This window comes from Mustela lutreola, chromosome 4 (genome assembly GCF_030435805.1).
Source record: "Mustela lutreola isolate mMusLut2 chromosome 4, mMusLut2.pri, whole genome shotgun sequence".
NCBI lineage: Eukaryota > Metazoa > Chordata > Mammalia > Carnivora > Mustelidae > Mustela > Mustela lutreola.
This window is the reverse complement of record NC_081293.1, coordinates 12,618,720-12,690,808: the sequence shown is the minus strand read 5'-3', so window position 1 is coordinate 12,690,808 and position 72,089 is coordinate 12,618,720. Positions and strand designations below refer to the sequence as shown.

General features: G+C 40.2%; 1 protein-coding gene across 1 annotated transcript; it reads right to left on the bottom strand.

The window, feature by feature from the left end:
• Window positions 1–20,976: 20,976 nt before the first annotated feature.
• Window positions 20,977–66,253, bottom strand: RAB11FIP2 (RAB11 family interacting protein 2). The gene is made up of 5 exons (XM_059173062.1): window positions 65,417–66,253; window positions 59,378–59,820; window positions 58,182–58,650; window positions 35,126–35,171; window positions 20,977–29,086 (listed from the first exon to the last, which is right to left on the bottom strand). Exons 1-5 carry the CDS (start codon window positions 65,767–65,769, stop codon window positions 28,859–28,861), a joined length of 1,539 nt encoding a protein of 512 aa, XP_059029045.1. The 5' UTR covers window positions 65,770–66,253; the 3' UTR covers window positions 20,977–28,858.
• Window positions 66,254–72,089: the final 5,836 nt, after the last annotated feature.

Genomic DNA, 72,089 nt, shown 5'->3' with positions numbered 1-72,089 from the left:
ATGAGTTTTGATGAATGTGGGCACCTGTGTAACCCAAAACCCTAATAAGAAAGAAAATATTATTCTCCAGAATATTCTCTCATGACTGCTACCCTCCTCAGTTAATCTGCACTCGCCCCTCTAAGGAGACAAACACAATTCTAATTTTATTTCTACCATAAATTAATTTTTGTCTATTTTAGAATTTCATAAAATTGAATTATAAAATATATAGTCTCTTGTATCAGGATTCCTTCACTCAGTATAATGGCTTTGAGATCGAATTATGTCCTTGCTTCTATCAGGAGTTTATTACTTTTTCATTACTTAGTAGTATTTTATTATATGAATGTACCCTGTAATAGCTTTATAGTGAAATACATATACCATTAAATACCATTAATTAAGTGCAATTACCTACACCATTAAAATGATAGTACTATGTATTATATATTATGTATATGGTACTATATATATAATACAGTATTATTATTTTAATGGTTACCTTGAACATTTTTAAAAAGTTAATCTATTTATCTTGAGATAATTATAGGTTCACATGTAGTTCTAAGGAATAATATGAAAAGATATTGTCCCCATGGTGACATCTTGCAAACCTACATTGCACTGCAGAGAATGCAATCACCAGGATATTTACACTAATAGAGTCAAGATACACAACATCTCAGTCATCACGAGGACGCATCATATAACATTTTTATAGTCATATCCAATTCTCCTTTGCCCCATCTCTTCCTTGATCCCTGGCAACCACTAATTCCTCTAATTTCTTTAATTTTGTCATTGAAGAATGTTCTATAAATGTAATCATGCAGTAAGTCATCTTTTGGAATTAGATGTTTTCACTAAGCTTAATTGTCTGAAGGTTTCCACAGGCTGTTTTGTCAATGACTCACTCACTTATTTTTATAGTTGAGCAGTGGTCTACAGCATCAGTGTACCAACATTGGTGTAACCAATCACCTGTTAATAGTTGTTTCCATTTTTTTTTCCAGAAATTACAAACGAAACTGCTATAACATTCATGTACCTGTTTTGTGTGAAATGGTTTTTCATTGCTCTTATTTATCCTAGGACCCCCCCAACCAAAGACTTAAGATTAACATATTGGACCAGCTCGGGTCACACGCCTTCCTTAGAAGCGGACGCTGGGCGAAGAGTACAAGGAGATAAATGTAGGTGGTGAAGTGGCTTAAACTAGGTAAGGAGCTTCACCTCAGGGCAGGAGGCTGGGGTCACCTTCCCTGGAATCACAGGAAACCCCACATAGAAATGTGGACTGTCACGAAGGTTGGAACCTGGAGAATTTACCAAGGTGATAGCCCTCAGTGAGAACTCTACGCAGGGCGTAGTTTTGTCTTCTGGTGGGGATCCCCCTTCAACGTAACCCTTTCCTCTCAACTTCTGCTCGTGAACTTTGAGATCATATTGCCTCCATTCCTCCACTTTGTTCTTCTTCTCGTGTCCCCCATGACTACGTCCCGCAGCACACACTAATTGGTCCTGATCCTCAGTTTCTGGTCCATAACTGATGTTCGGTGGTCCATCAGGGAAACCTGTTTCCCTGTCTCCTCCTGCTCCCCTCCCCATATGCTTTATTCTTTTTCATTCTGCATGACTCTGTCTTCTGCAGGGGCAGATCACTCCAGACAGCTGACAGCCTCTTCCTAATGAACATCAAAGTAAACTTCACTTTTTGTAATTTTAGAACTTTAGAGAAAGAAGTGAGAAGGAATTTGGGGAAAAACAGACCACCACCATTAACAACTCTACCAAGTGCCTTGGCGTTGCGGAATAGGTCCAGTCTTCTTGGGGGTGACAGCTCAAACTTAGCTTACTTCAACTTAGTCTCCATTTCTCTTGCCTCCCATCAATCAAGTCCCTTCCATAGCAGTTGCTAATATTTGTAACAGCTTACTGACCATCATGCATTCTTCTGGGTGTTTCCCATATATTACCCATTTAATTCTCACGACAACCTTATGAGTCTGTTTTAAAAATCAAGAAACTGAGGCTCTGAGAAATTCAGTGACTTCTCAAGGCCACATAGCTAGGAAGCACTCAAATCCAGGGAACCTGGCTCCAGGCTCCATATTCTTAACCACTACGCTGACTTCTCCATCATTCAGAATCATCATGGCTCATCGCTTTCACTCAGTTTTGGGGGGCTAACCAATACCTTTCCTCAGTAATATAAAAGAAGGCCACAAAGGACCACAGTCACAGATCACTGACTGTGTATTGGGTTTCATACTGTAACATTGCTCATGTTCTACAGCAATCAGTAATAATTTGAGGTCACACAGCTAGTTAGTAGAGGAGCCCAGGCCTGAACCCAGGTCTCCTGATGCCAGATCCCATAACTGTGGCCATTGGCCTGTAGAAGGGTTGTGGTTTGGTCCCTTGGTCAGGTTTACATCAAGGGAAATCAGAGTTTCTCTCTTAGGAAGAAGGCAGAGGTACTGGGGGCTCAACATTTCCCAAAACTGACACACCAAATGGCTAGTTTCTTTGAAGTCCAATGTGTAGATGGCACCACTAAACCACAAGACCAGCTGGATTTGGATCTGTGTAACAGAAGACCATGGTGACCTGGCTTTACAGAAGAAAGAAAGCATCCACACTGCAAGCAGTATGAAGCCAGATGTCCTATATCACTTGGGGCACAAACCAAGAGGGCACAAGCAAGATGTCAAGCGAGGAATATTTTGGGTTCAGATATAATATTGCCACTGCAGAGCTACAGGAATCAAAAATGCCAAAATTAAGGAAGTGCCATGTCAAACAAGATGATCACATGGGAAACACTTATGAACCGTGAAGCTCCCTATAGGTTTTCCTGGTGGGGTTCATTGGGTGTCTCACTGCTGGCATAACCTAACCCTTCTGATTGTGAACTCTTGACTCCTCTTGTCCCACCGCCTCCTCACTGTACCCCCCCAGTCTTCCCCATCTCAGGAGTGCCCCCACCATCTACCCAGGTCCTCCATTCAAAAACAATGTATTCTCTAGATTTTCCTCTCCCCTCCCCCATGCTTTCTATATCCAATACATGAGCAAATACAGTCAATTCTACCTGCAAAATCTATCTTGGATCCACCTACTCATCTCCCCTCCATCCAAAGAGCTCTCCTCTCTCCCTGGATGGCAGTAATCACCATCTCACTTTTTTCCTCACTTCCCCTCTTGTCCCCTCCAGGCTCTTCTCCACATTGCAGCCAGGATTATAATTTTAACACTTAAATTCGATCTTTCACCCCTCCCCCGACCCCTGCTTAACATGCTTCAAAGGCTTTGTAATGTATTTCAAATAAAATTTACCCTCCTTACCAGCACATAGAGACCCCATATGATCTGGCCTCTGTCCACGCCTCCAACTTGACTGGGGACCGCTTCCCTGTCCACCCCTCAATCATGCCCAGCTCTCACCCTTGGGGCTTTCAACTCCACTCTTTCATCCTTCAGTTCTGAGTTTAAATATCACCTCTTCACGGAGGTCCTCCGCAACCACCAGCTTACTAGGTAAGCTAGTGGTGTCTTGTGTTTTACAAGACACCCAGTCAAATCTGAATATCAGATAAATAACAAATATAACCAATTTCTTAGTATAAGTCAATCCCAAACATTGCATAGGATATAATTATGCCAAAAATGTATTATCATTTATTTGAAATTTCAATATAACTGGGAATCCTGTTTTTTATTTGCTAATCTGGCACCTCTCTCAGGAACCCAAGTAGTTCCCTCAAGTTATTCTCAACCAAGCTCCGTATTCATTTCCTCCATTTGCTCGCCAACAATTTTAAATTATGTATTGTATTTTTGCTTATTAATGTTTGTGTCTCCACTCAGACTTAAACTCCTTAAGGGCAGAGCCAACGTTCCTTTTATTCATCAGTTTATACTCAATCATTAGCACAGTGCCTAGCATATAATAGAAGCTCAATAAGCGTTCAATGAGTGAATAAACAGGTATTATTTTAGCTGAAGAGTTGGTACCCTCCTTTTCTTTAAACTTCTTCCCAGATAAAGAGGCAAGTTTTCACCCCACCGGAAATACACTTCACAGACCAAAGCCCCGGACTATGTAATCATAATCCACTTAGCACAGTAATTAGACTTGAATGTGACTAGATTCAGCTGGTGGTGCTTTGCAGAGACTAGTGGGTGTTGGATAAAGTTAATGCGACTTTGACGCCTTTCCAAATGCTGAAACCACTGGGAAGGATAAAATGGGAGGGAAGATGGGATACGGAGATGCATAAGGGGAAGCCCACAAGAGCCAGAAGTGTAGGTCAGAAGTTCAGAAGGAAAGTAAAGTAAAGACAGATGCCAGAAAGACCGAAAACGCAGAGGAATCCCGGGCAACGAGGGGATCTGGGAGCAGCTTGAAACACTGGAAGCAAAGCAAAGGTTACAGAGAAACTTTGGACAATAAAAAGGTCATACGAAAAGCAAAAGTCAAATAAATAATAAAAGCTGCCCTGGAGACCTGATGAACGTCACCTGCCCCATCTAGATGAAGGGCCGGCAAACAAGGATGGCCAAGACCCCGAGATGATCATCGAGATGAAGAGTTGTGTTTTCAGAATTCGATCTGCTCACTTATTTTTAGAAGGGACATGAGCGCAGATGTTCAGTTTGCCAGGAGTGACTGGTGGGTGCCTGTTTGCATACACACAAACAAAAATAAAGAAAACTCGCTAAATCCCTGGCCTGTTTCACTACAGCTTTGAAGACTAGGCAAGAGCTCTGCTGTTGTTGAACAAGGATGGCCTGGAATATACACATCGGATGCTTGGAGATTTGTTGTCGAAATGTTCTTCTCATTCTCTGATGGATGTGGGATTGTTTCTGTGATACCGAGATGGGGTCCCTGCACCTCCCGCAGGGGGTTAGCTCATAGGTGCTTACACATATTACAGGGATGCCTGGATGGCTCAGGCCATTAAGCTTCTGCCTTTGGCTCCAGTTATGATTTCGGGGTCCTAGGATCGAGCCCCACTCAGGTTCTCTGCTCAGCAGGGAGTCTGCTCCTCCCCTCCGCTCATGCTCTCTCTTTCACACACACACACACACACACACACACACACTCTCTCTCTCTCTCAAGTAAATCAATAAAATCTTAAAAAAAAAAAAAAAACCAACACACATTAATAATGTAGTTCATCTTACCCCACCTTCCTCATGAAGGTCAGACAATCAAACTTCATACTTTCACTGCTTTGATGAGTTTCTTGGCTTCATTGGAAAGCAACCAAGTAATTGCTTTGTGGTACTACCTGGAATAAGATGTCTTTGGAGCGATTTTTCAAAATGGGATATTCCCTAGGAAGGTATGGAGCCAAGTCAAACTCTACTGTCAGTTCAAAACACACCTTTTCCCCTTCTCCTCACTGGAAATAGTCAGGTGATACTCAACTACAACAGGAAATCAAGAATGACTTTGGGAAGGGGCTCCCAGGAGGCTCAGAGGGTTGAGTGTCTGCCTTTGGCTCAGGGTCCTGGGATCAAGCCCTAAGTCAGGCTTCCTGCTCAGCAGGGAGTCTGCTTCTCCATTTCCCTCTCCCTCTCTGTCTGCTCATGCTCTCTTTCTCTGTCTCAAATGAATAAATTAAAACTTTTACTTTTTTTTTCTTCTTTTTTTTCCCAGGACCCAGGGATCATGACCTGAGCTGAAGCAGAAGCTTAACTGACTGAGCCACCCAGGTGTCCTTAAACCTTTTTTTTTTTTTTTTTAAGAATAACTTTGAGTGATAAAGGTAGTTTCCTGGACAACCTGGACAACCTAGGGATCAAATGTGAGGTGTGATCTCCTTTTCTTTGAATGGCTGCCTTCTTGAATATCCACCAATCATTATGAGTCTCCCTTAATCCTACCCAAAGCAAAGAATGAAAAGATGTGTCAAACTCTCATCTGCCCTAAAACCTTTGCACAAGCTGTTCCATCTGCCTCTCCCCCATCACTGGACTAAGTCTTCCTGTCTTTAGGACTCCACATAAAGGTCACCATCTAGAAGCCATCTAGACTCCTGGTCTGAAGTAGATCCCCCAACTTTACTGACTCACAGAGGTCCATTCTTTTCCTTCTCAAGCTTAAAACTTGCAATCATGTACCATGTTGGGTGTGTGCTCGCTGTCAACACCCAAATCCCTTGACCTGGAAATCTCATGTGATCAAGGACGGCGTCCTCATCCTTCCCAGGAGATTCGCGGAGCCCAGCAGTGCGCCTGGTCCACACGGTGGGCCTGCTGCTCATTATCATATTAACTGATTATTTTTAAATATTCAGAAATAAAACTAGAACATTAGAGAGGGCTATAGTCCTGCGGCCCCCATCTCTTCCCCAGCCCTGCTCTCCTTTGTCCCTCTCAAAAGGCTGTGCCTTATATATTCATAAAAGATACACTGGGTTGTTTTGCATATTCCTTTCAGTAATCATAAATATCCCTTTCAACGGTCATGAATGCTACCATACTATACATTTTATTTTCGAGATGGATTCAATTGACTATTGCCTGAGAAAAAAAATGTGAAACAATGCAGCCTGGGAATTCTCCTAAACTTTCACTTTTTATTCACATGCCCCATCTCAACAGAGATTGTTTCTAATTCCCTGTTTCCCTAATTCCCCTCCCCCACTTCTATACTTGGCTGGAGTGATCACATTCAGTCCCACAAATTCACCCACCACACTCCGGGCAATGACGCCCCAACTGGTTATCCTCCAACCTTGACCTCTCCCTGGATGCCCACACTCGCATCATTCTGGTGCTTTGACTCCATCACCTGGTTGTCCAACAGTCACGAAGCATCTCACACTGGAAAGGGAGATTTGTGAATTTCCCCCCAAGCCTGATCCTTGCCCGGGTGTTGCCCATTTCAGCAAAAGGCCCAAACCGGCTCAGTCACTTTAACCAACATTTTAGGAGTTACCCCTGTTCCTCCCTTTCCTTCGCTTTGTCTGGGGTAACAAACCCCCGAGAGGACATGGTGGGAGGGTGAGGGAGAGCAGCTGACATCTTCCGGCAGCCCCGTGGGAGGTAGAACAGAAGTGGTCTGATTTAGCACACAACACAAAGACAAGCCACCCTCACCTTCTGTCAGGGATGGGGTGGGGGAAGATGGGTGGGGGGGCGGTGATGGGGACGCGGCATGCTTGCTCGGATGGGGCCCTTTCTGGGCACATCTGGGGATGGATGCCATCAACCCAAGCTTGCTAGATCTTCTAAGGGGAGCTGAAGACCTACATTTTAAATGTTGGCAATTAATCAAAACCATTTTTATATGCTGCAAGAGCCAAACAAGATATAACATCTCTATGTACTGATTTGGCCCATGTGTCACCTCCTTGCAATCCCGTGTGTGTGTGTGTGTGTGTGTGTGCGCGCGTGTGCATGCATGTGTATGTACTGTACCTGGGAGAGAGACAGTTCTTGAAATGTAGAGATACGGGTTCATCATACTCAGTTCATAGTACGTCATTATCCCATGCACTAACATTCCATGCATAGTCCTCTTTCCTGTATTTTTAATTACATTATTTATTTATTCCTCCTGCCCTATTCCCATCACCCATCTCCACTCCATGCAACCAGTCTAATGAACTAGTGTCTTTTGTTTGTATGTGTTCTTGCAAAATGCATACTGTTTTCTGTATGCAAGGCGAGTATTGCTGATTTACATAAATGGAGCTGTCATATAGATCTCATTCTGGATCTTGGTGGTTTTGGGGGGGGAGTGGGGTCAGGACTACATTTTTTCCAGGCAGTCGTCTTGCTGTGTAGATATCTGTTCTGTTACTTGGAATTACTATGCAGCATCTATGAGATATTCCACCATGTGTTACCTGCCCACACTCTCCAGTCTTTCCAGGATCCCCTATGAAAGATAATACTGCAAGGAAACCACCCTCTACCAGTCCTGTAAGAACCTGGATGAGCATCTGCTTGGGATGTACCTTGAAGGGCAGACTTGCTGAAAGATACAGTACACGGGCTTATTTGCACGACGCCCCCAGCAGTGTGGGAATGCATTCACATCCCTGTGAACCCACCAACCTCCTTCTTCCCAGCCTCATGGAAAGTGATACCCCATTGTTCTATGGTTCCAAAGGGTATTTCTAGAACTAACACAGCCTTTCTTTCTTTCTTTTACTTTTTCTTTTTTCTTTCCCTTTCTTTCCTTCTTTCTTTTTTTTGGTGGGGGGGGGGTGGTGGGGAACTCGAAAGATTTAAAAAACACTTCGTGTTCAGACACCTGGGTGGCTCAGTTGGTTAGGTGACTGCAGGACTCAGTCTTGCCTCTGGCTCCCTGATCAGCAGGGAGTCTGCTTCTTTCTCTTTGACCCTCCCCCCTCTCCTGCTCTGTCTCTCTAATTCTCTCTCAACTAAATAAATAAATCTCAAAAAAAAAAAAAAAAAAGCCTCTTTGTGTTCATTCTCAGACCTGGAAGGTAGGTGATTCTCCCCGCTTGACGTTGATTCAAGTATGCACCAAAACACTTACAGCTCATAAATTCTAACTTTCACCGACTGGCAAGGAGGGAGGGATGAGAATTGCTTCTCCTGTCATCTATCCCTCCTTTGATTCAGCTCTGTATGCTAATCACTTGCATATACTTCTCGGGTGGAAACAATAACACCTACTTCTGAGTAGGATGTTTTGTCGATTGAAAAAAAAATGAATGGTACTTAAAAGAAATCCCAAGCGTAGACTCTTCTAGAAGAAGCCACAGTCCCCATGTGAAAAGAAGTGTGTTCTTGATACAGAGAAGTTGCTGGACTTTAAGAACAGGATGATAGGATGATCTGGTCCAGAGTCTTGACTGATGTTGCCTTGTCATTACAGAAATTATTTTCTTCCTTTTCTTATGGCATAATGTAATCCCCCAATACTTAGGTGCTTAAAAAATGTTTCCCCTAAAGCTGCAGGAGTGATTATCATGAATGATAAGTAAATTTGTCAGCATTAGCGCGCCAAAGTAGCTCCCATCAGTCTACTCCGAGACATGCCCCGAGGCTGGCAGGGCGATGTGGGCGCCCGCCGTGGCTCCGATAGGGGCTGTTGGGTGCGAGCTGTGTTTTGTTTTTCATTCTGACGTCGCAAGAATATTATAAGTAATTTAATGTTTGCTAAAATATTGAAAATCCTTTTAATTGAATAAATTTACTGAAAAGCTTCATAGATTTAAATGGTCTTACGAGTCATTTACTAGAAAAGATTGATTTCTTTAAGAGGATCCAGCTGTAACTTGCCTGGAGCATTGTACAAATTCTTTAGGGGGAACGGATGCCTCTTTTTTCTTGTCAGTCTCGTTGAAAATGATACTCAATAGTTCTATTTATCAGTGGGGAAAACTTGTTTAAACACATTCAGAATGCTGCTCCTGTTTTTCTTGAATCTAATCCTTCTGTTTCCCTTGTTAAGAAGGTTTAAATATAAACACAATCAAATTTGTTCTGTGTGAGCTGTTAAAACCCAACAGTAATACAAAGAGGACCAAAATAACTCTGCCATAATTCATATTGGAAACATAATGCTATTTATTTATAGGACAGAATAACACCCAAAGAGATCAAAAGAAGAGTGAGGGAGAATACTGTTCACAATTAAAAGTAATAAAATTGAATTTCATAATCCTAGACGGCAGGTTGCTCAGGACAAGGACCAAGGTTTAGCCTTTTTTATAGACTCGGTTCCTGGGAATGAGCTTGACTCCTTGTGGGTAAGTGTCCCTTGACTTAACTGCAGTTGCAGGGGCCAGAACAACACCCCTTTCTTCCTACCCAGAGACAGAGGAGAAATGAGACAACAGAGTCAAAAATATGCACTGTGTTAAAAATAAAAGTAAAGGCGTGCATCCAGAACAGGCTTCTTAATTCTTCGTTCTGAAGTTGATAAAATTGGCCACTCGATCACAGTCAACTCTGGCCAACTAAAGGTTCCCCTGCAGATGGGGGCGGGGACACCCAGGAGCTCACAATTTGGCAGAGATGCCCCAGAATGCATGCCTCCTGGGGGCAGCCCGCCTCAGAGTCAAAGACGCTCCTCTCCCTTCCCCACGCCCACCGACCAGGTAAGCCACACCCCTACCTGGCACAGAAGCTGCCCTGTTTCCGATGCTGTTCCTTTCTGGAAGCAGAGCGGGGACTGCTGCCGCTATAGAGTCCTACTGCCATGGAAGCAAATGTTTAGTAAAATGGGGGGGGGGGAGGGTCAAATAGGAGGGGTCACATGGTAGATTTTATTACTCTCTATGGGCTTCACGATGGCTAGAAGAATTCTAGTTGAGTAGTCAGGGTGGTGGTAATCAGAGTATAATTCTTGGCAAATACAGGCGTCTCCCCCTTTTCCAAATTTCACATTTTGCCCCTCTGCTTTTCTGAAAGACCAACATGAGTACCTGTCTTCGCTCACCGAAGTGGGATTTTCACTTTTGCAAAAAGAAAGGGGAGTGGGGAGCGAAAATAGCACCCCGCGCTGTTTGCTGGGGGGGGGGGGGGGAGGTAGGAGGGGGGAGGCGGTGCGGCCCCAGCAGCCGCAGCGGCGCCGCCCAGCTCCTTCCCCGGGAACGACCGGGAGTCGCAGCATCCAGCCCCACAGTCGGAACTCTCCGTGAGCACCTGTGTTTTATCTTGATTTGTTTGGGGCCTCCGTTTAGCAAGATGTGTCCTAAGGTACCAGAAAAACTTAGGCTCGGTTATTTTGGGGTCTGGAAATACTCAAAAATGTTTTCATATAAATTAATGGTAATTGTTTCTTCGCTTTATGCCTTTTCAGCTTATGAAAGTTTTCAGAGGAACACTCTGCTTTTGGATAGGGGGAAACCTGTGTTCCTCCAAGTAATGTTAACATTCATGTCGTTGCTTAGAGCCACATTTTAGATCTGCCTTCCACTGAGATCAAACTATGTGGTTGTCAAAGGAATTGCTTGATCATACTTTTATTTCTACGTGTGTATTTTCCCTCTGTTCTCTGACATGGTGTGGTGTACTCTTTCTGTAACTTGTTGCTGGGGAAACTCTCTAATTCTAAGCTTGGGCAACTATTTGAATCAGGACGCTGTTCTTTAATGACCTTAATTGGCTGGAAAGAAAAAATCCTTGTTATAGTGCATTCTATTCTGTTTGGGGTTTTAGAATTTCCGGATGTGTGACAAATATTAAACAAATGATCACTTTGATTTGGGGTTTCAGACTCAGATCAAAGTTACCATCATCAAACACTCGGGGCGAGGTGATGAATTCAGGCACAGCTGGGGGGTGTAGAATTAACACGTGCAGGCGCGAGTATCCAGTGGTGTTCCCAGAGAGGCTCCTCTGGGACTTGGATCAATGAGGGAGATACCCGGTGTCCATTCACTGCCCTGTCTGCCCCATGCTCCGGCCTTTGCTTGTCACCCAGTTCTTTGATACTGTCCTCACCCTGGGTTCTGATGTTTGGCTGCTCAAAATGGAGCTATCAGAATTATGAAAAATACAAAGGCCCCTGAGTGTTTAAAAGGCATTTTATAGAAACTATCTGGGAAGAAAGTAAAACCCCAGACCAACCTCATAGGGTGATGGGGCTGGAGGAGGCCCTAGAGGTCATCAAATCTATCAGCCTTTGCCCCACTTCCTCGGTTTACAAAAAGGGGGAATAGATGCAAAGGAATTTGTTAACTTGAACAAAATTACAAAGCTCATCGCGGACTCGGTCAGGGTCAGCATTCACTTCTTCAGATGCTCCAACTATCTTGATCAGTCTCCTTTCTCAAATGTTGGAAATTTGGAGGAAGAATATCCAGAGTCAAGAGAAGAAGGCAGGTCAATGCCACCTAGCTACCTGTATTTTGCGTCTACTGCTAATTTGTTGGAGTATTTAAGGTTAAATCTACATTGCAGAGAGCATGTTCTAGCTGGGAGCATGACTGTCCCTTGGTTCCCACAATTTTCCTGTTTTCATTTCTCTTCTCTGTAGATGTTCATACTATAATCCCTATCCTAATAATCTGACCTACTGGACAGATCGCAGCTCAGATCTGGGAAATCCAGGTAAGAAGTTATCCGTGACTTCTTTCCTTGCTGGGGTTCCATGATTTATCCATGACTTATTTCCATACCCAGTATGAAAATCATTAAATTGGCCTCAACTGTTTAAGATTTATTTGCTTTTGGTATTATTTGGGTGGTCTCAGGGATTCCAGGAGAATGATAGGAAAGGTTTTGGCGTTAAGTTTCTAAGTGCGAAAATTAAAAGGTCAAACAAGGGCGAGAAGGAGTGGGAGGGGCCCCCAGGAAGAAGCCATGGAAACTTCCTCGCCACCCAGGCTACTGGCAAGTGGGAGCACGAACCCAGACAGACCCTAGCTAGATAAAACAGATGCTGACGGTTGAGAACACCTACCGGGACACCCATGTTGGGAACCTGTGTCTGGAAAGGCACGGGGCAGTCTCAACTGGGCCTTCCTGGTTTTGGAAATGGCCAACAGCAATTTACATCACATCCATGAACGGGACACCTGGGGATGCCACAGCCCCAGCGAAGGAGAAGGGAGGGCAGGAAAGGCCAGTGATGCTGACAAGAAATTCCTGACAGCCCCAGAGGGGGAAAAGGAAAAAAAGAAAAACCATCCGAAGAGGCCCAGGAAGGAAGACTTCGCCAGGTGACACCACTTCATTTTAATTAGACAAAGGCTTAAGGGGTGGGGTGAGGTCTGGAGGCAGAGACACCTGGGAGTGAGGCAGAAGGGGGGCGGTCAGGTCAAAGGTCGAGAAAAACAGCCACCTGGGACCCTGATGGAAACACCCCCTCCGGGAGATGTAAGGCAGCCGGTCAAGGAGGCTGGCGGGAATGGAGGCCGCATAGAGGGCACGTGCTGCCCTGGAGCTGGCCTGCTGTTAGTCAAAAGACGTCAACTGGACCAGGAAGAACAGACAATGCTGGTAGGGACCTTACCAAGAAAATGTCCTGCCCTCAGAGGAATCGGGGTATCTGTCGAAGTAGGAGACAGAAAGTAAAGGAGTCTAACCTAAAAACTCTTCGTTCTTTTTTACTATTTCATTACTATTTGCTACTACTAGAATTAAATGCTATGATTGCTATTTACTGCCACTTAATCCTTCTGAAATAGTAATTTTATTACAATTTAACTACCATAATATTATTATTTTTGCTGTATTGGTTTACTAACAATGTGATTTTATGACTCAAATCAGATTTCTTTTTTTCCTCTCCATGCTTTCACTTGAAAATTTTAAACTTTCTTGAAAGAGTTGAAAGAAATATACGCTCTCCGCCCATCTACCCTTCCCCTCCATTTACAAATTGTTGCCGGTTTGCTATATTTGCTTTAGCTTTCTAACTGTACACTTTTTCCTGAGCCATTTTAAAATAAGTTGCAAACATCAAAATGCTCCCATCTTAAACATTTTAGCAAGCCCCTTACCTAATAAGGTCATTCTGTTACATAACCATCCAACATATCTGAGAAAATTAACATTAAGTTTACTTAATAAGAGTCCATATTCAATTTTCTCTATTGCCCCCCAGATTTCTTTTCTTCTTTCCTTTTTGGTTTCTAATCCGGATCCATTATTTGAGCAATACATTTGGTGACGTCTCATTAAACTATTTTACTTTGGAGCAACTCATGTTTGTTTATTGTTTTTCATGACATTGAAGATTTAGACTAGAATGACTAGAATGTAGTACTTCTGGATTTATCTGATTAATTTCTCATAATTAGATTAAAATTAAATATCTTTGGCAAGAATACTGCATAGGAGGCAACTGTTTTCTTCCTAGAAGGAGAGCATGCCTTAATTATATCTCACCTAGAAGACAGAAAAGGTTCTCATCAGAGTGACATTCAGCCTGATCATTTCTTTACAGTTTACTCTGCTGGCATGGTTTCCCCCATAAAAGATTTACAGTAAATGTCTTGGTCCTAGACCAGATCTGTAAATAGTCATTAAGCATCCAGTTATGTACTGAATTCTGAATTTGGGGCTAGGATTCCATGAAAAAAAAAAAAAAAAGGCAACATTCTGGTAAAGAAACTGAATTTGAGAACTTCATGGAACAACTCATACAGACATTTTAAAAAAGAAATTCCTGGACTGATTTCTGCTGGAAATTTATCCTAAGAAACATAACGGGCAGCACCTTCCCTGTGGTTCTCCAGCAGAGAAGCATCAGTCCTCATGAAGGGTCTGGGTCCCAGGGATTCTGTGCTCCAAGGAGAAGGGCCCCACGTGTTCTGGATGCCAGATGTGACAGTGGGAAAGCTGACAGTGGTGGAGCCTGACTCCTATTCTTGGCCAGGTGGTGAACCCCTCACCTCAGCAGGGCAGCGGTATAACTGAGGTTCTCTCTGTGTTATTTTCCAAATGCCCCCAAATTAAATAAAGAATGGCTTACATCTATCATCAGATAACAGTCAAATATTCCTGAAATGGAGCAAAAGATGTATCTTATTTCATTCTGAAAATGGCACATGGATATGATGAAAAATTAAAACAGGCCAAAAAGGGCTTATGAAAAATTAATCTTGTCTTCTATGCACATACCCAGTCTTATGCTTCATAAATCACCACCATCTCATATAGTCTTCCGGGAATGTTCCTGCAACTACACATAGCCGTACCACACAGAGTTTAACAAAAAATTATTGGGGCTCGGTATTTTTCTGTTGCCTTTTCCTTCTCCCTCTACAATGTACCTTGGATATTTTGCTGTATCAGCTTATATAGAGATGTCCTGCTTTTTAATTGCTGCATAGTACTCCATTAGAGACCAAAAATGTTTGGCTAGTGACCCATTTCCAGTTTTTCGTTTTCATCAACAATGTTACAGTCAGCATCCTGGCAAGCACATGTTTGTATATGTTCCAGAACATTCGTAAGATAAATTCTTAGAAAAAAAAATCACTGGATCAATAAGAGATGCATTGAAGATATTAATGGGTCTGGTGAAATTGCCCTTAATGGGTCTTGTGAAATTGCCTTCCAAAGAGCGTCTCCAGTTACACTGCAAATGTCCTGAGCACCCACATCCCCTTCTCCTGATCAGCCAGTGTGTTGATACGGCCGAGCAGTCTGCTAGATGAAACATGGCATCTTCTTTGTTTTTTCTATTTGTAGGTGTTTATAAGGATCTTGGGGTTTCTTCTGCCTGTTCATCTACTGAATATTTTCCTGCCGGTTTGCCTTTCTCTTACAGGTGTGTGGTGGCAAAAGTGAGACCATGTTTGCCACATGGGGGGTAGTCTTTCACCATTTTACCATTTGCCTTTTGACTTTAAGGTACTTTGTTGATCAAATGTTTCAAAAGGCTTATATAGTCAAATATATTTATGTTTTCCTTCATAGAATTTAGGTTTTGTGACTTAAACTGAAAGGTCTTTTCTGCTCTCACATTAAGAAACAAGACAAAAACAGAACAGAGATTCCCATGCTTTTTTGGTGCTTCTCGTATTATATGTTTAAATTTTTAAAACAGATAGAATTTATTTTGGTATAAAGAGTAGGGTTTGGATTTGAATTTCTATTTTTTCCAGATGGCATTCAGTTGCCATAAATCTATTTATTGATTGGCCCATCTTTTTCCCATTGCTTTGATGTTCGGTTTTCATCTTTTGAAGGTAGTTATTCTCAATAAAAAGACTAAATCAGACATCATTAGATCCTGGGTATGAAAATTTTTCAGTTAGTTCATTCAGTTTAGAAGCTACTGAAGAAAATTCCTTTTTGTATACAATTCTTAATCCATTCAGCAGTTTGATTCTTATTTTTCTCCAAACCAAAGAAATTATGTGTCCTAATGTTGATGAAGGTTTTTTCTTTTCTTTCCTTTTCTTTTCCTTTCTTCTTTATTTCTTTTTTTAAGAGAGAGAGAGAGAGAAAGAGAGAGAGAGAGAGAGCATGTGGTGGGAGACAGGGAAGGACAGAGTGAGACAGAGAGAGAATCTTAAGCAGGTTCCTCACCCACTATGGCCTAATGCAGGGCTGGATCTCACAACCCTGAGATCATAGCGTGAGCCAAAATTGAGATTTGGGTGCTTAACCAACTAAGCCACCTAGGCACCCATTAATGAAGTTTTCTCAAATAAAATATACTTTCTTCATCTTTTATTTCTAAATGAGAGGGTCATAGGAGAATGAGTTTTCCACAGTGCAGAAAAGGATATCAGTTGGGACACCTGGGTGGCTCAGTCAGTTAAGGATCCGGGTCTTGATTTTGGCTCAGGTCATGGTCTCAGGGTGATGGGATCGAGCCCCACATGGTGCTCTGCACTCAATGGGGAGTCTACTTGTGGACTGTCTTTCTCCCTCTGCCTCTCTCACTGCCTCCCCTGTTCTCTGTCTCTCTCAAACAAATAAACAGATTTAAAAAAAAAAAATGAAAGAAAAGGCTCACAATAGTCCATTTACATCATTTCCCTTAATCATTCAAGAATTGTCTCTATACTGGAGACATTTCAGTGTTTCCTTTATTTCTTCAATCTTGTTTGGAAACATCTCTCAGGTTTCAACTAAGTTTAATCAAAATTAAACTTGAGAATTAACTAAGAGAGTCATGGAAGAATTGCACCTGAGCTCATCATTACTTCTTTGTCATCCTGGATTCATCTGTCATTAGCTGTTGGCTAGTCCCAGCATCACCAGATGACATAAATGTCTATGCTCATAAGAAGATAACACCTAACTGGTTACTCCAACTTGAGTAGACCTTAAAAGACTCAAAAAAAAAAAAAAATGAATGTCTCTTAAAACATAGGGTGAGGAAGAGAGATCATGAACTTCCTAAGACCTTGGTAGACATCACTGATTCTTATGGCTCTGTTTTTGTTCTTCCGTCTGTTCAACTCTGTATCATTCGTGTTTAAGACAGTACTTCACACACAGCAGGTATTGAATTTGTTGAGTGGAAGGAAGGACAGGGGGGCTCTAGGGTGCAATCAGCAGATGGGTGGGAGGTTTTGCCCATGTCCACAACATAGCAGTAACTGTTTATTGATCAGTTAACACGGGAGGGGAAATCTATTTACCTTGTTGCACCGATGTTTTATTCTCGACTCGTTTTTCCTGACTATGCAATGAAAGATAGGTGCATTACATAAAGCACTTCCGTCAGAAATGCCCACCTAGCTTAGTGTCCTCATCCAGATGGCATGTTTTTGCATCATGATGTAATTATAAATAAACTGTGTTTATATCTAGAATTTCCATAAGACTCCTAAGCAAAAGTGGATCGAAGTACTCCCCGTTTCAATTAGGGACCACTCAAGGTTTCTTTTTTTCTCGTTACTTACAAATAGAAACCATATTAGAATGGGAGCTCCTCCCTTCATCAAGGACAAGGAGTGTCTTTCTAATAACCATGGTTGCAATATTTTAAAGTGCAGATAATTAAAATCTCAGCATGCTGCCATCCAAACCACGTAGGATACAAAAAGTAAGACCTTATATCGTATTTCAAAGAACGAGCTACAGAACTCCTCCCCCCCTCCTTTCTGCAGTGCGCATCCAGTGAGGGCCTGGAGCGCGATGCGTGGCCCATGAGTGGTGGCGAAGCAAAGGTGAGCAGCTCTTCCGTTCTGTTGGGCTCATGACGCGCAGGACATGCAGACTAGTGAACAAACACCTGCAGCAGGACACGGCAAGCCCTCACTAAAATATGGAGTGAAGAAGTTAAGCGTGCTTATTAAATTTTGATAGGTTGCCTATAATTTGAGATGAATTTATTTCTGCCTGCTCCCGGGTTCCCCTGGGCAATGTTTCGGTAGCTGTCATTCCTCCTCCAGACCCAATTCCGTCCACTTATCCCACACCCTTATTCTCATCCATTTCAAAGAGGGCTCTCTTCTAAGACAAAATCCCTCTTTATAATACATATTAGTAATAACAAATGGATCTTGGTAAAAGTAATTTGATCACTCGTTCAACAAATATTTATTGAGCACCAGCCTATATACCAGGCATCGTGCTCCCTGTCAATGCCGGGGCTCCGATGACTAGAGGCTCAACTCCTCACCGGGAACTCTTGGTGTATTTTTATAATATTTTTTAAAAATAACGATTAGACTCAAAGACAAGGGCAAATAAATGTGTAGGTTGGGGGTTTGCTGGAGGTCGGGAGAGATCAGATGTGGCAATTTGTGTGGAGTGAAACCAGCAGGATTGGAAGAAATGTACTCAAATGACGTAAATGTCTTCATGAAAACTCATTCCACAGAAGAGCTGAGGGGACTTGCAAAGATACGTAGGATTCAAAAATGATGAAACAAACTGAGCTGGGACAAAGAAATAAGGATATAAAGATAATAAAGATTGGCGTAAGTTTACCATTTAAAAATGCATACTGAAATTCATGTAGTTACTAGGAAATGCCGAACACTAGTGATTGCCAATCTGAAGGGTAACTTTGGGAAAGTCTGTTCAACTTGACGATTCCCTACAGATATAGGAAGCACTCAGTGGGGAGACAACGGAGAGGCCTGTATAACGTGGCCCATTTGTGGGAACCAACAGATGAGAGAATCCCAAACTATTTTAGGTGCCTAATAATAAATACCTGCGGAGTCTGTAAAAACGCTGAGAGAGCAAGGATCAGACAAAATGTTGAAGCATTCTGCTGGTATCCTAAAACAGAGAGCTATTTGCAATAGCGAATCAGAAATTGAGGTGTGGTCCATTGCTGCGGTCTTAGCCTGGCTTTTGACAGGAGATGTGCTTTGGGAGTCTGAGGGGCACCCGTGAGTAAGGTCACGCCTGTCATTATGAGGCCACTAAATAATAGGCACTAAAAATAGGTTTAATTCCAAGGGAGTCTGGTTTCGGCTACAAAACCCAAGAGTCGAACGCAGTCAGAGAAGGCACCGCCGGTGGGTGAATCCCAGGTTGAAGACTTACTACTGTTAGCTGGACATTCCCTAGGTCTGGTTGGGGCTAAATTTTGTCTCATGTATATACTATTCTGGCACATTCTTAGAATGCACATTCTGGTGCCTTCCTGATAGGTGCTACCTCTTCTAGTGATGTGACCCCAAAGTCATGACAAGCCTCCCAGGAATGGGCAAGTCTCCTTCGGAATCCCTTCTGGCTAAAAGGAAAGTTAGGTGGTGTAAGAGGCCGGGGTCTCCATGCAGCTGCGTGACTTAGGACACCTCTGTTTTCAATTTTTCACAGAAGGTCCCTTGCTCTGGGGGCCCCCATCCATGGTGCCAACCTGACCCCACCCACTTCCGTCCTCCGCCATCCAGAGAAAAGAAAAAGCCTCAACCTGCAACGGAATTAAAGGATCCTGCACGACCTCGGGTGCCACCCTGCCAGCCCCGTGTTTCCAAGCCCACCCAACTAAACCCAATGCTCCCTGCAAACCCTTCGTCCAGGCATTGGTCCCGCTCCGGGCCCCTCTGCACAAAGCAATGCACTCACCATGGATCCTTTGTCTTTCTGCGAGCCCCCCTCACGCCTAATGAAGAGCTCATATAAGCGCAATTCCAATTAGTATGAATTCCCATGTTTTCATTTAAAATCTATTCACTTAAAGTCAAAATGACATCTTAATGCCACTCAGCAGAGCAGTTTGCCCAGAATAAGAAGTGAGCTGCATTTTTGGAAAGACTTACTGCTAGATTTGTCCACTTTTTTTTTTTTTTAATTAAAATACACGGATTGTCTTCACAAACTCTTCCTGAATATTTCATGTGTTTTGTGCTTTACTAGCTGCACAGATCTTCACAGCACGCGTATTATTCAAATATTCCCAACAGATGGTTGCAAGTGCTACATATTATATAGCATTAAGTGAATAGCTTGGTAAACAAATGAGTCAAGGATTAAAATATTTTACAGCTTATAAATCATGAAAGATGTTCAATAACAGTACATTAATGAAAAAAAAATCTTTAAATGTAAACATAAAAACATTAAATGCTGCTCTTGGATCAGTCAACTGTTTATGACAAATGAATTTTTTCCTAGAACAGGTGGTTGTCTTGTACGGTCTGAGATTAGAACCTAAATTAATCTGAGGCTGGCAGCTAGCTCACCTGCAGGCCTGGTCTCAACCCTCGCCTCCTGCACCCACCTTCCATGGTTTCCTCTGCCATCTTCCCCTCATTAATACCTCCCTCATAACTAGGAAAGGAAATGCATGAGCCAATTCTGGTAGTCTTTGGACAAAGTTGAGCAGAGTTTTGCTGAAAGAGGTTCAAACTACAAGTTCAAGTTGAGGATTCTGAACTGGCTGTGACTTTGATGCCCTGAGCTCTGGGTTCCCCATCCACAATCGGCTAAGCAGGTGTTTGGCACTGATGTCTCCACGGAGAAAACGAACAAAAACAACAACAAACAACTCCAACCTACAACTTTTGCCAGTGTTCAGATGGCTCGGAATCCATTTTATGCAGTTCCTGTTCTAGCCCTTTTTCCACTGAGGAATTAAAAACCAATAAAATGCTCTTCTGCTGGATTCGCTCTGTCCTACCACCCTTATTTTCGATGATGTTACCTAAACCTAAGGCATAATGGTGTTTTCTAACTCGTTGGCATTTCTAGTAACTGATGCAGGATTTTTGTAAGACTTTTAAATTTCATTCTAGATTTTCCTGGAAATGAGAACTCAACCCAGTTTTGACTGTGAAAACAATACAAGCTTTCGTAACTATTGGTGCCCGTTAAATAGATCTGTATTCTCACCTACAGTCATAGGCTGCCTGCTTTTGTCCTATTAAGGTTCATTACCTGATTTTATATACAGAGTCAGACTTTATCCTTCTACATTCCATAATGCTGCTGTATTCTCTAGTTCTTCTCTATCTCGTATCTTTGACTTCAGATAAAGGCCTCTGTGAGGAAGAGACTGTTACAATCCTTAACCAAATGTGGAATAGCCATGTCACCACAAAAGAAAGACACTCTGGCATTTTTGCAGGGAGGCCCATAGTCTCAATCAGAATCCCAAATCTTACTGCACAAACCAAAATATGGCATCAATAAATCCATAGTACTTATTATGTATCTACTTTACATAATGCACTATACTTATCTTAAGACATTCTATTATATGACATTTCATTGTACTTGAAGTTAAAATATGAGACGTCCATTTCACCAAAAAAACCCACAAAAAAACAAAAACAAAAACAAACCAAAAACCAAACTAATAAAAACAAACAAACAAAGAAAAAAAACTCTCCCCGATTCATAAATTCAGGACTGGCAAGTAAAGTTACGTTAACTTAAAAAAAAAAAAAAAAAAAAAAGGATTCTCTATGATAAGTTACCCAAATAAGGGCAAGGGGCTTTAGCTCAATGGTTCTCAAATTTGAAAGCCCATTTGGAATACTTGGAGGGCTTATTAAAAGAACAGTCTGGGTCCTACCGCCAGACTCTGATTTAGTCCGGTCTGGAAAAGGGCTGAAGGTCATGCGTTCTAACAAATTCCCAGGTGACAGTGACATTGCAGCTTTAGGGACGACACTGTAAGAACCAGGGTTCCACACTATGCACCTTTCCTCATCTGGTCAGAGTCAAATATGGTAGAATTTTTATTTCATTATTCTTTTTTATTATAGTAGAGATTTAAAAGACTAATGTATAAAATCAAGCAAACTATGGAAATATATTTTCACTGAAATGTATATGTATTTTAGGTCCTAAAAAAACCATGAAAACACATCTACTCAATACAAATTAAGTACTACTGGCAATTGTCATATGCCTTATGACCTTCACACAGCACAATATTAGGAGCGTAACTGATCTTTGGGACACTGAGCTTTTTGGTTTCTGGATTTTGTTTGTTTTTTTCTAGGGGTTGTTGGTTGATTTTTAAAGAATTTTAAATACCATAGAGTTTTGCTTTTTTAAATAGTTTTCATAGTTTTAGTTTTTTTATAGTTTTATAGTTTTTTTTTTTTTTTTTTAAGATTTTGTTTATTTGACACACAGAGAGAGACAGTACAGTGAGAACAGTAGGTAGAAGTAGGGAGAAGCAGGCTCCCAGCTGAGCAAAGCCTAACACAAGGCTCGATCCTAGGACCTAGGATCCTTCTCTCTCTCCTAGAGGGAGAGAGAGAAGCAGACTCCCCACTGAGCAGGGTGCCTGAGACGGCTTGATCCCAGGACCCTGAGATCAGGAGTTGAGCCAAAGTCGGACATTTAAGTGACTGAGCCACCCCACAGCCCTGTTTTTGGGGGGACACTAATACAATTTTTGCCAAAAGCAAGATCATCATATATACAATTTTTGCCAAAAGCAAGACCATCATATATATTGAAAAATTATAATTGCCACAAGAAGGGCACGTAACAGATCCCAAGCTAGCATTCTAAAATGCTTTGAACATAAGAGCAGAGGCCCTTCTACTGGAACTTGGATTTACCTGCACCATTTCCTTCTTAAAAGCAATGGCAGGTGAGGCTCAGGGACAGGCTAATCAGGGAAAGTCTTTGTTCTTTTGCGTAGTAAGAAAATGTAATGAGACCCAGCCTCTTAACTTTTTAAGTGTACAAAACAGTGCTGTTAGCTACAGACACTAGTTTGTACAGCAGAGCTCTAGAATGTAGTCATCTAGCAGAAGGGAAACTTCATACCCATTGGTTCCTTCTCAACCCCTGCCAGGGTCCTGAGCTGGGACTCTTACATCCCACACATAGCCCACACACCCCTTGGCCAACACAGTTTATGATTAAACTGGGATTCATTTGTGGGGGAACTAAAACATCCATAGTCTGAACTGCTCTGACGATGGCTAGATGGTAAATTAAAAATAGTGACTCAAGATGTCGCACACTGGCAGCCCTTGGTTTTGTTTAAAAAAAGTGAATTAATTGCCAACACTTGGAAATCGTATTTCATACAGAAATCTGTATTTTCATTTTCTCTAGGAAGATCAGGTTTAGCAACCCTGGACTTATCTTTCCATGCGGCCACATGAGCCTGAGCTGAACAGCTGCTGTCCCCTCTCCAGATTGCACACCCCCGCCCTGCCCCATTAAGTCCTACTCTGCTATACCTGGCCTGCCTGGTTGTCCATCGTACTTACCTGGCTCTGTTGACTCTGGAGTTTGCAATCACTGCACTAAGGCTGTTGCACAAATAAAGGCCTGGTCTCCTGCATGCCCCTGTCCCTTGCCAGAGCCTAACAGAATGCAAGTAACGCTCTAATGGTGAAATCTTGATTCTGTTCTAATTCGTTAGAAAAAAAAAAAAAAAACTCGTTTGCAAACTTTGGTACTAATGTTAGTAACAAACTGGACCACAGCTCCCATTTGGCCACAACACATTATCCCTGAAAATCTCTGATAGAGAAATTTGATTCTGTGTTTCCCAGCATCAATTCTGGCTTTTGGGTATGCCTACAAAATGATGAAACCATTGAACATCAAACGAATTTTAGGGTGTGAAGAGTAAAAGAATAGAATTAAGACTTTCTAGTTCATGTAATTACAAATGTTTCTAAAAATGTTGCTTCTAGGGGCACCTGGGTGGCTCAGTGGGTTAAAGCCTCTGCCTTTGGCTCAGGTCATGATCCCAGGGTCCTGGCATTCAGCCCTGAATTGGGCTCCTTACTCAGAAGGGAGCCTGCTTCCTCTTCTCTCTCTGCCTGCTTCTCTGACTACTTGTGATCTCTCTCTGTCAAATAAATAAATAAAATCTTAAAAAAAAAGTTGCTTCTAAGTAAAAATTTGAAAGCATGACATTTGCGTTACCATGTAAAATTATTTGGGGGAAAAAATGCAGAATGCTAGGCATCCAGGTTACAAGGCCATTACCTTGAAAAAGTGACATTTCTGAGACAGGCATTGCGTTACAACAAATCCTACAGGGGAAATGGCCACTTTAATATGTCCCTATTCGCAAATTACCCAAAACATCTCTGTCTCAGTAGACTAAGGAATTACAAACCTGGGGAGAGGCAGAAAGGGGAACAATCTAGAGATACAACGGGGGAAATACAGAGGTGTGTTAAATGGGCCCCCCAAAACAGAGAGCAGTTAAAAACAGGAAGACTTTCTAGGCTGCCGAGAAAGCCCTTGCTCCAAATGTGTATTTGTGTCCAAAAACTTACTGCATCCGGATCGTGTCTCCCAGTCTGCGGTAACACTGCTGCCTGAGACGCTGCCATCCGCGCCCAGCCACACCATGGCTGTCCTGGCCCCGTTGCGTGCCTGCCTCCGGCAGCTAACATGGGACGGACAGGTGCGGCCCTGCACTGCTGAGCTGGGAGGGTGGGAGGAGTGTTGACGAGTCACTTCTGAGTAAAATGGACGATGAGAAGTGGTGACAAATGCTGTAGGTTTGTCAACTTGATTCTTGAGTTTCACCAATCGATTGTTCATTCGTTGTTTTACATTTCCTCTGAACCCCTAAATGGTCCTGACTGCGAGGAATAAAGGAAATAGTGCATAAATAGGAAGCATTCGGGTTCGGCCTTAACCTCCATCGAAATACTCAAATGTCATTTTCTACCCAAACCACGAGCTCCAGCCCTCTGAAGGCAGGCATCTACACCTGTCGAGGAATGTCCAGTCTCGGGTGCTTGGAAACCACTCTCTGACTTTTCAGAACTACTTTCACAGTGAATTGAGTTTGTAGGTCTTACAATACGTTTGCTGTGATACACCAACCAAGAGGCATCCTAAGTATTGTTCAAAGATAAGCAGGACTCATGTACGAATGTGTGCGTCGTACAGTCTTCTCTGCATTAAGAACGTACAACAACTGAATTAAGATTAAACACTTTAATCAACTATAATAAATTGATAATTATATATTATATAAAAATTCTGATTCATGCATCAGATTACATAAATTATACAACTGTCACATTATGCAATGCTTACAGACTTTTGGGTTTGTACCTGTAAAAATGTATACAAGTTACCAGAGCATTTTACTTAATAGGATGTAATACTCTTCAGTTATAAATAATGCTTGTGTCTTTCAAGTACCTGCTAAATATATACATTTCTAGATCTGCAGCATTTTTTTTTTTTTTTTTGTACCTCAAAATACAAACCGCCTGGAAGATTCAAAGATTAATAGGTCCAATGTATCGTTTTTTACAGACCTCAATTCCATTGTAAGAATGGAAATTTTCAACACAGAAAATAAATGAAATAAAACGTCAACTCTAGTTTAATGCTTGAAAGCTTCTACACTTCTTATTAAATACATCAGAAAACCCTTCATATGCAGATTAATTAGTTAAGGTGCTACCTATTGCATATTAAATACTTCCAATGATTGCATCTGGATTATTAAAGTTATAAATCTGTGAAAATGGGGGCTTTCGATGGTGCTGACAGACCCTTACATCTCTGTGAACCAGCGGCACTGTGGTCCTTTACCTCTTACTTCAAAGAGCTCGAGTGAATGAACATGCTTTATACTTCACTTACACACACACACACACACACACACACACACACAGACACCCACTATATCTATAAGACATATGAGTACATGGACATCAAAAAGTTTCAGCTTGAATTACAAATCCAAAGTAGGTTGCTTCTCCTAAAAAGCTACAGGGGAAAATAAGAGCTCTAGTGTAACAATTACTAGATACATTAAAGACAGCAGCTTTTTAAGATTCTCCTTGCTAAAGAATAAGCACCCTTATGGGGGTGGAAAGAGTGGGGCGGAGGGGGTTCTGAGGATGGAGAAGTAGGTGAAGGTAGGATGGAGGAAAGCAAGTCTGTCACTAATGAGCTGAGTTTTACTTAGGTTTCCATTCATGAAATCCTTTTAAATACAAGGCAACATTTTCACAGCTGGAAAATTACAACAAAATCTTCATTTACTGCCAAAAGCAATAGATGTAGTTATGCATAATCTCTGGATACTACTACGTTCATGGGGGGGGGGGTGGCAAAACGAGGTTCTATGCACAATGTAGTAGCAAAAAGCAATACTTGAACGTTTTTCATGAATGGGTGACATGTCACTTTATGTACAATTCTAAGCTATAACCCTGGGATTCAGTAAATGCAGTTTGAAGCCTAAGTGGTCAGACAGGAGATTCAATACTGTCAAAGCCAAATTTAGAACTGGTAGGGGAATCGGCTGGAAAACAATACTGCTTTGAAAATAACAGCAGAAATACTTTAGTCAGTAACAGAAATACGTTAGCTCAAGATAGGTTTAGGACAAACATCGGTTCTGTGATTTAAAAAAAAATTCTCTTATGGTGGGAATATTCTTCAGCATGCATTGTTTACGCCTAAAAGCAAAATCTGTCTGTAAGTCTACTGTGCTGTGCATTATTTAACGAGTGCGTATCTTTTATTTCTATGTCTAAACTACTAACAAAATATACCATTAGAATACTTAAAAGTTACATTTTGGAGAAATTAACTGAAGGTGAACTTCTTGGCTTTTTTTCTCCACAATACTAGAAACTAAAACTACTCTGTTTGCTCTTCTGCCCAAACACAGGAAACACTGACATGTTTGCTTGGGAATTCATTTTTACTTTTTTTAGTGTTTCCTATTGACCATATTATGAAAACACATAAGTCTGACTCCAGGTCATGAGCGGAAGTTCATAAACATTGGGACAGCACATTTTCAGGCAGTGACAAGTGCGGATTCATTTTCAGCACAATTCTTGTGTCAGGTTGAAAGATAAAAACATTGATTCGGTTATAACCAGATTATTCATGTCTGGTAAATTTAATCCTAAACACTTCCAACCTGGCAGAGAACCTCTCCTTAGAAATGAACTTCCTCACAAAAAGAATAGTAGTATTTGAACAATACTTTTTAACGAATTCTATTTACATAAAACAAATCCCCAATACAAAACTGGCATCTTGGTTCATTTTATAAAGAATAAATTTGGCCAAAGCATATTAAAATATCTGCAGATAATCTGGCATAATACTGAAAACACATGGATTTTAGTATTTTACAAAAGTGTAAGAAGAGGTTCAGTTATACTAACAGAAAAAAATGCTAAAAATTTCGTAATATTGAATAAAACACTAACTAAAAATGGCACTGTGTTAAAAAATAATAAGTACTAAGACCTCAAGAAGAAAATAGAATTCTAAACCAGATTTTGAGGTTTAGTACAGAAATTCAGAAGTGGAAAAAAAAAAGTTGGTAGAAGCTACTTTTCCTTCTCCATTTCTCCATTTAAAAAAATTATTTAATTTTTTTTGTGTTTAGGAAAACTTCCTAGAATTTCAAAACGTATGTTCCCATAGGAAAACTAAGGAAACTCAGAAAATACAAATGAGCAATTTTAGCTCACGAATATATACTTGGCCAAGATATCTGACTCAGAATATTAAAATGAGCAAAACTATTCTATCTGCTTTGTACCGAATTTTCAATAAAGTCTTTGTGGAGAGAAATATTCGACAACAGTGCAGTTCATTAAAAGCCTGGAGAATACAGGTCTCCACATATAGATGAAGTTTTTTTCTTTTAAAACCAGAAACACAGGTTCAGTGTTTCATAGAAAACGTATTTCAGATTTTTAAGGGAAAAAATAAGCAGATGACTAGTAATATTTTCATACCATTGTTTTCCACTTTACATTTCAGGCTTATTTTGCACAAATCTACGAAGATAATTCACGGAAGTAATCGATATTTTGGGGGAGAGACTTAAAAGAGCTGACACAGAATTTTGCAATAAACCAATTCTTAAGGGTCCATGTAGAACAGTGCGTACGGTGCCATGCTAGCGAAGGGCAGTTCCAACAACTCACTCCTCCTTTAGTGACTCTTATTTTGGTTCAAGACCCAAATGCAACCATCTGTTCTATTATTTACGTAACCTGAAACCACACCGAATTCTTCATTCCTAGAATTTGCCCATTGCTCTGGGTTATCAGGCATCAGACGATCCCCTACTCCCCCCCCCCCCCCCCCGCCCCAGAATTCTTTTCAGATCTAACTTCCTAATAATGTCCTTCAAGACATTCGGAATCTCAACAGGACAAACTACATTAGCTCCCCTTCTACTGAACGAAACGCAAATGTTAAAAGATGAACTTAAGAAATTTGTACTATTGTGATGCTAGTCAATTTTCCTTAAATATGTCATGCCTAAAAAAAGAAAACCAAAAAAACCTGGAATCATTCTTTTTAGAAAAAGAGCAAACATCTGATGCTGGAATAATATATAGGAGCGGCTCTCACTGTGAAACCAAGATTTGCAAAGTCAAGAGTGATCTGAAGCAGCTTCCCTACAACAAACTGTACTAGTAGCAATGATGGCTTGTTTTTGCATTGATAGAGCACACACGGATTTCCAAATTAAGAAACTGGTATCCTAATTTTCGAGACAATCAGCTGTTTTTAAATGTTCTAAAAACACATGTATATGTGAGGTATATGCATGTATTTTATATACAAAGATATATGAACATATATTCATGTACATATATATGCATATAAAATGTGAACTTTTTTTAGTGTTTATAATAAGCAGTATTCCTGCAGCTAAGTCAGTCTACAAACTGACTTCTAAGAAACCAGCCCCAGCATCGATTCTGCTTTATGAGCTCTAGTCCTGAGGAATAAGAAGTCGCGTACTTCTGAAGTGATCCCTAGGCCTACGGCAGGTTAGGAGGCCGGCGCCGGCACCTCAGTGAAAATCCTAAGGAACTGCTTATTCATTGAGAATCTGGCCCATTTTCACTTTATATGTTTAAATTATTTAGCTCACTTCAAAGGTCACTCTTGATGGTCCCTGCTAATATTTACAGGTAAAGGAATTTTTCGCAACGGAGTCGAGTATATAATGAAGCCTGATAATGTAGTTTCTTGCAGTACCAAGATTTTCTTCTTTTTCTCTTTCTTCTTTCCTTTTTGCCCCAATCACAAATGCAGTACTCCTGGCTGATTAACTGTTGGCGAATTTGCCAGCTTTCCGGGACGGTTCGTACGGCACTCTGAGAATACTGGGGGTCTCCTCCATGACCCTCACGAGGAGGTTGTCGATGTAGTCCTCGAGTTCCCGGATGTGGGTGTCTTTCCTCCGAAGGAGCTCTTTGTGCTTCACTAGCTCCTGGAGGACCTCCTCGTAGGTCAGACCACGATACCCTGCCGTGGCATCAAAAGGATTGCTGTCCTGGAACAGAAAAGATGGGTCACTTTAGGAGACAGAACGTGGGGGACAAATTCAGAATTATTTTGAACAACTTTTGATTTTTCAAACCCTGACCAAGTTTTTTCTGTGTCCGTGGTTAGAACCAATGCGACCGTTCATACTGCAGCTACTGAGTCCTGAGGCAAGAAGTAGGGCAGATGCACCAAACCATTGACTGTAATTCTAAATCCTGCTAGAATCATTTCTTTTTTTAAACACTGTGGACAATGTCCTAATATACGGAACTGACCATATAATTTAGGATTAAGAGATAAAATGTTCTATACCAGATATAACTGAAATAAATTTAAACTAAAGATCTCTAAGAGTTTACTTGGAAAAACTCTTAAGAAGCTACTGGAAACTATTCCTTTGGACAATGGCTTCGTCCTCTTGGAATCGCTTCCAACAAACTGTTGTTTAATGTTATGACTTCGGCTTTTTATTGAAGAGGGCTTCAAGCAGCAGCAGTATCAAGTGTGCTTCTCCGCTTTGCTACGAACTGTTCAAGGCCTCCAGCATTAAATCAATGAGCAGCCTTGGAAGAAGCCCCATGGGGGTAACTTCTGTTTTAATTTAGAGGCAAACGGAGCTTTTTCCCCCTGAGGAACCAGTCTATTTCCTCCTCCTAGTGCTAATCCCCACATAACTTATTTCCCTTTTTGCCTTGGTTATTGGGAAACTCAGAATTCAGCTACAATCATGTGAAGGAACACTGAGAATCAGTGTATCTGTGTCCCTGCATTTCACTCACTTACTTATTTTGCTAACCTTATTCTATCGGTATTCCTTTTTATACAAAAATAATATAAACAAACAGAAAAAGACGCTGATTTAATTCATTTTTACTACAAGGCACTCAAATAGTAAAAGAAATATATTTGTCAGAAATTTCATCAAAACAGCACTGGAACATCATCTACAGCGTCTAGGATTTAGATCTCTCGTCATATAAACACCCAAATATAAAGCAGCAACCTTTATGCTTTTTTATTCATAGTTCTAGCCTTAAAACTCAACAGCTTAGAAATGGTTTTTATCACTTTCTTTCAAAACATTTCCATTCAGCTTTAAGGAAAACAAGCTAACACTGAGGAAACAGGCCTTGCTCCGAGGACTACCTGCTTCTGATCTATGCTGCGGAGGATGGAGAGCAGTGACCGGAAGGTAAATGCGAAAAGGCTTTTCTCCCTTTTTTGATTTCATTGGATTAAATTTGTCTTGACTCATTTTCAGGATCTACTTAAATTTGATATATGTCTCGCACTCATGAGGAAAGCGAAAGTGTAACTTTTAGCCTCTCCCCCTCCAGACACCCCAACTCTGCCATCCAGAGAAACACCTGAAGAGCAGGTGGCAGTTGGATGCTTCTGTTCCCAGAGTCACTTCCTTCTCAAGCAAAAAGGGAAAAATTCAGGATCGAAAACTGCTCCAACCTCATGGAATCTGTCACGTTTTATAGGGAAGAGAGAGCTCATGCCAGGCCTTCAGAGACTCGGCCAAGCAGAAATGGTAACAGGCAAGCAGTGGGCTCTGCTTGTTTAAAGGAGGAAACCGGGCTGAAGGCACAGGGGGCTGGACAGCAGATCGGGGAGGACGGGCGCCGGGAACCAGGGTTCGGGGCAGAGCACGGCGAGGCTGAGATGGGAGGTTCCGACAGACTGTCAAGGATGCTGGATTCTTGCAAGGGAAACCGGGAGGCCACTGAAGGTTTCTAAACAGGGGCAGGATACGACTGAAGTGACGTTCTAGGAAAATTAAAATGGCGGCAGTGGGGAGGCTCATTTGGAGGGGCTGAGATTCCGTGTAAAGCAGCTGAAATGTTCAAGACAAGTGAAAAAGTGAAAAGAAAGTGAGCCTCCACTAGATGAACAGAAAGAACAGAGGGGATGCCAGCGGAAAGTGAGCTTCGGTTCTGTAAGACTGTATTTAAACGACTGACTTTAGCATAAGAAACTGGGGACAGATAAAACTTTAGCAGCTATATTACCTTTGTCCCTAAAAGCCATTTAAAAATACTGCTTTACCACAACTCTGGAGACAAGTGTTGGTTTACTTTTCTTCTCTCTCTCAATCTTTTGTAATAATTAGAGTATACACACGACCCCCCCCCCCCCACACACACTCTCATGTATTTACTAATTTTTTTAATTGGTCATGAACAGTTTAGACATTTCAACCTTACAATTTCCTAACCACACTCTTACTAAACATTTATTATATTAAGCAAATTTCTATAGAAAACACAAGATACAGTACTGAGGTTTAAGTATATTTTTTAAATGTATTAAAAATAAGCTAACTTTCTTACTGTAACCCAAGTAATTCTGCCTAGATTTGAGAGTGATACCGGCCTAGGCCTCACTTAAATGAGATGTTCTCCACGGTTCCTTTCAACTCTAAAATTTCCTAGTCTATAAAGTAATTTGTTTTTTGAACTGCATTTTAGAAAAGTAATAACATCCAACTAATGTGATTTCATTTATCTAATAAAACATATACTTAAAAACACGTGTTCTTGTGCGAATTGCATGGGTTAATGAAATCGACTAAATGGGTTTCATTACTGACTAGCTGACTGTTTTATGTTTTCTTGGTTTAACAAAATAACAGCAGCTCTCTAATCTTAACCAAATTATACATATATGAACTAATTTCTCCAAACTAATTAAGTGATGATATTCAGTTAGAAAATCATTTATATTGTTATATTTAACCACATCAGCCTACCAGATAATGTGATTAAAAGTTTTTTTAAACATTTCTCTAAAGACAATGATGAAAGACATGTTGAAAAATTCTTATTCTGACATACATAGTTTTACATTAATGCCATGATATGAATCAATCTAACAATTTAATCTCTCAAAATAATTAATCATCATCCCAAGATACTGTTCAATGCTTTAAAGTCATAATCTAGAGTAGAAAAGCCATTCTTTTATTTGGCTTATCCCCCTGCCACCATGACCATCTAATACTTATGTACAGTCAGATTCCTGGAAATACATTTCTGACCTTTTCAATATATTTTCCATTTATCCTTTTATATGAAAATTTTCCCCCAAATTTCTGCATCAAGTTTCTAGGCAGGAAAACATCTTAGAAATGCATGTACTATAAACTATATTCTGGAAAAGAATATAAAATAATTAAAAACAGTTTTGTGCTTAGTTTCAGGTTTTATCCCATATTTGAAAAGCATTTAACCCTTCTAATTTCAGGCATAAGATTCTCAAATTGACTGATATACTCAATACATGTGTATAGATCTGTGTCTCCTTTTGGTGTTGACATAGTTCCCCCCAAAATAATAAGGATTAATATTAATCAATATAATAGGATATTAAATAATTTTCTGGTCACAAAAATTATTTTGCTTAAAAAGGAAAACTCTCAGGCAAATACAAAAATTGGTTGTTTTTCCAAAGGATAGTCTAATACTGTCCTTGGAAAAACTTCTAAAATTGAGAAACCTCCAAACTGGTAGAGACTCGCGTAACCCACAGTGGGACTCCGGACTACTTAATATTTACTCCCAGGGCTCCACACAGAGAGCACATGTGTTCTTAAGATGTCTTCTTATATTGCAATTTAATGTAAATTTGTCTTCTCTCTTCCCCTTTCACAACCAATCCTTTTGTCATTCCCACCCAACCTCTGTTCAAAATTTCCATATGCAGGTATCAGCAAATAGGGAGTGGGTGAGAGATAGCAGAATTATTACACGAAGTTTCCCGATCGGAATTTTAAATAGCAGACTTGTACAAAAGACTTTGGAGAATTCCTAGTGATCTATTTTTACTTCACAGAGAGCCTCGCCTTTTAAACTAGGAAATGTATATTTTTTGCAATATTTAAATTTCAACAAAAGCAAATTATCAGGACTCAAAATAACTGAAGATTTAAAGAAAGGTTGTCCTGGTAACCAAATATTGGTGGGGCACTAACTGACATCCAAGGCAGCTCGAGGAGAGAGAGAGAGAGATAAGAGGAAGGCTTGGCATTCTCTGATCATCTCATTATTGTTCTAATGAGGAACTTTGCTCTGGGAATATCATCTCAGCTACTTTCACATCTTTTGTCCTACTGCCTTCATCTCCCTTTCAGTTCTTAATTAGGCCTTAAAGAGCTCGCACTGCCCTTTCAACTGGCTACTGGTCCTGTTTAAACACTGCGCTTTCACAGACAGGTGTTGGCAACAGCATGGAAGACATACAAACTTAATTACAAAATACTACGTCCAGAAGGGGGAAAAAAATAACTTGGTGGATGGCTATTATCAGAGAACTTAATGTAAATTACTTCAAACATCTTATAATCTTCAACACAAAAATCGTTCAAATACTTTCCCTCAAGAACGCTCGCTAGAAGGATGAGCTGGCTCCTCTTAATTGTATCCTGCAGTAAATTAACAACACCTAGTAATCCTTTCACTGTCATTTAGAATAGTTAGTATTCTGGAGAAAAATAATCACACATCAAGGATTCTTTTATCACCTTTAAATCCTTTAACTAAAACAATTTTCACATTTTATTTCTTTAAAGAATTCTAAGGATGCTTTTACAGCAATAAATTACAAGATTGGGAAAAGTACATTTACAAGCACAGAGAAATTGTAATTAAGGTTACTTAATAAACAATAGCTGCACATTCGATCGATTTTTTGATGTTGCATTTTGTTTGAGATTAAGTAACTGCCTGATAGAATTCATTTTACTATCTGATCAAAGGCTGGCTTCATATATTCTGACATTTCTCACCAGACTGCCATATTCTAAAGACTTGAGTATTTATGAAACATCAAAACTTATAAATCATTTGCATAAAACAGCAAAAACGCAGTACAAAGTCCTCGGTTTCTACAATGTTTTCTACAATTCTAAGTACAAATGACTACATTTAGAATGGTTTATACACCAAGCCACACTGTCTTCTAGGCGTATCACATCACAGAAAATTGTGATATGTTATTGCTTTAAAAAATTCTTATTATACATCTGGATCACACACATTAAGGACAGATGGTTCAAACAGCAACCACCAGCCTTTTGGAATAAAGACTCTATTTCTGTTACTCAGTGAGAATTCAGTTTTCTAGCAAGAACATGTGCCCATATTTTTGTAAAGTAACTTACTCTCTAGGTCTGATGCATTTAGAACTAATTGACTGAAGATGCAGTGGAACTCGGAACAGAGAGTCAAATCTGGACTTCAAATAATAACAAAATGAAGTTAAGATATCTGAACGGTCCTTGCAAAATCTGTGAGTTAATCCGGCTGGTCACTTCCAAGCCTGTTAATATATTTTGGTTTTGGGGGCGCCTGGGTGGTTCAGTGGGTTAAAGCCTCTGCCTTCGGCTCAGGTCATGATCTCGGGGTCCTGGGATCGAGCCCCGCATTGGGCTCTCCACTCAACAGGGAGCCTGCTTCCCCCTCTCTCTCTGCCTGCCTCTCTGCCTACTTGTGATCTCTCTCTGTCAAATAAATAAATAAAATAAAATATAAATATATTTTGGTTTTGTTTGGACTAAGAAAGTAAGTGTCCTAAAGGTCCCTTCAAAGCCTCTCCCAGTTAACTAGACCTCTTGCCAGGATGCTTTCCTTATTGTTTAATAAGGCAGTTTTATTCTTTCTTTGATTTTGCCACAACAACAACAAAAACTTGTTCATTTTCTCCACATGCTCTTATTTCCTAACTATAATGTTGACCTTGACATACAGCTTTCACATCCATTTTAAAACAATGTGTAAACAAAATATGTGGATATTAAATTGGCTTCAATGAGAACGATCATATTTGCTTGAATTTCTACAGATCATAAAGTCACACCCTAATCATATATTAAAGACAAAGCTGGAATTTTGCTTTTCTTCTTTCTCTCCAGATCGCCACATTAAACTATAATCCAAAGGTAACTGGGGGATTCGGGATGAAGGTCTTTTTAAAAATGTGTACCAGACAGAAGGCAGGCTTGTGGCTTCTTTTCCCGTAATGCAGTAACCCCTCTATAACTTACCGGGATTTTCCTGAGCTCCTCATTACTTGTCGGATTCATATGAAAACTAAGGAACAAAAGACAAACACAAATGTTAAAAGTGTATTGCACAGTCCACGTGGTTGAGGGAACATAAAACAGAACCTTTCTAACCAACACTGCAACATCCTCAATGACGTGGATAAATGAAACTTAACCCAGGATGCAGGAGAAAAGCAATATTTACTCAACATTGTAAAGCACCTACAATTTTAAACCTTAAAGGAAAACCCTTCAGTTATTATCAGAACTGAAGAACTGTACCTCTAAATGTATAGTTTCTAAAAATCTTTAAACTTGAGTGATTTTATCACTTACTATTCACTTTATACACACACACTCACCTGAGGCTCTTCTGATATAAACTGTGGAGAATTCAATAAATTTTAGTTGGAAGGACTGTAGAATGCCAGAGTTAAAGCTATCTTTAAAAAAAATTATATAGGCATTAGAAATATTAACTTTTAAACATTATCCTAACAATGAGAATGAGTTCAGAGTTGTAAGAACTATTTCTGTCATTAATGTGATTTCTAAGTAAGTGATCCTCAAAATTTCAATATCCAAATGGACCAAAACAAGATGGATTTCTTCCAGGTGGAGAGTTTAAGAGAACATCACAGCTGAATGCTGTACTCACTTTCTTCTTTGAAACGTGTCCATTAGGAAGGGACTGCAACCAAAAAGAGGCTAAACTTCAAAGCCATCTGATGAGTAAACATTTCATCATTGCTATTCAAGTTTAACTTTTACCCAGCACTTAAGAGTATTGGGCATTAGAGCCTCTACAAAGCCCTACTGTCTTAGGAACCTTTTTATCCCCCTCCTCCCTCCAAAAATACTTAACTGTAAAATGGACATTTTTTCTTCATTATCTGTGTTTTATCAGCCAAGTAATTGGGATCCTCTGAAGAAATTCACGCCTACAACTTCTGGTGGTACACACGGAAAGTCTGAACACGGGCTATAACATCTGGACAAACTCTGTTCCTACAGGCACATGTCCCAAGCTATAAACCCATGGGGCACACTTGTGTTTCTGGATTGAGGGAATGCCTCACACGTCCAACATTTCATTTGTGTGACTAAGATTCCTAGTATGAGCTTCCCCAACTGATGACTGACCTTTTCTAGCAGAACTCCTGTGGATAAATTTGAGTACTTCAGTAGAGCTGGGTGACACGGTGGAGAAGACTAAAACATATTTTAATTACACACAAATGAACACCGCAGCCACAGGCTAATGCAGCTGATCCACTTTCTCACCCACAGTCTTTATGGTGTTCTGGATGGTTTCAGACTAGCGTCAGTGGACCAGCAAAACCCTCAAGAGGGTGACCAAAGAGTGGCTTAAAAGAAATTAACAAAAATAAAATCCAAAAGCCATGATCATACGGCACACACAGGCCTGGAGAGCCGCGGGAGCGGCTGTTAACACATGGGGTCTCCGTCCTCCCCGATTCGGAGTCCAAGGCAGTCAACGTCAGGTTAGTCTTGGAGGGCTAAGTCAAAGAAAGGCCAAAGTCAAGGGAAAAGTTGGATTTAAGATTACACAGGTTTGCCAGAGAGAGAGAGAGCAAGCGCGCGTGCTCTGAAGACAGACGTGTGGCCTGGGGCGCAAGACAGCAGGGCCACTGAAGGACACGGAAGAGACCAGAACACAAGGCTGTGCGGAAGCAGCAGCCCTGAGGGCTCTTGATGCAAAAGATGGGGTTCTCGGATCTGATCCCTTAGAGAAGCGGGCGAGTTTTTGACAATTTCAATCTTTCAAAAATGCTACTTAGACAGTTCACTCCGGTAGCATACCCCACAGTGTTACGGTTGACAACAACGATGACTTTATGAATACCACGAGCAGTATTATGACTGTACAAATGTCATCCTGTGTCTCAGGAAGAAAGCACTGAACTGAGAAACGGAACTGCCTGCATTATATTTATTGTAATAAAGATTTTTTTTCCAAAAACAGACATGGAGGACACAGATTTTACCCGAATCACAAAACTATCAGTGTGTAATATCCAGGAGCTTTGGCCTGTGGAGCCCAAGTGAGACTGAGTGGCAGCCGGAAAAATGTCAAATGTCTGCGATTCTTAAAAATGCTGAAATCACAAAGGTCGCCTCCGGGAAGGGGCAAGGGTGTCGTGCGCAGCCAGCCCGGCTGCCCCCCACCACGGCTGCCGGCAGTGTGCAGAGCAGAGCCGAGGGACAGGGCCCTCGCCCGGGGCATTGTCTGCAATCCAAAGGCACGGCCCCTCCCTTGTGGCCGGCTTTATTTTCACACACTGACGTGTCAAACACACGACACACTCAGTCATTCATGGCTGCCTTTCTTGATCTGTCCTGAAGGGGGGGAAAAAAGAGTTAACTGAACTGGACTGAATTAGCTTGGTGAAAAATAAAATGTGTCTATTTATGGAAGTGTGGCACCAATTTGTGTCATCTTTCTCTTTGGACTGCTGTCCTCCTGTCAGACAAGATACTGCACAATGCGGTCTGACTGCTCACTGAGTTGCTGACAGGTTAAGGGAAATGGCGTTTTTAATCAGGTGTAAGAGAGACGTGCTCCTACCCAAGAAGTCTATACAAATTTCAACTTCGTGATTAGAGAAAATTAATTTTCAAAGTCAAAACCGGAAGGAGTTTGAGGGTGACTAAGAAGTTTAAAGGAAATTTTAAGCTGATGGAAATATTTTAAATTTGCATTTTCCAAAATATTTTAAGCTAAGAAGGTGTTTTACCTGAACATTCTGAAGTTTTTGTCAAAGTTTATTTTTTTACCTCCTGATTATTCCCCCAATTTTAAAGATTTTCCCAAGTAAACTCTATTTTACAAGTTTAAATGAATACTGTTCAAATATATTTCACGAAATCATTAGTGTCTCTTCTATAACGTCACTTATCAGTTTATTGTGAAGTTAAAGTACCGAGTAAGGAAATAATTGGTAAGAACTTGAAACTGTCCTAAAATAGCGGACGGGCCAGCCTTCCACAGAGAGGCCACAAAGGCCAACCAACCTTTACAAAGTGATAAAACTAACCACTGCACGAATCACTAAGGCAGCTGGCTGCATTCATTTTCTTCTTTGTCCTTCCTTTTCTCTACCAAATATACTCTTTGAGAACAAGAGTACCTAAGGAAGAGTAGAGACTATTCAGAGTGAAAACGCATAAAGTACTTGTCAAGAAAAAAACCCAAAAGCCCCACCGAAGAACAAAGCTGAGTAACGGTTTGTTAGCATCAGACAATGCACACTGTGCAAATTCCTGGCTCTTGGACCTTCGATCTTTCAGTGAGAAGTCACTTAACCACACTGGAAGCTCTTCTGAAGGCATTTATTATTCTGAAGTATTATTACATCTTCCATAATATCTCTTTCCAAGCCCCATTACTGCTGAAAATTATAAAGCTAAATGCATTTTTTGGCGTATACCTTGGCCCATTTCGTGTTGGAGAAGGGAATTCAAGCTATTCGCAAAATCCCGGAGGTGACTCGGCCGGCTGGAAGGGGCGAAGAAGGAAGGGCAGTGGAGCAGAGAAGGCCGATTTTCAGACACAATCCAATTCCTTATTGTGGAGGGGAAAGAAGTGTAACTTTGAACTATCACAGAAGAACTTCAAAGATCATTTGCAAAGGACACTATTCTATTGCTCTTGTTTAATTGTGAGAGTGGACACTAGAGACCCAGGGCTTCCTCTGGTGATAAATGTAGTTGGGAGCAGAGAACTCTAATGTAGGAAAACTTGTAAAGGATCAGAAAAGAGGAAAAGGAAAAATAACGCAGGGACAGTGAAGCAGGGGCAAAGACTGACAGTAAGCCTTGCGACAACTGGTGTTTTACTGACTGTAACTGTGCTGACAGACTCCTTTCAGAGCACCTCACATGCTAACTCACTTAATCCTTGTAACATGCAGTTTTTGTTTCCATTTATGGCAGCAGAAAGAGGCACAGAGAAGTTAAGAAGCTTACTCAAGGTAACACAGTTATCAAGGGGCAGAGTCAGGATGCCAAGAAAGGCAGCCGGATTCCACAGTCCAAGCTCCTTAGCCAGGGGCTGGGCTTCTTGCCCTCAAGTGTTCTAAACCCTCAGTCCCGCCCTGAGCTCAGAGAGGGTTCGCTTCGGGGAATGCAGGATAATTTCCCGAGGTTTCTCCCAATCAGAAGTGACTAAGAAAAGTCCATGACAATCTTAAAAGAGGTACAACGCGGGCTGCAAAGCAACAGGCCAGGAAAGAACTGTGCCCGCCACCCTGTGTGCCCTTGCTGCTCCGCCCTCTGCCCCTGCCCAGCCCCCAGGAGGCCGACCCCTGCAGCGTGCAGTCCTCTGGGCCGCCTTCCCCAGTGGCTTCCAGTTACTCTCTGGCCCTGGGAGGCACCTGAAAGACAGGGGGACAGCAATGGGCGGCAGGGGGCAGGCGTGTGTTACCCCCAAGGCCCCCGCTCCAGCCCCCACTCACTGCTGCCTCAGGCCCTCCCCACCGTGCTACAGTTTTAAGCAGTAGCTTAGGTCCCTTCGCACCGAACACGGCAGTCCCTTCTAGACACTGCTGGCTCCTGGGGCTACACCTTCCATCCTCCTTCCCTCAATCCCAGGCACGCCTCTGTAAATGGCCTCTTACTAAACATTCTGGAGTTATCCGTTTTGAGTATGTCATCTGGTCCCGGCTGGGACTCTGTAACTGATACAGGAATATGCAATAAATACCATAAACTATTAACTTCGTAATAAAAAGCAGTTAAGGCCAAAGGTTTGTCCTATTTATCTACTGAAAAGAAAGAAGAGAGAGCCAAAGAAAAAACCATATCCCACAATTATTCTTACGAATTATCTACACTTCCCTTCTCCCTTCAACTTCTGGCTTTTGCTTTCCAACTGCTTATTTTAACACTCTTTTCTTTCTTCCCAGGATATACACTGTCTTCTACTTTGTAAATGATAATTCACATTTACATGCTGGCCACAAAAAAGTTCCCAGCCTTCATTTAACAACACTTTCCACATTCACAGAGCTAGAGCACTTTATGTTCAGAATTATTTTCGATTTCAAATTACATTATTAAAGACTGCTCTTGTGGTTTTGAAATGGTGTAATTGCTTAAAGTGACTTGAATTTGAATAATACCACCTCATATTTATATACTACTGTACAATTTATAACACATTTCCCCAAACTGAATTTCTCTAAACACATTTCCAAAGGAAAAGTAACCAAGGGGGGAATATGGCTAATCATGGTCAGGTCCATTCAATCAAAACCACATTTGATCCATTTCGTCTCTGATTCCCCCACTCGCTCCCTCTGAGGGACCTCTTTTGTGGACCCACCACCATCCCAACTGTTCCCTCATCTACTGTATTTACACACTTCTCCCCCCAGAGCACGCTGACAACCTGTTACCCCTCCTACGCTGCCCCATTTTTTATTTTGCCAATTTCTAATCCCTCCTGAGTAACCCCTGCTGACTTTGTCACTCACGCACCTTCTGTAATCTGCAACACATCCCCCACCACCAACACTCACTGCTGCTTTTATAAAGGTCACCAACCAACTATTTTTATCAAAGGCAACAGCCTCCTTCTCTTTAATCTCTCAGCTCCATCTGTATCTCTTTGAGACTCTCTTCTGTGATATCTGGTAGCTGAGATTTTCTCCTATGTTTCCAATTCCTCCTTTTCCTTGTCATCTTTGTCTTCTCATCCCTGCAAGAGAGACACTGGGTATTTCTCTTTGTATTCTACCTTGGTCATTTCATATTCTTCCCTCCACCTCCCCTGCCAAAGCGATATGGACCAGTGACTGCTCAATCTTCTGTTTTCCACTACAGTTATGGAATACCTTTGAATACCACCTTTACAAATTGCTTAAAGTCTCAGACTGGATATCCTACCTGTACCTCAAAGTTAGTATGTCCCAGACTAACCATCACCTTGACTTTGATATCAGTTCGATCTGATTTTCCAATTTCTGGCATAACCAAGTATCCTGGTCGCCCAAGGTAAAGCCTTCAGGGATGTACTGGACACCTGCCTTCATTCAGGTTGAAAGCTTTTGTCTCATCAGTAAGCTGCCAGATTCTCCCCATTCAGCTTCTGGACATGGATCTCTCATGTCTCCTTGCTACTCAGGGTCACTGCTACCTTTCTGATCACAAGACCTGCAGATCACATCACCCGCAGCCCAGACTACTGCCAACGGCTTCTTACCAGTCTCTGCCAGTCCTTCCTTGTCCAATCCAGCCTAAGCAACAGAGCTGGGCAGGACACTCTGAAGCTCAAGTCTAACCTTGCATTCATCTGTCAAAAAACTTCTGTCCTTCAACTTCCTCCTAAATAACCAATTTCTTAGCTTGGCTTTCAAAGCCAATTGGCTTTGACTCAAATTATCTTTCCAAACTTACTGCTCATCACCTAGTACCCAGGCAAAACCTACTTGCTCCAAAATTTAAATTTTTAATGAGGAAATAAGAGATGCCACCTATTTCAAAAAGTTAGGATCGAAAGAAGGTTAAAAGAAATGAATACGAAATTTTTTTTATGACAAAGTGCTACTCTAATGTAAGGTAAGTAAACCTAGACACAGACCTTACTTCTATCCTTCATAAAAATTAACTCAAGATTGACTATAGGCTTAAGTGTAAAACATAAAGTGTGAAACTCCTAGAAGATAACACAGGAGGAGCTCCAGATGACCTTGGGGATGGTTATAACTTTGTAGATAGAAAACCAAAGGCATGATCCATGAGACAAACTGATAAGCTGAATTTCATGAAAAATTTCTGCTCTGTGAAAGGCATTAAGAGAATGAAATACAAGCCACAGACTAGGAGACAGTGTTTACGAAAGCCATCTGATCATGGGCTGTTATCCAAAATATACAAACAACTCTTAAAACTCAACAGTAAGAAAACAAGCAACCCCATGGAAAAATGGGCCCCAAATCTCAACAGACAACTTCACAAAGGAAGTGACACAGATGACAATAACCATGGGAAGAGATGCCCCACATCATATGTCATCAGGAAAATGCAAATTAAAACAGTAACAAGGTACCATTACCACACCCATTAAAATGGCCAAAATCCGGAACACTGACAGCACCAAATGCCGATGAAGATGTGGAGCTCTCGCTCACTGCTGGTGGAACTGCAAAATGGTATGGCCACTTTGGAAGGTAGTTTGCAGTTTCTTACAGACCTAACCTACCTTTTTTTTTTTTAAAAAAAAAGATTTATTTATTTGTCCGAGAGAGAGAGACAGAGAGTGCGTGCAAAGGGAGAGGAAAAAGAGAAAGTCTTAAGCAGACTCTGTGCTGAGTGAGGAGGAGCCTGATGTGGGGCTATCTCGACCTCAAGATCATGACCTGAGCCAAAACGAAGAGTTGGGACACTTAACTGACTGTGCCACCCATGCTCCCCACTAAACATAAACTCTTAGAATACAATCCATGCACAATGACAATAGCACTCCATAGTATTTACCCAAAGGTTTTGAAAATTATGTCCACCCAAAAACCTACACAGAGCTTTATTCATAACTGCCAAAATTTGGAAGCAACCAAGATGTTCTTCTGCAGGTGAACGGATAAACTGTAGTACATACCAACAATGGAATGTCAGTCAGTGCTGAAGAGATGAGCTATAAAGACAAGGAGGAACTTCAGATACATATTACTACGTGAAAGAAGCCAATCCGATAACACAGATTGTATGAGTCCAACTATACGACATTCTGGAAAAGGCAGAAACTATGGAGACAATAAAAAGATCAGTGGTTTTCAGGGTTTGGGGGAAGGGAATGATCATGTGCACAGGCAGTGCACATGGGACTTTGAGGGCAGTAAAAATACTCTGTATGATACTGTACAGGTGGACACACATCATTATACATTTGTCCAAACCCATAGAATAATGTAAACCATGGACTTTGTATAATTATGATGTGTCATTATAAGTCCATCAACTGTTACAAATGTGCCACCCTTGTGGGAGTGTTGATAATGGCAGAGGCTATGCACGTGTTGGCGGTGGGACACTTATTATAGGAACTCTCTGTACTTTCTACTCAATTTGCTATGACGTAAAATGGCTCTAAAAATAAATTTTATTTAAAGTTTGCCTTTTGTGCCTCTATCTTCATTCCTGGGTTCCCCACCCCTTCTGCTATAAATTACTTGAAGAAAAGAATGATATTTCATTAATCTTTTCAGTCCCGGCATCTGACCTAAGTATGGCAGATGCTTAACAAATATATATTGAATGAGTCAATAGCCAGTGCTTAATAAAAATCTCTAAGAACTGGGCTAATAGTTGACTGAGCAAATCGATGGAAGGTCAATAAAAGTTTTAACAATAAGATATCACGTCCTCAAAGAGCAGAGGAAATTGTTTTCACTGAGTAACAAAGATTAATTATATCTAGACCAGATAGTATATTAATGGAATGTTTTTCAGTTCTTTTTAAGATAGGAAGAATTATTCTGATACTTACAACTGCTAATATGAATTGAAGTAAGTTTCAAACTGATGACCTACAATAAAATCAATTCAAATGGCCAGTTCATGCACTTTACCAACCAGGCCTACCAGTTTAGGAATTTCACCACAATACAGATGAATTTTGAGATTTTTCCAGTAAATCCTGAAAACATTTATTCCACAAAAGCTCAATGGGAAAGGAGTTTAAAGAAATGTTCCTTAATGATCCTCTTTCTAAAAGCCCTAAAAAATAAGGTGTCCAAAGAGAGATCCCACTAACAAACACAACCCATAACATATTTCAGTTTTATTACACATGCAAAAGGGCTTAAGAGTCAAGGTACAACTCAATATTGCTTCTTCCTTCTTTTTAGGGAAAGTAAAAACGTTAGCACAAATCAAATTAATGATATTATAGATTAAAATATTACATTCTCTCTCCTGGGACTGGGCACACACACTGAATATCTGAACAGCAAAACAAAACTTAATACATAAATGTCTATGGGGATTAACTGTAATTTACTTATTAATATTCTCACAGGATGTCTTTCATGAGATCTCATAGGCGAGACAATTAAAAATTGTGGTCAGTGAAATAAGAGATCATGGACAGCAAATTAAGAGCAAGCTGCTTTTCAATCATGAATAGTAATGAATATGTCACTAAAGAAGTCCTAAAACTTGATGACTTAAAGAGATCTATGAAGTTAAGATATATTTCATCAAGAGTATCATATTCAATCCAGTTTAAGTTACCATTTTCTCCTGGTGAAGAAATGAAATAATTATTTTAAATACATTCCTAAGTTTCCAAACATAAGGCCTATGGCTTGTGTGATCAAGGCCAACCCAAGTACCCTGATCAGCCCTTTCCTGTAAAATGCTGAGGGCTGAGGACAACATGGGCACAAGGAACTCCTCCATGAGGGGTGGGCAAGGCAAGTTGGCCCTGGGTCCCTTTGGCCAAGGTGAAGAAGGCTGGAGAGCCCACAACATTGTGGACCAAGGGCACTCCAAGCTGGAACCTGGGACAAAGCCAAGTTCTGGAGATGAAGCCATAGTGTCCTCTTGTCAGCAGGAAGGCCTCCGATGTTCCAGAGCAGCCTGCAACAAGGCCGCTGGCTGGAAAGCATCCGCTTCCCCAGCCTGTCATCTCTGCTGAGTCTTCAATGAGGGGCTCCCGAGGCAGCCAGACCAACTGGGGCCCCTCCGTCAGGCGACACGAACCCCAGACTCCCATGCATACTCCTTGGAGGCAGAGCTGCTGGGGTGACTGGGAGATTCCTGGCCATTCAACACCCTCATATGAGAACCCCAGCCTTAAAAACCATTCTTGGTGATCAAGAGCCGGTTTCACGGAGCTAAGAAATTATAAAATTTTCCTGGAAAAGAATATATTGTTTCGTATAAAAATATACTCTCTAACGCCTCCAGAAGTTGATGAATATAATAATTTTATTGGAAATTACACATTATACTGTATGCCTCAGCCAGCTTTTTCTGAATGGTTATTTAAAAAAACAACAACAACAACAACAACAACACTAAGAACATTTTAAACACAGGCACCCACTGATTTTTTGAGTGTACCTTGTCACATTTGCAAACTTCTGCTGCCACAATAACTTCCCCATTGTCCTGTTCCTACAAACTATATAAATAAAATTATTTTTCACTGCAAACAGTTTTTATTCTGAATCTAAAAATCACACTTAGAAACAAGGTCTCACTGGCATCTTTCTTTGATTTCTTGAGTGTCTCTCCATATTCAGGGCCCATATTATATATGTATTACCCGTATCGCTATTCTCTGGGTGTCCCCAAAATTGGTTTTCCATCACATCACTCATAGGCCAAACTATCTTTACACTTACCATAGAATTAGGTGCAAAGTCTTCATTCTGATATGCTACATTCCCCTTAACAAGGTACAATCTCCACTGCTACCTCCGACCTTAATTTCAGGTAGGCTGGGTCCCTAATAGCCACTTAAAACATGTATTTCTAACACACTGCCTAACCACATTTTAATCTCCATTCATAAAAGCACTTTCTTCTCTCTCTTCATAGATCCATCTTTTGAAACTCTGCCAATTCTACCTTTTCCGTGATGCCTAGACTGCCTGACCTTACCCATTTAATCTCCTGTCATTTGTAGCTCTCTGAGCATTTACTAACTGCATCTCCAATGAGGACAATTACTTACATATTTTGTATCTACCTGCCTGTGATCTAAAGACAGATACATTGCCTGATGCATTTCTGTTAACAATTCTTATACAAGACAGGAGAGCAATTGTCCATACCTTATTATCAAGTTCTAAAACTAATATCATTTTTTAGAATGTTACCCTAATACATATTGCCTCCTTATAGTCTAAAGGTGAAAGGCACAAAAGGTGACATTTTAAGACCCTACCGATCCCTATTATTCCATAAAAGTAAGTGATGGCAATACAAAATATCTTACATTTAAATTCTGCTTATAAGTATATTTTCTCTTAAGTGAGGAATATTTTTTAAAACAGGAATGACAATATTATAAATGAAATTATATTATTATTTCAGGCATATTAAAGAACCTTGAGCTCAGAATTACCTCCAACAGGATCTTATATTCTTAGTGAAAACCTGAGAGAAAAGAAGGCACTCTCCCCAACAAAGAAAGACCCTACCTTCAAATCTTGGTTAGAAGGATACGCTGGTGCCTGTGTGAATTTCCTAAGGCAGAGACCCTTTTCCCAAAGATGACTCTGGAATGTTCTCAAGGAGTTTTCCATAAGTAGCATTTATCCCTTCTTATGATGATAGTTTGAACTGTCTTCTTAAACAATTTAATCTAAGCTCAGCCACGTGAGTTTAGAAAAATTTCATCATGACTTAAGGAAAAGCCAAAACTTAGCTGTCTACCCTGCACTGTCCTTACTAGCACTAGGCAAGAATTTCACACAGGATTTTATAGAAATATTGATTATAATACCTTTCCCTTATAAAGCAATGAAACAAATTTTCTACTTAATACAGGGAATATTTTACTTAATCTGAATGTGTTTAGTTTATCAAAGATTATTACTGAGCATACATCTTGAAAGAAACTAGAAAAAGTACCAGGTTTATTATTTTCTGCCAAATATATATGTCCTCTACCAGTCAGTGAGAAACAGGAGCTCCTAAATTCTACTTCAAGTTGAGAATACATTATTACTTGGAAATAATTTAGCTTATTTAAAGCAATTATTACATATTCTGGAGACACGGCACAGTAAGGTCAGAGTGAGAGCTACCATCTCCGGGCTCACCCTGTGGCGAACTACCCTCAGTGCTCCACGGGCATGACACTATTTACTCCCTCCTAGAACATCAAGGTTACCAAGGTCACCAAGGTTGTTATCCCATTTTACAGCTGAAAAAAACAAAACAAAACAAAAACAAAAACAAAAAAAGAATGAGGCTTAGAAAGGTTAAACAAGGTCATACAGCTGGCTATTCAAACTCAAATCCAGACCCGAGTCCAAAATTTGAACTCAATACCTATCCTTTACTTCCTTTAGAACATTCTACTATCACTATATTTATATTTTCACATTATATTATAACATCTTTGAGGGGAAGAAGGTAATCAAATATATTTTCTGGATCAAGTATTAAATTATGTTCAGCATGATTCTCGTTTTTCATTTACTTGGGGCATTTAATTTTTTGAAAATGAAAAGATCTGTATGAAACAAAAATATACTGTAGACCTCTGGTCAACAAAATATGTGATGAACCTGAACACCCCCAATCCCACACCAGGATCCTAACAAAGAGGTCATTATACCCGAGGCAGAGGCCCACTGCAGGGCACTCACTAATTGGCTCCTTGGTAGCCTAAAGTAGCAAACACACTTCCTCAGGAACCTACCAGGCACGGAGTACAGCTCCACGACTCCAACTAAGAAAGAAATGGTAGAATTACCAAACAGTGAGTGAAGAGCTAACGATACAAGAGTACTTAGTCATTATTTATAAAATATTCCTTCAAAATGCATCTTGCCTTTTTTTTAAACAAGCTTTCTGGTTATTTACTGAAGTAACTGTCTATCCACTCATTCTCCAACTTAAAAAATCATCTTTGATGGTCAAGAACAAGCTCAAAGGCCTCTTCCTTGAAGAAGCATTTCTGAATTTCTAGTGAAGTGTTCCTTTACCTTTTCTACAGTAAATTCTGTCTGACACAATTCCTTCTGACTGGACTATGGGTCACTGCTTACACGTTCCTATCCCTAGCTGTGTAGTTACTAGGACTTCGGTCCTCTATGAATCTGTCTTCAAGCCACCACCCCTAAGCCCTGGCAGGGCTCCACATACATGTCTGTTAAAACAATTTTTAAAAACTGGCAACTTGAATTAAGCTTTACTCTAGGCTGAGCTGATTCATGTAACTGCTATTTAAGTGGTATTAGCACTTTTGTCAAAAAGATTTCTAAGGTTAAAACAAATACATAAAAAACAAACATTGTTACCTGACGTAAGAAGATACATTATATTTAATATAATACATATTTATAGATCACATTTTAATATTTATATTACAGTTATGTCATATATTAATACTAGAATATATTTAACACATTGAATCAAAGGGCAATAATTTATCCTTAAAATACAAGTTCGAGGAGACAACTGTCAAACGTCTGCATCCCGATATTCTTAGAAACTAGCTAAATGTGTCAAAAGAAAATTATTTCATAATCAAATTAGTTGCTTTATTTTCTATCGCCACTGCTATTTAGAATACCCCTTCCACAGGTACCACCACTACCGCCGATTAAAATATAGAAACAGTCCATGTATTTCAAAAGTTAAAGCTTTATTGTTATGGCAAAAAGTAACTGCAGGTGATGTGGTCACAATGGCCCAAAAGGAAGGGTTCTAAACACAGAAGCAGGGCCTGAAAAAGTAGAGTTCACAGAAGTAGGGCTAAATATAAAAGAAACAGAAGTTATTCTCTTGTGAGAAACTAACAAAAGGGGTCCAGCGGGGACAAGATTTAGTAAAGCCGAAACTGCTGGAGAGAAATACATGCAGTAATTACAATTCTAAGGTGAGCACACTTGAAATGCATTAAATCCATAAGCAATTACTGAAATTTGCACTGCTATGTTCAAAGAAGCCAAGTGTGTTTTGGTATTTAAAAACAAATGCTCAAGAACTGTATTTAGTGTGTGGATTCTAACTTGCTTGTCTTCAACAACTCAAAATACATAATTTCTATCTGTAAAACAAAGTTCTAAAATAAACAAGACAGGACCTCATAAAAAAAAGAAAGAAAGAAAGAAAGAAAAAAGGAAAAACTCAAACCTCTCCCAACAAGATGAAAATGCCAACTTTGATTCAAAGATAACAGACTTGACATTGTTGCTAATATAGATCTTCCCTGACTCACAATGGGGGTTACATCTCAATTAACCCACTGTAAACTGAAAATACTGTAAAATGAAAATGCATTTAATATCTCTAATCTACCAAACATCATTGCTAGCCCCGCCTATTTTAAATGTGCTCAGAACACTTACATTAGGCTCCAATTGGGCAAAATCACCTAAGGCAAAGCCTATTTTATAATACAGTGGTAGATATCTCATGTAGTTCATCAATACTGTACTGAAAGTGGAAAAGAAGATGGCTGGATGAGTGGAGAATAGTTTTAAGTTGTCTGCCCTCTCGATCACGGGGCTGACTACAAGCTGTGGTTGCTACGGCTGCCCAGTCTTACCAGGGAGAATCCTATGGCATATCCCAGGCCTGGGAAAAGATCAAAATTCAAAATTCTGAAGTATGGTTTCTACCAAATGCATATCACTTTATCACCATCATAAAACTGAAAATTTGTTAAGTTGAACCATTGTGAGTGGGGGGACGGTCTGTCCATTTACAATGCAATTTCATCAAATTTAACACACTGATTAAAGACACATCATCAGAGCTCTCATTGTTTCTTCTCCTTTACCGACCCCCCACCATCCCGACCTCCACATACAAAAGAAACACATCTCCAAGATGTTCCCTTCTTTTCCATCCTCACCGCCAAGCAACTTACATCAACTCTCACCTTCACAGCCCTGCTAACTTTCTAACTAGCTTTCCTGACCCAAGTCCTCCCCCTTCCCATTCCTGTCTCCACCAGACTCTCCCATGCTACAGGGCTATCTAAGACTTTACTCTGATCATATCACAGCCTAACTTAAAAATCTTCATGGTTCCCCACTGCCTCTACAACGTCCAGTCCTTAGCTTGGAATGGAGACCTAATATTTACATGCCCATTTCTATGAAGTCTAAGAGCAGGAATTTATATTCTACTAACCTCTGACTTTCTTATATAGTAAATAATCCAAAAATAACACAAATGAAAGTGCCATTTGATTATCAGACCTGAAATTCAGAAAAAAATCATCTAGAAGGACTGGAGTAGTCACATGGAGGAGGCAAAGGAATGAATCAGGAGACCTGCAAGGGCTTTCTTTTTGTTCTTAATCTTCAAAATATAACATATTTATGATAATAAAGGTCTACTGACTGTTGGGAGTTTTCTGAAACAAAACTCGATTCATACCCAACAATTTCAAATTTATGGAGGAAATAACTGCCAAATGTCTGAAATTGCGAATATCAAGTCTCAACTAGAGAGTACCATAAGAGCAGGATAGGAGCTGTACATATCATGTAAAAACTATGCTGGTGAAGAAGAGCCTCCTCTCTGGCCTAGATCCCAACAACTTTAAAGGGGATAAGAAAAGTAAGGCTGGTTTAGAATAGACAGTTTTAGCCAACAGGCCACCAGTGAAAAAGAAGCATAACAACAGATAACTAAAATAATTTGGAATCAAATAATTTTACATCTTTCCAATGTATTATTCTCAAAATATACATGTTCATTCATGGTAATTAATGAAGATTATTAATCTATATGTAACAAGCTTGTTGGTTTGACAAAGAAATAATCCTCTCAAATTCTACCTTAAAAGTTAAAATCTACATATTGATTTGCACTGGGGTCACTAGAATATAATCTTAATACTTTCTTATCAGAAACCTCAGGAGGACTTACACACTATATCTTGTATTTGATCATATCATAACAACCTGTTCTCTTTAACTATTGGACTCGTCCTGTTATCCTGTGTCCAGTGCCTAAGAGCTCGTTAATTACCTAAACTATATCTCCATAGGTCTTGTTAATTACCCGTCTCCTGTCTCAGAGGACCTTGTTAATAACTTGTACAATCTCTCTAAAGAGGTCCTAACAACACATTAAAATTAAAGATGCTTTTCTTTTAGCACCTGTCAAGTGCTGTAAATTGAGAAATTTTCACATCAGTTTATTAGCCTACAGTAGTTTTTGTGGATTTTTTGGGCTGGTTTTCTTCTTTCACAAAATCTCTCTGTATCTCAATCTCTCAACTCAAAATAATAATAATAATAACAACTCGGCAAACTTTTGTCTTTTTTTGTTACAGAGCTTTTTTTGTTTTCAATTTTGAAGTCTATAAATATCAATTTGCATTAGTGAGTTAGCAAAAGGATGGCATGGTTGGTATCTGCAAATTAACCCATTGGGAGATGTACCAATTAATGAGAGCTATTATAATGAGTATTAGGATGACAAAGGGTAAAAAAGTTTCAAGTAGTATCTGGGGAGTTTAGCATAAAAGTTCTAGTTAGTGTTAAGGGAACTAATCATATTGCATATTTCATGTTCCTAGTCACTGTTTCATTGGATACATTCTGCAAATCCCTGGACACTAATGGATTAATGGCTCTAAAAATCATCTCAAAAGTTTTTGTTTTCTGTCTTGTAAATGAGGCCACAAATTTTCAGCTGTGTAAAAGATTTATGGCCTGTCATGAATGAGAGGCAAAATTATCTTTACTATTAGACAAACAGGAACAAAAAATAAATACTGTTATTAAAATAAACCTTATACATGTTAAGGTTTATTATATTTATTATACTAGAGACTGAGCTTTAAACTCACACAGGGGGAAAAAAAAAGAAAAGGCCCTTAAGGACCACTATAAAAATGAAAGTTTTGAAACTATGAATAGGATCATTTCTTTTGGAACATTTGTTTACTCTAACTTTTTAAAATCAAAATGCAGGCCTACAGTAAACAGTCTCTTTTTTTCACGGACATGTTATATAACTTCATAATAATGACTACATGTTTATATGCCTACGTGATTTGTAAAAATTAGAAACACATTTAAATATACATTCCAGGTAACTGATTTTTTTGTAGTTTCTAAGAAAGATACGATACAATTTAGACAGGAATTGAGTTAAGAAAGAAAGGACGAAGGGAAAAAGAGAAGTAGGTCAACTTGATCCCAAAAGTAAAAGGCATACTGTCATGCAAAATTATAAAATATTAATGATAGACAGGAATTCTTGATCTTAGACACTATTTCTGTACTGTCCTAAAAAAATAACTGTTTCACCAGCTAAGCATCAAGCAGGTTTTTTCACAGTAAATACTATAAATGTAAATATATGTATATATGCCCTAATAAAATCAGTAACACCAGGAATGATATTATAAGACATACCATTAAGTTAACATAGAACAACTAGGAGTTTGCTACGTTGTATTCACAACAATACAACAGGAAAATATGAAAGGAAAGCATGTTCTTTGTATGAGTCACATACAGAATATTCACCAATCAAATTTCTGTGGTAAAAATACCTCCCATAAGTTCTTGCTTTCCAGTGAGCCTCCTTTCTAAAATCAAACATCAGCTCTTCATACAGAGCACACTAATATTTTGGGGGGAAAAATATATATATATATATAGAGAGAGAGAGAGTTTTTTTTTTTAAACATTTCAGAATGAGACATACACAGTGAATTCTCTTGACTGGGGGCAGTTCTTCAATCCGGAATCTTCTCATGGAGCCTCGGAAGAATACATCACAGATCTTCTTTTCAAGTTATGAGAGAGAGCGTATAAACACAAGCATATTTTCTAAGTGGTGTTCATCACTACTGATGTCTAGGTTTTACTTGAACTCTGAGACACTATTCATCCACAGATGCCACAAGTATTAAGCACTCAGACATTTCTGCCTGGTCTTCAATACCTACCATAATTTACATGTTTCTTAGCTATTCAGCCAAATCTCATACTCCTCTCCATGTCCCTGTTTTAGTCTGGCTGACCTCCACCTTACTTAGGGCCCAGTGACTAAGTCATCTATTCAACCATGAGTTCACCAAAACAACTCCAGATTTCTATTCATTAGTTAGAACTTCCTTTAGTCTTATGAAATAAAGGATATAAGTTGGATGAGTAATTTTTAAACCTGACTGAGAATCAGTGGGAAGTTTTAGAAATGTTGATTTTCATTTCAGGGCCCATTCATCCTAAAGATTCTAATTTAGTCTGAGATAGGATCCAACAAATTGTAGCTGAAGAGAAATCCCCAGGAGCCGCTGACGATCAGCACAAAGGAGGACATGTACTCATCTAGGTGGTATGGGGTGCCCACAAAAGAAGATTCAGCATAGCTATAAGAAGCTTAGACAGCTTAGTAAGGTAGACTAAGACCCAGACACAATATATATCCTAGAGCAGTTATGTTCTGTATCAGCAGAAATCCAAAAGGAAACACCATGTTATTAACCAAGAATGAATTAAAGAGTTCTTAGCCTAAAGGACGGGTTGAGCACACTCAGATGAGTTAAGAGGACATTCCAGGACTGAGCCAAGAAATGGGCACAGTAAGGCTTAGAAGGGCCTCAGAGGAGAGAGGTAAGGAAATTAACTTACCTAGAACAGAGAGATAAGGAACAGTAAAAGAAAAGTTGGCGAATCAAGAAAAACCTAAAATACAGTAAGTCTTTAAAGTTAGAAGAGTTTGGATTTGGTGTTACAAATCAGAGGTTCTTAAACTTTCTTGAACTAGGCTTTTCCAACAGACTAAAGTTACCATGGCTCCCGTGCCCTTAATACTAAGTAGTAGTAATGCTAAGTGTTGTGATAAATAAAATGCAAAAACTGCAGTTCACTTAATACTCTCAGAATGTCTCATTCAGATAAGGTTTAATCATTTATGGTTGGTGAGGTGGCCTTCCACATTCAGGGACCCAGGCTACCCGTGTCTTATGGCTCTGTCTTTTATGAAGATCTCCATTCAGTCAGCCTGGGGCTCAGCAAACTATTTCAGTAAACTTTGCAGGCCACACAGTCTCTGTTACAAGGACTCAACTCCACTGCTATGGCACAAAAGTAGACAAACCAGTGGCTGGGCTGTGCGAAGCTGAAACGTTATTTACAAAAATATGGTTTGCCAACATCTGGCCTAAGGTACTGAGAAAGACAGGCAATCGAGATGACTGCACAGGACATTTTCATGGACCAGACCTGGACGTGGTAGATTTCCTCTCTCACTCACTCCTGTAAGCCAGAACTTCGTCACCTGTCCCCAGCTAAGGCTCTAGCTGTGTCTCTGTTTTTCTAAAAAAAGGACATCCTGTTTGCTGAACATAGATACCATGTCCACTTTTCACTGGAAGACCAGCCTGGTGTTAAATTAGACATGGCTGTGAACAAATGATTAAAAATGGCATAACACACACGGGTTTTTTTGTTCTTGGAAAATGATCAAACTGCCGATGCAAATAAGCATTACTTTACAAACTGTGTGGGGTCAGACACACGACACCGCAGTTGGTCCTGATGACACCAAACTACCTGCGACTGTAACGAAAAAGCAAGAGTAGCCGTGATTTGAAAACACAAACTCCGGCCCAGTCACAAACCGATGAACCATCTTCCTGAAAATGCCAAGAAATCCACCTACACTTTGCAGCGCATGTGCAGTACGGGTCGCGCGGCATGCTCAGTGTGAGACAGCAGCCAGACTTCTCAGAACCGCGCAGACCACACACACAATGCGGCACCCTCACCGCACCCAACTCAGCTTTCTTCTGGGTCCACCCCGGAATGGAACCGGCTTTCCTTACTGGCTGCCCTGGGGGTGGGACATGACGGACTCTGGCCAAGGGGACAGCTGTGGAGGTGATGCACACGGCAGCCAGGCCTGACACAGAGACTTGCCACACGGGACCCTCGGCTCTTCGCCCCTGAAGCTCGACCCTGCCAGCTGGGTGGTAAATGGTGGCACCACAAGAAGGAAGGAGCCTGGCTCCTGAATAACACTGTGCAGTTGAATGACCGCAGGAGCAAAACACCACTTCCCTCCTCCCCGCCATCATGAATCAGGAGGTGACAGTGAGCGACACACTTTGACTGTGATCAGCCACTGAGATCTGGGGTTGTTTATGACAGCTGATAACCTACTTAACACAGAGATCTGAAGAAACTCCAGAAACTGCTACGTAGGGTCTGAATATTAAATTTCAAGAGCCCTTTGACACTCACTGAGATGCTGAATAATGCTTAGTTTTACATAAAAATGCACCTATTTGCCTTTGTGGGTCTATTTTTGGTGTGCCAGAAGGTCTTCCCAGCCCACACTGGGCTGGAAGAGGAGCCTAAAGGAGTAAAAGCACATTTTAGGAAATGGGTCTGCTATCCTGTGTTCACTGATTCAAAAGTGATTTGCTCTAACCCCTACCACCTACCAAGCATCAGGCTGGAGATTAAGGGCAGAAAGATAAATGAAACGCCCTCGCCCTCAAGCTGTTCCTGGTGGTGGAAGGGAGACCAGTGACTGGTCCATTAGTGAACAAAGGGATGCCCACAGACTTACACAAGAAAAGGCTGTCCCCACAAGGATCAAGGACCTCTTCCAAAGAAAGCAGGCAAGGCTTCAAAGAAGAGGGGCAGGTAAGAGGAAAGAAGCTGTGAATTAGTAAACACAGGGCAGCAAAGGGCTTCAAAGAAGCCCGTTTTCCTATTCCTTGTTGGAGTAACCTTACAAAGAACTGATTTCATTTCTTCTATTGGTTTTATGCAAGACTATTATCAGACCTATTCCAAGAATGGTAGCACAAGGTAGTATTTTTTGCGGTTTACAAGGCGATTTCGTCAGGTGGATTTTACTTTTTCTTTACCAAGAAATAATAACTCTGACTTCTAAGAAAGCATTCCTCAGTGCTTTCAAGTTTTCTGGAATAAAGAAAATTCTCCAGGTTCAATCACACCGTGTGCACTCACAGGGCAGCAGCACGCTACCCCTGCACCTGCGATCCCAGGTGAGCCGCTCACTCAGAGAACACCCCCTGGCTCCCCAGCCTAGTGGTCTGCCTTCACTCCAGTCAGCACTCTCACAGACGTCAGTCACAGGAGTCCAGGAGACTCAAAACAGCACTACTGGAAAAAATTATCCACAGCCCATGTCCTAGTGATGGCAGTCTGTGGCTTCCAAAGTGCATGTGGTTGAGATGTGAACCTGGGAAATCTAAAATGTCTCCTCTCACTGAGGGCTGATGTCAGCAGGAGAAACAGGAACACTCGGTCACGGTCACGGACAGACGAAACTCCCTCGACTGTATCCTCCCAAATTCCACTCAAGATCAAGCTGCTTTCCAGAACTTTGAACTGCACTCTCTTCCTTGATCTACTTAGAGTCAATCCTTCTTTTTTACACTGTAAATTAGAGCGACCCTTTAATTGCAAACGTATTTACCGTGAACATGGTTTGCAACACATAGGGAAAGAGTACAATATTGTCCTCATACCTGGCATCCCAAAGAACACGAAGAAGAGAAAGACTTAAAATTTAAAAATCTTGTTTCTTACACATTTGCAAGCATTTTATGCATTTATCAAGAAATAGCTCTAATTTTGAAAGAATCAGCATTTGTCCTGAAGTCACCCAAACAAAGCCTAAATCTGGCAAGATGCCACACTCACATTTAAAGCCCACAGCAATCCACGTGAACAGCCCAAGTAGAGGGCAATTAAAGATTTGAGGATACTTATTTTTCCACATGCCTCCATGATGTAAAAACATTATTTTCTTACCAGTTCCCATTTTTCTTGCTTTTCTTTGACTTTAAAATTATTTAACTTACCCAATCTCCAAGTTATCACAGACAGTTATTTTTAATTATCTTCTTCTTCTTCAAAAAAAAAAAAGTTTAGCAAAGGGAGAAAAGTACATTTCTATTTACCTCTGTAATTTAGGACTTAAGACAATATGTAGACTACGCTATATGAAACACCAACATAAAATATATGAGTAGCATAACAAAACTATGGACTCTTCGATTAAAACATTAATACCACATGATAAAAATGCATTTTTTGGTGTACAGTTTATAAAGAAAACTGAATACTTTTTAAAGCCCTAGCAAATATTTACTACTAAAAGAAAATGAAAGAAATACACTTTTCCCTTGAAAATGTTAAATGCCTACTTTCACCCATCTTTAGAAAATCAGAAGACAGGTGGGCGAGCACCGTCTAACAGGACGCTCCTTCACACTATATTCTTTTGTGAATGGTGGGACAAAACAAGGCACTGTTTTTGAATAAAAGATGATATGACAGTATATAAAACATAGTAACAGCCACCATTCACTGGCTTTATACCATGTACTTGATTTATAATTTATCATCACCCAACCCTACCACGCAGGTATTCCTTTCCTTGTTTCAAAGATGGAGACGACGAGGTTCACAGAGGTCCCAGAGCTACTGAGCCAGGATTCCCACTCAGGTCAGCATCCTATACGGTACTGCCTTAAGGAAAAACGTCTACACTCAACGGCAAACACTCTATCCTGCTTAGGACTCCAATAAATTCATCTTATTCCTTGATTAGGTTTTCTTTAATCAGCTATTCCACCGTTCACTTCTGCAAAATCCATAATCTCATCCAAAGGTATATAGTTCCAACTTGCACTAAGGAAGAAGAAAAGTACCGTTACACGTGTAGCTGCGAACTACGATTTTTGAAAATCGAATCTTTATCATGATAGTGATTATTCCTATGACCACAAGTCATCATGTAGAAAACTCTTTGATAAATTTATAGTACCCACAAGGGTCACAAAATTCCAGTAAACATTCACAAATAAAAGCTACTTCTAAATAGACATTTGATAAGGGTAGTTAACATCTACGATGAAAACCATTAATACTTAACCTAAGCCAGTATTTCTTAAAGAACAGCCCATGGGCTGCTATTGGTCCACTAATCCTCTCCAGAGAGCCCCTGAACTAATCCCTGGAAAACAATATCCAGAAACGTAACATATCACCGAATTTCTGGCCTGAATTAACACCCAGTGGTGATTCACTCTCACCATGGGTCACCAAAAGCTACGCGTTCTCTTCGTTAAGTTTCAGTATGTTTCTGGCTCACTTAAGTAGAGATAGACTAGGGTGGGGATTAAGAATTTTTTATCCTTGTAAGATAAAAAGTTCAATTCCAAAGATGTATGCAATGTTGCCTGGTTCCTTAATTGATTATAAAAATAAGATTTTTGTTAAAATCAAATAAAAGGAATTTAAAACATTCAAGTATTTAAAAGGGATATTTGATACTTTCAAGTACAGTATTTTTCAAAATAGCACAACTTCCCCCATGTTAGGCTTACCTTGAAGATGGCATTATATGTGAAGCCCTGAATTTTGTTGTAAACGGATTAGTTGACTCATAATCAAAATAGTCCTGACGATTTTCACTAAATGCGTTAGGTGATTTCAAGTCACAAGGGCTATCAGATCCCCCATTGCTAAGTTTATCGGATCTTCGGCTATCTTTTTTTCCAGTCACTCTCTCAAATAGGCTAACTTTCTCCCTTTTCTCTCTTTTATTTTCTTTTCTTACTTCAACTGATTTTGAAAATAAATTCATGCCGCTGTCCCATGATTCACTGCTTTCTTCAAATGGATTTTTCTTCCTTGGCAGTGTTGCAAATTTTTGGGGTAATGAAGCAGTCACATTTGTAAATGGGTCATTTTGTCTTCCGAAAGACGATTCACCTTCATCCACACTGCTGTCAGGTTGGTTCATTTTAGAAGTATCAAAGCTTAATGTTCTTCTGTGTGGAGATTTGAGACTTCCTGCAAAACAATTTTGTAGTTAGTACATAATCAGTGACACATTACATCACACTAGTTGACACATTCTGTGTGCACACTGCTGCTTTTAGAATGAGAGCAATTAGCTATTTAAAGATATTAACCTTTAAAATAATCAAGGAAAACAATCTTAAAATGGTGAAGCATAGCAGTCTCAAGTAGGTAGGCTAATAATAATTAGCATATTGCTAGACAATCAGGAATTGACTCAGCTCAGAAAAAAACAATCACATACACAAACTATAATGTCAAAACTAGAGGTTCTGAGGGGCACAATGGTGCTATAAATTCCCAAAGACTTTTTGCATCATTAGCATTAAACATACTTTGCTACTTCTGAACATACAATATTTTTTTATAGGAACTTTCTGATTAAATGGAATATTTATTTATGCTTCAGGCTTTCAAGACCAAAGAAACAGCAGTCAAAAAAAGACGCCAGGACATGAAAAGCAACTGGGACTCATTTTTGTTATCATTTAATAATATAAACACAACAGTGAATTATATTCACCATTATTTGTCACCAGACAAATTCTGCCTTTAATAAACTTACCAATTTTGAGCGTACTCGACACCCAATAAAGGGCTGACAACTAAGAAACTACGAAGAAATTGCAATTTTCATTTTCTAACTTCATAAGTTTGACTTTAAAACTTAAAATGGTAGTTCGGATCACTAAGGATACAATTAGATAGTGTTACTTACCACTTTCTGGAACCGCTCCAAAGGCATCTATCTGCCGTCCGAGAAGATGCGTCTGACCAATGGTGCCGGACTTGAGTTTCTCAGAAGATATGTGTGTCCCAGTTAAATCAGACATTGAATGTGCTGAAGAGAGTCGCTGAGGACCCAAAAGGAAAGGCTTTTTTGGTTTGGATTTCATCTGTATTTCACCACTTGAAAATTCAGTACTGGCATCGGGTATGTGAGAACTTGGAATGATTGCAGAAGACGTATCCGAAAATGTTCCATCATTTTTTCTACCTTTCATCTTATCTTTTAATTTTGCAAAAGGAGATCTTGTTTTGTCCTTCATTGATAAGTCAAACATACTTGCTGTCATATTGTTCCTCATGAATTGAATATTGACTTTGATCTCACCCCTGTTTTTGGCTCTTTTTCCTTGTTTGGATTCTAATCTAAACCACCTTAAAGAGAAGGAAAAAAAAACTGGGTTGTAACACGTAAGGAAGAAAGGATATAAGCTTGGTATATACAAAGAGCTTTTTAGGTTAAGCTATTCCACATCAAGGCAAACTAAGCACGAGAGCTATTATGTATCCATCTGACATAAGTACTGCTAGTGGCCTAAGAACATTTGTTCATGTTAAAAGACACTGAAGTAAAGGCCAGGAAAGAATTCATCAACACACTACTCCCGAACATCATACAATAATGACCACATTTTTAATAATTAAATATTTAGCCCGTTTTTCTTCTTGTAAAATCTATTGAAAGAATCTTGTTAACATCGAAGACCACTGCATTATGGTTTGCTAACTGTGAAAATTACATAAGATGTAATTTAGATTCATATAAAGTGGGTCAAAGCCTTCTCCTGAATAAAATATGAAAAATGAGTAAAATGTAGGAAGTGACAAATAGTCACAAATCCTGTGAAATTTTTGAAAAAGCAAGCTTAAATGCTTCCTGTTAGAATCTATTTGCTTCACTTACTATTGCTACTGTAACAGCACCAAAGAAAAATAATTTTAATTGGAGCCAAATCTTGTGCTTTCATTCAGTTCGCTGAATCGCACTGCCCATTGTCAATGATATTACAATAGTCCCCCCTTATCCATGGTTTCGCTTTCCCTGGCTTCAGTTACCAGCGGTCAACTGTGTCCTGGAACTTCTGTGTCCTCAGGTCAGTAGTAGCCTAATGCTATGTCCCAAAGCCTACGTTATTCATCTCACTTTGTCTCAATACAGAGGCATTTTATCAGCTCTCATCACCCCCAGGAATGGTGAGTAGAGGACAATAAGATAGAGAGACCACATCCGCATTATTTTTATTACAGTATGTAACTGCTCTATTGTACTACCTATCTCTTGTTGTGCCTAAGTTATAAATTAAACTTTATTATAGGTATGTACATACAGGGAAAAACTCACTATATCTAGGATTGGGTGCTAGCTACGGCTTCTACCCCCATGGGGGTCTTGGGACGTATCCCTGTGGGTATAAGGGGGCTACTATATAAGCCAAATTTATTTTGGTTTTGTTCATAGTATTGTTATCCATGAGAAAGCCTCTGGTGGGGTCAGTGATACAAGTGGTTAATCCACAGGGAAACAGCAAAAAAAAAAAAAAAAAAAAAGACAAAATCAAGCCTAGGAAAGAGTTTCTACAGTGTTTTCACATTACTTAACAATGAAGCATAACTTGCAGACAGGTTATTACTTAAATACGGTTCTAAGAGAGTATAACAAATTTTCTTAGCTACAAAGGAACTCTGATCTAATTTTACATTAGTACTTTCTCTCCTTGTTACCAGGAAGATATCCAGAAGCTTATGTTTACTATCCATCAGGTGGAAGATTAGTTCATGAATCTTTCCAGGCAGGAGGGAAAATTGGCACACAACATCCATACTACTTCCATCTCGGCAAGTAACACACAAGAGAAATATTTTCCTCATTAATTTGAAGCAATTCAGTCAATTAAGATCTAGGTGCATCAAAACAAGCAGTTTTTTAAAAATAAAATATTTTCTTGTAGGAAGCATTATCCCAAGACCCCAAGTTGAGACCCCCCCTTGAAGCAAACAGTGAAGTCTGAAGACACAGGACTAGAAATGAGAAATGACAGAAATAAACTCTGTGGAGTAGAGAACCTTGAACAAGATACATTTAGCACTTGAAAAGCAAGGTTATAGCCCCAGTTATTAATTCCCAGTTCTGGAAAATAAAGCCATTTTCAATGGGAGAGAAATGCTTCTGATGGATGGTACGTGGGTAATACTCTGAAACATCTAGGCTTTACACAAACTAATGACTACACTGTGGAAGAAGTGTGCCAAAAACAAAAAACCCAAGCATGTCCTCTTCCATGTATATAACAAATCAAAGCAAATCTGAAAAAAAAATAAACCAAAAACCCAATAGATGGAAGGAGGAATAATCAAAACTCACTGAATTTCAGAAATAAGACCAAATCAATCATCTACTTTTTAACATCCATTTTTCATAGATGAGGGACTTGAGGCACAAAGGCGAAGTAACATCCCAATGTCAGATTAAAGTCAGTAAGGAAAATTTCCAAGTTGATGAATAACATCTGCATGAAAATAGAAGTTCTTTACTAGTTGATGAACCACATATGTCAATAAGGTTAAAGGCAGGGCTGGCCATGTGTTACAGGGCTCTGTGTTCAATCAGGAGGCAGTGACAACCAAGGAGGAAGGCAATGCAGGTTTTCTACTGCCAAAGGGTAAGCTCACTGAAGGCAGTCTGCCTTGCGCTCCATAAATATTTATTGAATATTTTTTGCTAAAACTATACTCTTAACACAACCACGCTACAACTCTGTGTGTGTGTTGTGTCATTTTGTTTTACGGTAGGGAACACAACTCAAGTACGCTTTAAAGAATCAAGCAAGTCAGTGTTGGAATACAAACTCGAAATACAGTGCCTTCTCCACCCTCCCCCCACTTCAAGACAAAAACAAAACAAAACCAAAGAAACCTGCGAAGAATTTTAACAAATATATAAAACTTAAAATTTAGGCATGACAAACTACTTTAGCTGCTTTGTTTTGAAAGTGATATAATGGGGAAGTCTTAATGAGGCCATCAAGAACCATTCCGGAGATAGCACTTACTTTCCCAGGCTTCAAAAAGATAGAATGAAGACACAGCATTTGGGGCTTAGTGGATTAATGCTGATTTTTTTCACCTCTGGAGTGCTGTTTTTAAACTGTATATGGCCTCTGTTCAATTTTTAGTGGGCACAGGTCCATGTTCAAAAACCACCACACATGTGGGAACTATTCCCAAGCAATTGGTGCTGTGTGGTCAGGAACGGGACAAGATTGGCAGGAAGGGTGCCAGGGGCCAGGACACAGGTGCACTGCAGAGACTCACACAAAAGTCCTAAAATCTGCATGTGTTGGAGTCAAACCTAACTCGAGGGACTCTGATTGTTATTACTTTTCATGAGCATTTAAAAAAACAACAAAAAACCCAAAAACATAACATCACCCATTCCTGTTGTAAAAAAAAAAAAAAAAAAAATCAATAGATATTACATAACAGCATGAACGATTTTACCATTCTATTATTAAACACTGTATTATTTCCTTAAATCTCATGCCAGAACCAACCCAGACACTCGTAAAAGTGGGAGATACAGAAGTTCTCTTTCCATGCCCCATTCAAAATGTTCTGGCTCAGGCCCTTCCCCTTGCCTTAAAAGAAAAAAAAAAAAAAAAAAAAGAAAAAGAAAAGAAAAAGAAAGAAAGAAAGGTATTTAATTTCAAATTATAAAAATAAGTAAAGTAATAGTTTTAGCCATCACACTTCTTTGCCTATCATGACACAATTGGAAAACAAGCTGTAAATACTTGTCTTCAGTGTCAAAGAGTATAAAGTGTCACACCCAGCAGTTTCATGGGACTTCTAAATCAGCTGGTAGCCTTCATCACTCATACCAGTTTTCTAAAAAGCACTTGGGGATATGCCGACAAGGCTCAGCACTGTGCAGAATATTAAATATCTTTCTTGCAATACACCGGTGGCTCAAGTTCATCTTGTACTGTGCCACATGCACAGCTGTGCTGGAAAAGAAAGCTATTAAATATATTAAAAAACTAGAAATATTACCAATAAAGACATCTCATCAAATATGTGGTCCTCATTTATCCACAACGAAAATGGGATTTGGTAACATCTGAAAATCACTTTGCATGCAATAACATCACAAGCCCTGTTAAGAACATTTTAAAGCATTTTCCCCCTGAAAGTTCTAATCAATTTTATATAGTAGCCAATAGAGATTTTCTTTAGGGAAACCACAACAGGAGAATTGCTTACAGCCAAATATACTGTTATTCGGATGCTGCCAAAGATAAGGAGTAAAACAAGACGGAATTTTAAAAGCTCATTTCATCCTCTGAATCTCTGGATTCACAGTTGGGCCTACTTTCACTCAGAAAATTTAGATTTTAGAGAAGGCCTGTAATAAGTCATTAACATAAAAAGTATCAAAAAGCGCAGATAAAACTTGCAGTCACAATATACTTAAAGTTTACATTCAAAACACTTGAAATATTAGAGAGTAAGTGTCATCCAAAATTGGTAACTTGAAGCAAATTATTTAGTGATTATCCACTTTTCAGTTTCAACTTGATGGAAAACCCCTCAGAGGAAACAATACCATTTTGGAGGTAACAAACAGTTATCAAAAATCATTGGAATACATTTAACTTCACATTTTTTGAAACTTTTCTCTCCTTTTTCTTAAAATATTGTTATCTCCTAATTAAATATTTACCGTTTTTCCTCCTGCATTCCTAGTACTTATCTCTCTACCCTTTTACCCTTCATGTATAAACCTTACATGAAGTCCTGATTTTTTAAAAAATCTACTAAAAACTCTAATCAAAGGAAGGCGTACAGAAAATATTAAGTGACACTTGTTTTAAAATATAAGAAATTAACATGAACTTCAAGAAAGTTACCATTATCAAAAGTTTTTAAAAGCCAAATAAACTTCAATTATGATTAAAACACCAAAGCTGCTTTGGAAACTTCTTGTCCTCTTATAAATTCAACCTGTATTTTTCTCTCATTAATTCCGATAATCTTAAGGTTCTCTCAGATCAGAATAATTATAGGTTTAAGGAAGGGTGAGTAAACCAATCTCTAAAAACATATTATTTTTCAACTTAAGACATAATATCTAAGTGCTAATTTATATTATCCTTTTTTAAATGAGAATATATCTATCCTAAGCTTTAAAGTCGTAGGTTAAAGGTCATGTTTGCAGTGAAGATGTCATTAAAATCACTTCATCACAAGAATTGAATCACTGTCTCCAATCTGAAAGCACTGAACATAGTCTAAACACGCCGGATCTACAAAACTAATTATGAATATACTAACTCCAATATGTTGTAAATTCACAGAAAAATGTTATTCAAGGTTAAGATTGTACACATTTTAAAATTTTTCTTTTAACAGCATTAGACTCCATCGAGATGTACTGACCCCGAAAGATGGTTAAGCTAAAATAAAGGCCAACTTGTGTTTATAGAGCTGCAATGAAATACTGAGCTCTAAATTTGGTAATTTATCTTTTGACAGCTTCAGAGTTCAATATGAGACCTTACACTGGTAGATTTAATTTTCTGATGTTACATTTCCGGGAAAATTGTGATGTTTAATGATCACAACAATTTGAACACATGTTAAGTTTGGGTTGATCAACAATGTGATCCAGTCCTCTTGTAAGTATGAAACAATGTCAGTTTACTTAAAATTCAGTGCAAGATATTCAATTATTTAAGATGTTTACCTTAAACAAAAATAAGAGAGTAACGGATCATTAACGCCTTCATTTAAAAAATATTTCTTCACAAGGGCTATTTTCACTTCAGATTCGTGCAGATAGGGTGCTTAAAACTAGGTCATATTTCAATGCAAAAACCAATGCCCAAGCTATACAAATAATTTCCAAGAACACAATATCCATAAATAAGATAGAGTTAATCTCCCCCAATTCAAAATAAATTACATAACTTACTCTGTTTTCCTTCTTTGTTTGTCCTCAAAGATGTCATTGAGATTGATTGCCACCTGCCCTAAAAACTTATCCAGACCCACCAGGGACCTGTGCATAACTATGAGGAAAAGAATGTATTTCTCTGGATTCCCCTGCATTAGCAATCCAGGTAGCTCAAAAGAGGCCTCCTCCTTCCACACTGGCTCAAGGGTTTTCTCAGCTACAGAGGTGGAGTACTTTTCCTTGCCCAGCTGAATTATAGTGTATGTGTCATTGGTGCCACTTTTGCCTTTTGGCTTAAGATCTTTGGCTTGGAGCACTGTGACCTGCACGTGGGTAGGAAACCACTTTTGGGCTTGCTCGGCCAGCATCATTCTGTCCTTTTTCTCTGCACGGAGTTCTCAAGCACAGGCAGTGCCCCTCCCGGAGGGAGAGCCTAATTCCTTAATCACTGCATCCTAAGGGCACTTAAGGGCGACAGGCAAACTCACAGCTGCCCAACTTCCCCAGGGTTCACTGTCAAGCGCCTCGCTGGGGCAGCCCGGGGGCACGGCTGTCCTGGGGGTGCCCTCTCCGCTGCAGAAGCCCAGGGGCCCAGCATCCCCCGGCCACGCCGCCCAGGCCTCCGCGCGGACCCCCGCGCCTGGCGTCCGCACCTTCACGCGCCGCCGGCCGCGGGCACGGACCCTGGGCGGCGGCGGGCGGCTCCTGGGCCTGCGGGCAGGTGAGGCCTGGCCGCCAGAGCCCCGCGGAGGGCTGCGCGGGAGGGAGGGCGCCCCCCGCCCCGCCGCCTAGAGCTCTCCCGCCCAAACCCGCAGCCCCCCGGCCCCAAGCCTGTCTCCTCGCGGCCGGGCCGCCCCGCCTCCTCCGCGCCTCCCGCCCGCCCGCGCCTGTCGGCGGGCCCGGCCCGGCTCCTCCTTCCGACCCCGGTAATACGAACCGCCGCCGGCTCGCGCGGCCTGGCTCCCTCTCGCAAACCTCTCCCTCTCCCTCCTCCTCCTCCTCCCCCTCCTCCTCCCCCTCCTCCTCCCCCTCGCCTCGGCTCCTCCTCTCGGGCGGGGGCGGGGTGGGTCGCCTGGCCCTGGAGCGGGACGGGGGACAGGGGACACGGCCGCCCCAGCGCCGGCGGGCCGCGGGCTGCAGGGCGGCGGGCACGGGGCTCGGCCTCGCCGGCCGGTTGCTCCTAACACTCGGCGGGCGGCGGCGGTGGCGGCACTTCCGGGTTGGCCGTCTCCATGTTGATCTCGGGAACGCGACGGGGCGGGGCCGGGCGGGGCCGCAGGGTCAGGGGTCAGCGCCTCCCTGGTTGCCGTGACGACCGGGGGGCGCGCTGCGCGAGCTCCCCTCCCGGGGCTGGGTGCCCCTCCTAGGTTTCCCGGGCGCTGCTGGGCCCTGGCACGGCGCTGGGCCCCCGGGGACGTGGGGCCTGCACAGGCCAGCCGGGGGGCTCAGGGGGAGCGGCGGAGTGCTCCTGAGTGGAGGCAAGCAAGGCCCGGGCCTGCCGGGTCTAGGGAGAGACCCGGGTTCGGTCTTTGGAAACCAACACGGTCTGGCTGTACCCTGATGCCTGGAGCCTGGTACGGAGCGGGCGTCGGATAAATGGTGGCGGGGTGCGTCAGCCTTCTTCCCGGACCGAAAACACGCTTTTCCCCAACTCCTTACCCACTGTTCGCAAATTCGCTGGAAACACATCCCCCACCCCCAATGGAAGAAGAAAGGCAAGCAGATAAAAAGAGCCCAAAAAACACAGGAATTTTAAAAGATCGGGAGAGACGCTGGGCTAGAATCAAAAGACCTGGTTCCTACCCCATGTCTGCCGCCATCATCAGTCTGTGTGACCTTGGACACGTCATTTCCCTTCCCGACACTCAGTTTCTTCAGGGCCAAGAAGACTGTGTCTCCACTGGGCTCCTGAGCCCCTGGTGGACCATCCAGCTTCCGAAGACAAAACCAGAGATGATTCTCCTTCACCAAGGGCTGCAGCCTGTTGCCTTACCTGCACCTGAGGGCACAACCTGATGGACACCAGTGCTGTTGGAAAGGAGGGGGGTTTTTAAGAGAAGGAAATGGAGATGTGTTAATCCCGAGCTGTTCCTGGACTAACCAGATCTAGTGGGGAAAGTACGGGTAATAGCTGATGAGTCAGGAGACTTGCTGGGGTGTCCTGCCTCTGCTGGAAATTCAATATGTAGCCTGTGATGGGCACTTCGCTTCCTGAGGCAAGAAATCGAGATTCTGGAAACCTCTATCTCTTGTCCATGCATTGTAGATAAAATGGCTTTTGGGCTGTAGATAGCTTTTTATTTTATTGTGACTAAGATGGTTTGGAGGAGTATTCTGGGGTAATGTACATTTCTTAGCATGGTGTGGCACTGAGTCGCCTTTTGCCCCTCTGTTTCTCAATTACAAGAGACATTTATATAACTACTTTTTTTTTTTTTTTTTTTTTTTTACCTATACAGGCCTCCTCATGTTTTTAAACTTTTTTTTTAAGATTTTATTTATTTATTTGACAGAGATCACAAGTAGGCAGAAAGGCAGGCAGAAAGAGGAGGAAGCAGGCTCCCCACTGAGCAGAGAGCCTGATGTAGGGCTCTATCCCAGGACCCTGAGATCGTGACCTGAGCTGAAGGCAGAGGCTTTAACGCACTGAGCCACCCAAGCGCCCTATATGACTACTTTTTTAAATTTATTTCTGCTCATGTCTTATCTTCCCAATGAAATTCTAAATCCTTTGGACTGCCTTGTGTTTCTTGGAACATCCCTTCACAGTCCCTAGCGTTCAGTAGGTACTCAGTTTCTTGAATGACTTAATGCCTCTTCTCCCTTTATAGGATGAACTTGGAGAGTAAAACAATTTGATAGATACGCATATACTTTTCCAACTAACAATGGCCATAAAAATAAGAAAGGGTGTTTATTATCTTTTTTATTTTTATGACCATTGTTAGTTGGAAAAGTATATGCATATCTATCAAATTGTTTTACTCTCTAAGTTTCAAAACTTTTCCATTTAAAGACATTATGTTCCCGTCACCCTGCCGCATATAAGCTAAGGAAGTTGATGAAATAAACGGATGAAGCATTAACACCAAAAAAAAAAAAAAAAAGACATTATGTTCTCCATGTTCCTCAGTTTCCCATGCTTGAAAGGTACTAGCTGCAGCCCTTAAAACTGGGGTAATGTACATTTCTTAGCATCGTGTGGCACTGAGTCTCCTTTTGCCCCTCTGTTTCTATATAAGGAAATATATATGGTTCTAAATAAGGGCCTGTTCATTAAAAATTTTTTGAGTGGATGTATGCAAGTCCTCAATATATTTGTGTCAGAAGATCAGTCACTGAAGAACCTCAGTGGGGGAGGGATACCGTCTATATTATTTTAGTCTTGTGGAAGGAAAGTACTTTACTAACACTAAATGGCAACAACACAAACCTCAAAGAACACCCAGATTCTAGCATATTCTTTCAGGGACCCACTGATACTTACTAGTGTCTATAGGTTTCCTTTCATGTTAGGAACTCCCAGTTTTTTAGTGTTGCTTGCACACAGTGGCTGGTGTGAGTTCTGCATGAAGTAAGTGCTCCAAAAAGAGACACTGGATTAGTTTACCACCAGAATCTTCAGGGAAATGAACTACAGATAAATCATAAATAATCCTGAGCTAGACTCCATCTAGAATGAAAAGACCTGGCTTTAGGTCATTCTAGGGAAAGCATACTATCAAAATTAGAAAAAAAAAAAAAAAAAAAAGCAGAATTTTCCATCTCTGAGACACAGTGCATGAAAAGGCCATGTGTGGAAAATAAAACAAAACCATCATCATACGGTGAATATAGCATCTGGATCCCAGAGTGGGCAGTTGTCTACTTTAAAGAAAAATATTCTTTGGGATTTTTAAAGAGTGTACTGAGTAGTCAGTGGTGGAATTTCAACCAGCATCTCCAGAGAGAAATGAGTAGGAAACTTACAAAACTTACAAACTGAAACTTACAAAAACAAAATAAACATCATGAAAACAAATTTCAGTTTAGAATTTTCACAAATTGCATTTTTATAAGTCTTCCTGTCTCTAGGAAGGTTGTAATTCAATAAACAATACACAATTAATTATAATAGTGGATGTGTGTTTCTAAAGAGCTTAAATTGGTAAGCTTTATTAATGATTATAAACTTGTTTACAAGTATCATTTCACTCATCTCTGAAATATAGTTATCTCTAGGGTGGAAGTTGGCAGCAACAGTTCACAGCAACACAATAACATACTCCTCCAACACAATTCAGGGAGTACTCTAAAGACAAGAGCTAAACAACTAGAATTAATAACATCTCCTGTAGCACCTACATTTATTGTGTTTTCCCCGAAACCTAGCTGGAGCCAAAATTCTTTAGATTTACTCTCTGGCAAGATCAGAAGTTATGACCTAATGTTTGTAAGCCAGAATAAGAAAATAGCATATTTTTGCCCCAGGGAAAAAAATAAACAACAGCAACAAAAATGAGCTAAATAGAAGCCAGAATTATATTATAAAAGTGAAGTCATTTCCTATAAGAACGTGTTTTTTTTTCTTTTTTGATTGTTTATTAAGAGTAAAAACATGTCAGTTGGATGAAATATGTGGTTGGTTCAGAGAGAGAAATAATGGCAGTTATATCAGATCTGGGATGAAAGTGGTTCTGCAAAATGTTTATTGTCTTACAGTTTTAAAAATCCTACTTACTAATTTTAAGATATACAGGGACAGCAGTTTAAAAGGGGGAGAAGGATTGCATACATAAAGGCAACATACCGGAGTTAAAGAGAGTCACTTATTTTAACCTGCCCATATCCTATGCCTAATGACGTAAACAGAGATATTTGGTATTGGGAAACCAAATACAAGGGCTTGGGAAGATAACACATCTTAAAGGAGTAAAATGCTGAAATTTCTAATTTTAGACTCTTATAATGTCTGTTGCAATGAGTAAGAACAATTTGACCAGAAAGTAAAAATAGTCAACACTTATTCTCCAATTGTGGAAGATTTCACCAGTTGAAAATATTTACTAAGTGATGCCCTTTAAGTCAAGTCCCTTAAGGAGACTTGTTCCAAGCATTGTGAAAGATTTCTCCCTTTGGACATCAGCATCTCTAAAATTGCACCTTGTGAATCGATTGTAGGACAATTATAGTGTTTTTAGTGTTTAAATAACCCACTAGGTCACTCCCATGTACGTTACATAACAGATACTAGTTATTTTCCAGTTGGAAGTTCAGAGACATAAGAGCAACAAGAAGCTTTCCCGAAACATCATCATGATCTTTAGACCTCAAATACACACACACACACACACACACACACACACACACACACACATTTCAACCCAAATATATACAAAACTTACATACCTATGGCAAAACTCCAGAATTATGTTAAAGATACATACAGATAGACTAATCTTCACATAACCACTCAAAAAAAAAAAAAGGGGGGGTATTTGACATGTTGATTTGGAACTACAATCACAATAAGCTAGTAATTGGGGGGTTTGATAATCATTTTGCTTTCATCAATGAATTGATTGATTTGTCTTCTGGGATCGTGCGATGTATGGACACCGTTTGTGGTGCATGAGAAGCAGTGTGATGTATAATATAAAGAATGCCAGTCAGCAACCTGGGTCTTAATCCCAAGTCTGCCTATTACTAGCTACATCTCTTTAGGGAAGTAATTTTCCTTGTTTCTTCACTGTAAAATAAGAGACTACAATAGGAACCACTAATGCATTCTATAATATTTAAAAATTCTAAGTAGTACATCTACAACATGAAGAAGAAAATGGCATTTTAATTTAATTGAATTTGGTCAGTACACTAAAGCAGTTTCCCTTTCTATGTAACTTATTAATAAAGGATCTTCTAATTCAAGAGAAAAAATCTTCCAAATGTCTTGAGAGTTCTCTCTTCCAAGTGAAAATGATCATCACAGAAAGGAAGTAAATATAACTTTTATTAAGGGACTTTGCATGAGGAAATTGACACTAACAGCTCAAGATTTGGAAGAAATCACACATAAGTATAAGTGGTTTTGGAAAGACTTAAACTTTTCACTTGTAATTAACTTAATTGCTATTCATATTAGTTGTAGCTTTTTCAAGCTATGAAGACATGCTAACTGAGGAGGGTAGAAATTTATGGAAGAGAATAGGTATTTGCACATCAGAATATTTTGTGTGGCTGCCTTTTAATTTCCTCCTCATGCTCTCATACTATTATGTTGTGCAATTTTTGTGCCCTCAACAAAATTTATGTTAATGCACAGAGCATGAATCGATTTACTTTAACTGTTTCATGGTATTGGACCAGGTGAATAAGCCCCATTTGCTCTTTTACTTTCCAAAGGATGTTTAAATTGTTTGCAATTTTTCACTATCATAAAGAATGCTTCACAGACACCTGTATGAGTCTCCTATGCCCATGCACAGGGAATTTTTTTTCATAATTCTGCCTTGTTTTTTTTGACAACTGGCAGTGAAATTATTAGGAATCTGTGAATGATAGGTAGTGGAAAACCCACGGGTCTGAGCATCAGATCTACGCTCTATTCCTGGGTCTGCAACTGAGGAGTTGTAATCCTGACGAGTCATCATCTTTCTGTGCCACTGGGTTCCCTTCTATCTTCAGAATTCTCAAAGTCCTTTATATGTTACTA

Excerpts from the sequence above, each read along its gene's own strand:
- RAB11FIP2 (XM_059173062.1), bottom strand. The coding sequence starts at position 65,769 with ATGATGCTGGCCGAGCAAGCCCAAAAGTGGTTTCCTACCCACGTGCAG. Across the intron at positions 59,821-65,416 it reads AAACAAAGAAGGAAAACAGA|GTGGTTTAGATTAGAATCCA; the intron begins GTAAGTTATGTA and ends CTTCTCTTTAAG. Across the intron at positions 58,651-59,377 it reads TGGAGCGGTTCCAGAAAGTG|GAAGTCTCAAATCTCCACAC; the intron begins GTAAGTAACACT and ends ATTGTTTTGCAG.